We start from the raw sequence: 72,089 nt of genomic DNA, 5'->3' as shown, positions 1-72,089 counted from the left end.
TGGCTGATATACATTGACAGCTAGGTTGGGCTAATACTCTTTGAGAGCACATACCTCTGGATATGTCCAATGGTGTTCCTGCATAAGTTTCACAAAGGGGGGAAGGCCACTCTGCATGTATGTGGAACTCTGCCGTGTGGTGCCCGGGATCTCGGACTGGAGAAAAGGAAGGAAGCAAGCTGAGCCTCAGCAGTCACCTGCTTTTGTTTCCTGACTAAAGAGGCAGCCAGTGCCTGCTCTGTGACCACACCTTTCTCCTGCTGCACACAGCCTTTCTTGCAGTGGTGGATGGTAGCACTTCAACTATAAGCTAAAATAGACCTGGGTTCCTTTAAGTTGCTTCTCAGCGGGGTCTGTTCACAGAAAGGAGAAAAACCCTTACAACTACATCAAATAGAAGCACACTTTGTTATTTATTAATGCCACTATATACACTTACCTAACAAATATATCCAAAATATTACTATTTCAGAATTAAATAATTGTAGAAATCATTAACGATGTATATTGAGTGCCTGTTTTATACTGATCTAATGCGATCCAGTGTACAATTTACATTTACAGCATATCTCAATTTGTACTACACATATTTCAGTGGTTCAGGTAGGTATTTTGCTATAAAGACCCCATACTATAAGATCCTTAAGGACAAGAATTGTGCTTTGTCAAATGCTCTATTTCCATATAATAACATCATGCCAAACAATATTAATCATGTGATGATTAAAGTCCTACATTTTGAGTAGAGAAAGGGGCCTCTTCTCTCTTTTTCCTTGCTGTTATAGCCTTTAAATTGTTTTAACAGTAGGGAATTCCTTAAACTTCCTAATCCATCTAAGCTTAATCTTTTTCATCTTTCTTTTTTGGGAAACTCATAATAACATAGATTCCATTGTGATAATTAATGACAAAAATTTCACATAGTATTTAGCTCATGGGAAGAATTGATTTTTTTGTGGTGTGTTATAATTATTGACTATTCAATTAAAATAATTCAATCAAGTGGTTTGAAATATTGCATGATTTATTCAGGGGTACTATTTTCTTAAATATTTGAATTCTTTTATTAAGTTCATCAAAATCAAATGAGGTATAAAAACCTATGTAAATTGTGGACATAGCCATCTGTCCCTCATTGCATCAGGAACACATGGCAAAATTAAGTTTTTATAATTGTATTTACTATTTGTGTTTAAGTGGGGTGGGAAGTTCACCCTGTGTATGTGTGGGAATTCACAGCAGGGTCCAGAAGTAGAGGCCAAAGGACAACCGTGAGGAGCTGGTCCTCTCTTTCCCACGTTTATGTGGGCTCTGCCAGCCTTGACCAAATCCATTCTCAACAAGATAAGGGTATGTCTCAAGTTTTGTGTGGTTCATAGTTTAGCTCTTGGGTACATTGAAAATTCACTTTTAGTTACTGAAGAGAGACTCCAATAAAAGTCATCTATATCCACAAACCCCAAAATAGAAAAAAAAAAAAAAAAACAACAAGCTGTGCTCCCGATTTTCTAAACTGACATGCTACACATACAGATAAAGGCAAAGAACAATTATTTCTAATACTGGCTACCTAACAGAAGTTCAGAGTCAAGTGTGATATACTGCCTACTCTGGTTTTCAGCTGAATTTGTGTCCTTATGCATCTTTGTAGAGCTGATTTAGGGTCAGTACCAGCCAGTATTTCCTTGGTGACTGTTAGATTTTGAATAGATCCTACAGTTATGTGGGAAGCTTCCATCATGGGCTGAGACATTGTTAGAAATTTCAGCCCTATTGCATGGAAGGTATGGTTTTATTCCTTTCATAGGAAAGGGATTAGGGTAGTGAGATAATTTTTTTTTTCCCACTTCACACTGATGATGAGCAGAGCTGAAATTTGAATCCAAATTTTCTGATTGGAATCTTATAGCCTGTCCTTTCACAGTGGATGAATACTTCCTTTCTAAAACTGGATAAACCTGACAATGTACAGACTATTTCAAAGGATTAAAGTGAAGACCAGTAGACATTACCCACTTCCTGCCCTTTCATCTTACAGCTGAGGGGACTAGCCACAAAAAAGGTCTATATAAACTCACAGAGGCAAACAGGCATTTGTGGGCTTTACTTTTACTACACTGAGCATGGAAGAATAGGGGGACCTAATCTTGCAGGGTAATCTAGCAAGGTTTGGCAAACAAGTAGGCAGATGAGAGGGTGAGTAACTCTGAGCAACATTAGTTAATCATTCTTGGTGGGAGCTCTAGAGCAGAGTGCTCGAAATGTAGGTAGAAGTGTCCAGTAAAACAGCCATTTCTTTAAAAACCAACAGGGTATTTTACTACTCAGTAACCCCAGCTTTGGCATGAGTACAGTGCTGGTAGTGCTTGCATCTCAAAAATAAATAAATTTTTATAAAAGGGAACAGATTCTAAGGGGCACATCAATGTTTAAGCTGCGTCATACAGGATAGCAGAAACACACTCAATAACAACTTGGTTTGGTAGGAAAGAAGGGTTATTAAAGTAATGGAGTTTGACTATAAAAGCCTTTCAAGGGTCTATTTTTATTTATGGATGCATATGATTATTTTTTATATTCATGTGTATGAGAGGGTGGTTGTGTGAATGCATGCAAACATGGGGGCAAGTACCCAGGGAGGCCCAAAGAGGGTATTGGATCTCCTGCAGCTTCATTACAGCTGTTGTGAATTTTCCAACATGGGCTCTGGGATCTGACTTCTGGTCCTCTGGAAGAGCAACAAGAGCTCTTAACTACTGAGCAACTTTTTAAGCCCCATAGAAAAGCTTTCTAACCGTCAGTTATCTCTCTCTCTCTCTCTTTTTGCCTGTCATCTTTCTTCAGAACCCATCCTAACACACACTTACAAGGTCATGATGAACATAGCACAGTCACTGCTCAGATCTGTGGATTGATAGGTACCTGGTCTTCTTTGTAAGAACTAATTTCAATTATTGAGACTCTATGGTTATCAGTGTCTCTGGCGACTGATACTGAATGGTCATGACATAACATTATAAATGTGATTTGGCAGTGTAAAGAGATAACTAAACTAAATGTCACTCTTTAAAGAACCAAAAAGAGAAAAATCATACTGTCAGTTTCTTGTTCCGGCTGCATGGCCACCCAGTGAACTCCTTTGTCCTGCCTCTGATCCTTCTTCCTTTTATTCAAAATAGACATCCTTCCATTGCTTCTAATTTTGGTCAAAGAGTTCTAGTTCCCATAAATAATACTTCCATTATGAAACTAAAGGAAAACACAGAAGAAGAAAAAAGAAAGGGGAGAAGAAGCAGGCAGAGGAGTGGCAGGAGGCAATGATGTTTAGTTTTTACTTTAGGCTGCATCCCTATGCTTAATGTCTCCTATAAGCCAGGCACAGTTTGACGAGTGAAGACAGAGAGACTACGTCTTATTAAAAGGCTGAGGGAAGAGCCTGGCATTTAAGATAAGGGCTCACGGATGCAGCTCCATCTAGCATGTGCACACATATAAGCACACACTAATATATGTGATGTAAAGATATTTAATACTGTCTCTTTTAAAGGATGGCTCTTTTTCTGAGACAGGCACATCTCGTCTTCCTGCATCTTCCTTAATCTCCTGGTCTTTTGGATGGAAGGGCCCAGATCTTCAAAGATCACTCGCTATACCCAGAGCTACTAAATAAGTGAAACGAAGAGTGAAGACTAAATTTGGGATCTTTGAGCATATATATTGCCTTCTATTTTTTTTCTTTTGTGTCAGCGCTTCACAAACTGGATAGGTCCAGGCAAAGATACTAACAGGAGATTTTTTTTTTTTTTCTGAGTGTTAAAGTTGCATTTCCAAGACAGGCATCCTCTCTTTCCTGTCTACTTCTCTAGGAGACTCCTGCAACCCTGATACTCACTGTCCTGCTGCAAACTTTGAAGAATACTTGGCATTATAGACAGGAAGCACAACAATGATAAGCATTTAAACCTCCTGTTGTTAGGAATCTTTAGGTCAATAACATCATTTTAAAATCCATTTGTGGGTTTGCTGGAAGACACAGTCGAGGAACTACAATCAACCTAACGAGATTAGATAACCCTTGTCATGCTAATAGTTACTTAAAACTTGACATCAATCCCTTACATTGATTCTCACTTACAGATGGGGAGGGGGGAGAAAGAAAAACCAGGAAGGATAGAATAATGCACAATCGCACTGAAGCATCAAATTAGTATAAATAGTGATTAAGAATAATCGCTGCTATTATTGGAGAACATGTTGAAAATGAGGTTTCTAAGATATCTGCTGACAATGAAGAGAAGCTTCAGTAGCTTCAGAATTCAAAGAGGAAGAAAATGAAAAGGAATCACACCTGTGGGCATTAAAGAAACTTCATTTCCCTAAACTGTAGGTCCAAGCCTCCTCCGTCCCTGGGGTGGGGGTGCGGGTGGGGCGGGGCAACAGCGCCATCATCTTAGGGAGGAATGGCGCCACCTACTGTCCGTCGCTGTGATGCACGTGGTAAGTGATGTAAAGGACTCAGTGTGGGGTTGGGGAGGGAATGAGGGAGCGGGATACAGCTGGGACACAGAGTTAACAAAATGTAACTAAAAAGAAAAATAAAATAAAAAAAAAAAAAGAACACAAGAAAGTTGGATTTTACTGTTCACTTTCCCCCTGATTCTACGTGTAACACCACTGTGGGAGCTGAAGGTTGTTGTTGGCCCCTGATTCTAATAACGAGTCATGAATTTGCTAACCCCTCTTGCCTGCAGCCTGTGCTGTGTTCACACCACTATTTTCATGATGGCCCTGGCCTTTCAGACTTCCAGCTGAGGTAGATGTGCAAGAGAAGCTGTAGTGTGTCATCCGCATGTTCGTTTGCTGTCTGTGAATGAAATACCGACTGCTCTCAAAAATACAGACAGACGTGTGGTCAGCTTGTGCTTTCCGATTATAAACAACGATCCTGCATTTCCAAAGCTGTTTCTTTACCGGTTTGTTCTAAGGATATTAAATCTCTTCCTAGACTATGAAGGGGGCACAGTAAGAAAGTTTTATGCATGAGAATCTTGTCAGCTGATCAACTGGCACATAAAATTCTGTTCATTTGCTGATGATAGCTTAACTTCTCGGAGTGCTATAATTAGCAAGCAAGGGATCTAGATTCAAGCTCATGTTATCTGGTTAGTGAGCTCATCCTCCGACACATTAGGCATCTCACCGGCAAGAGTGGTTGTGTGTGGAACCAGGGCCTCCAAAGACACTGCACGCCTTACGTCCTGTTGCTATCCATCCCATTCACAGACATCCACAAACAAACAACTTAAATAGAGGGACCAGGAGTGAGCTGAGTTAGACTTACTGGATGAATAAAATTTTAGTTCAAAGCAATGAATTAATCTCATGGATAAATATAAGATATTTGTATGTTTTTTTCTTAATGGTGATGTTTATTTATTTATATTTATTTATATATTTATATATATTTATTTATATTTATTTACCCAAAACCCAGCTACTCCAGTGGCCTTCACAATGCATTTACCCAGGGAGACTAGAAGGTTGAAGGGAATGTATAGAGGTAGAAGGTTAACAGTACAGCATTTCCTGATAATGTGCTTCTCAAATTTATCAAGTATTCAACAAACAAGAAGAAAACGGGGGGCAGGGAGGGAGAAAGTGGACAACAAATGCAAAATGTTGCCTTTGGTAGGAAGAACAAATCAAGAACAAAGAGCAATGCACCCGTTATCAGTCGCTATAGAAAGAAATGGCTGCACCATGGTGTCAGAGGTCCTGCTGGATGCAGACAGCTTCAAATACAATCACAAAGTCATAGATTCTCATTCCCTTCACATACCTGATGCTCCCCACCAGACCTGTAGGGCTCCCACTAAAAGGGCATGCTTGGAGACACTCCAGCCAGATAAAAGAGCTTTTTCTTGAAGATAGGAGAGACCTAAAGGCCTTAATTCAAATAGAGTTCTCCGTAAGGTCAGAGCAGTCTCTAACACTGCACGCAGAATTGGGTTTGTGGCAGGGAAAAGGGAGATTGGCCGATCTCATCCAAACTACTTGGATGATTGTCTACACTGACCTGACATCTCTTGTCCAAGGCCAAATATTCTCTAGTGGAGGAAATCAATTCTAGATTCTGGAACATTGTCTTCTGGAGGCAGACGCCATGGCTGCACACTCAGCTTTGGGCTAATACTTTCAAGACCCATCAGGTACTGATGTGAGGTAGAGGACTTTTTGCCAAAAGCAAGCTAGAAAAATCTAATAAACAAAGCAGTGTGGTGAAGGGCCACTGTGTCCTGAGACCCTGGACCAGAGAAAGGCCCAGCACAGGTGATTGCATCAACTTTCATACAGCCAGAGACTGTCAGAACCTCAGGAGAGGTGTTCTAAATAAATATGTTTTGGCACCACTATATATGTGTGTGTGTGTATGTGTGTGTGTGTGTATACACACATATATGTATATATATTTGTATATATATATATGTGTATACATATACATATATATACACATATACATATATATGTGTGTGTGTAGTGTGTGATATGTGTATACATATATGAATGTGTATATATACATAATATATATATATATATATATTTACATATATATATGCACACACACACATCTCTTAAATGACAGGAAAAACAAGTCTAAAACTTTGTCATACTTTTTACTACCTATACTGCAAGTAATTCAGAGCATCAAGGAGCTAAAGCCATTGAGGGCACATAGCATGCTTTATTTTGCTTATTTCTTTATTCTCTGTCTTTATACTTAGCAGAATTCTTAGCCCAGGTACTATTCCTCAGTAACAATGTTAAATGAGCAAGTTAATAAATGAATGGATTTTTCTTTAAATGTTTGACAAAATCCTAGGTTGCCTTTAATATAGGAAGCTGCTTAACCTGCCTCAAAGGTGAAAACTCAGAGGACTATAAACTTGCTCACTTTGCTAAGATGTCACAACTTGGAAAAAATGAAACCTTATAACTTATACTTGGGAACAGAGAGATCTATATACATGTTGAGCAGCTTGCAAATCGGGCAAGAGGAGGACTTGTTAAAGAAGCCATCAAATCAGAGTGGAGTTGGGAAATGGCCCAGGTCATTCTCTGACTCCCAGGATGGCTTTGGTTGATTTAGATGAGAACATGGCCAGGGTTTCCTGAACTCTGCTCTCCATGACTACTTCCATTGATCTCCCAGAGAAGAGTGCTATATATTGTGTGATGACATGTTCAGCAGAAGCCAGAGTGCTCCAAAGAAGAGCCGGAGTAGTCTCCCTCTGGGTTAGTACTTCTGTTGATTCTGTTTAAGCTGTGGGTATTGGCTGATGCATAGACATTCAAAAAAAAAAAAGAAAGAAAGAAAAGAAAAGAAAGAAAGAAAGAAAGAAAGAAAGAAAGAAAGAAAGAAAGAAAGAAAGAAAAGACCAGTTCTAAACCTGATTCATTTATTCACATATTCTTCAAGTAGTAACTTAATTTCAACGTTTACCCATTCGCTTATTAACCAGCCTTTCCTCTCTCACTGCAGATGCTTGCTTGGTGACTTGTTCATGAGCAGTCCTGACCTAAATGTTCAGGGTGTATCTGAAGTGAGGTGTTTCACAGCATGTTCCAAAGAGCTTATTATAAAAATCATAAATGTTCTTTCGATACATTAAATACAACAGTGTCCCAAGTAGTGTCTTTATAGCAAAGACCACATTAAGGGTCCTGAAAATCGCACAAATACATTAAGGTCAGCAGTGTCCAAAACAGGCTCTTTGCATTTCAAAACTGCTTCAATGTTCTTTATTTCAGTTATTCATTACTTTAACTACCTTTCTATTTGAGGAAAAATGAAAATATTTCTCTTATTTAGCCGACAATTTGCTTGCTTATTATTTTCAGGAGTCGGGGTCTCACCTCCTAGCCTTGGCTGACCGAGTACTCATTACGTAGACCAGGGTAGTCTCCAACTTGCAGTGACCTTGGCCTTTGCATCCCACATGCTGGGTTACAGATATGCACCTCTGCACCTAGCTGCAGTTATTTCTAATTTTTTATTATCTTTTCTACTCCTTATGCAATTACTAAAAACAATTTATCAACTCGATCACCTAAAGAGTTTGTAAACTTATTCCAAGTAGCACTCCTGTAGCCCACTTCCTTTAGCTGAGGAAGTCTTCCTGAATTGAGAAGACCATCTATGATTGGTATAGATAACGGAGAGGATGTGGATATCAGATCTGCAGTGCTCCTGCCCTGGTGAATGTTAACGGTCAAGAGCACTAGCCAGGATCTGAAACATGAGTAGCAATGGATACTGCTAGCCTCAACCCCTTTCTTGCTCAAGAAAGAACTTTCTGGTTTGGCAAAGAGTCTCTGGTCAGACTAGGAAATCAGAGGTTTATGATGAGCAGACTGTTCAAAGAACTGAAAAGAATAATGTGAGCTACAGAAATATCATGATGTGAATAAGACTATCTGATCATCAATAGTTGACTAAATGGATTTCCAAATGGTTCTGTTAATTCCAAGGCCACAGAGATACTATTCATTGATCAAGGAAGTTTAGAGCTTTTTCTGGAGAATGCTCTAATCTCTAACAAACCATATTTTCTTTTTCTTTCCATATATATATATGTGTGTGTGTGTGTGTGTGTGTGTGTGTGTGTGTGTGTGTGTATAGATAGATATTTGTGTGTATTATATTTGTCATAAATTATGCTTCAATTATTTCTTCCTTTCATGGAGAGATGTGATTCCTTACAGAAGCTTCTATAGTAGTAAATATTCTGTTCATCCTCTTCACATACTTCATTACCATTGACCTTATGTCCTGCTGTTTCCTCCTTGTTTCTTCTTTGATAACTCCTGTCCATCCATCATAGTGTTCCTCTTACACTCTACTTTCCTCCTCAGTGACTTGGAGCTCTCCTTGCATATATCCTTCTCAGACATCTGTGGCTCTGTCTGCATGTCCTTTAAGTCTGTACTGAAGGCAGACTTTCCTCTTCTCAGTGAGAGCTGCCCTGAACCCTCCCCTTACTATGTCATGCGTGTTCCTTCTCCTGGGTTTACTTTTTCCCTGGCATGTCATAATCTGAACATACAGGTATAGGATTATAGATATGCACGTTTTTCACATGTGTGTAATTTATATACTTATGCATTATACTTTTTATGTTTGTATCTTTAGGCCATTATGAAAGGTCCAAGATGAGCAGAAACCCTGTAAAAGTATTTCTAGCTCTAGAGAACTAAATATCTATAATGGAACATGTGCTTGATGTATGTTCACTGAATTAATTTCTCTTCTGTCAAAATTCCCCCATGTCTCTTCCAGACTATTAATTGTCCCTTGATACTTTCACAGTGTCTATTCTGTGTGTGCTTTACTGAAAGTAAAGAGAGATTCATTATCTATGAAATGAATCATCTGGTTTTAGTTTTGTTTGTAATGTAAAGAAGGAAGAGATACTGTAGAATGGAGAGAGAGAGAGAGAGAGAGAGAGAGAGAGAGGGAGAATGGTATCCTTATGGCGAAATTCTTCTATTTAAAGTAATCCAATGTTTCTCCACTGCTCTTGGGATTAATTCTGAATTCCTTAGCCTAGTTTGCAATGACACATCTTATTCCCTCCTATTCCCTCTCTGTGGTTTCCTTTTATATACCATGAATACAGGGGCCTTATGGCTTCATTTCTGAGGTTCACCTCTCTTCAATAGCCATTCTCAGTCTCTAGGCACCACTGAATAATTCCAGTTCCAACGTAAAGCCTCCAGTTCAGTGGGCATTTATGATGATCTTATCAGTTCTAGTTGATAACTTCTTTCTCCTCTCCAGAACTCCATGGTCATGCCTTTGCTAGAAATTTAAGTCATGGTTAAAAAAAAAAAAAAAAAAAAATCCAACTCTCCATGAAACTCTGAATTAAGCAAAGGTAGACTCACACCTCCCTGTACTCCTCAGCACACAATCATTTATAAAAGGACAGACTTCTAGCCATAGCACAGAGTGTTGTGGATGCTCTGCCAAGTTTTTCTGAACAAATGAGAATGCTATGAGAAGCTCGTATATAGCAAAGCCAAAGTACTGCATGTGATAGCTAGAACTGGGTCTCCATAAAAGCTGGAAACTTTACAGTTTCTATTTTATTTAGTCTTCTCACACTCCCCAGGAAATAGTACCTGAGGGGAAAATACATTAAATGGACTAGCTTTCACAGATACTACTTTTACATTGCAAAAGCTGGACTCACATGCCTGCTGCTCCCCCAACTCTCCGTATTGCTTCATCTTTCCACTGTGTAGTTTCAAAGATCTGGGCAATCCTGATTTGGCTGCTCACCACCTGTGTGACTATGTGTGGCTTACCCAACTCAACTGAAATTTAGGTTCTGTATTGGCCATGTAAAAACAACAGTCTGCGATTTGCAGAGATGCTTCCTCCCATTCAAATCAATAAGAGACACGAAGTTTCCATTTTGTTCCCTGTGGGTTGCATGGCTCAGAAAGAGAAGCTGAATTGCCGGCCTCGTTTACACACACCTCGATAACGTACAGCCTGTTAAAGCAGTGCAGAAACACGTCAATAGACTTACAGGGTTTCTAAAACCCACCCCATTTTCTATCAGTTCAAGTCATCAGAAAAGACTTAATGTTTTTCTCCTTGAGAATTCTGCAAGAGAATACAAGATGACTCCTCGATCCTTTTAGCCCTCAAGCTGGGTCTCAGCATAAGAAGTTTGTGTGAGATCCATCCTATAGTCTTGTCCTTATACAGTAAGTGACTCCCTGCACTGGAAATGTGACCAAGATGTGGAGTAAATCAGCATTGCATCCTGAAATTGCCCAAAGAGTGTGAATGAGTGGGAGGTGATGCCGTCATTCATTTTTGACAACTAATAAAAACGCCTTCACTTTAACAGCATTTATGATTATTAAATCACTTTATGTGGGTGTCAATCCTTTGTCTCTACACTGGCCAGAGTTGGTGTGATTAAAGGCGAGGTGATTGAGGAGCTAAGAAATTGCATATTATCAGAAATTAGTCATCAAAATCCCAACAGCAGACTCCAGTCTCTAGACTTTGCTCTTAGGATCCTGTCACGGTGCTTCAGTCTGTCTGTGAATGAAGAACTAGAACAAAGACAAATGGCACAATCAGTACAGCTGGCATTAGCATTCTCTCTTTAAAATGAAATGATGTTAGTGAGCATTCTCTTGGTTAGAAAAAAAATAGCATGAAGGAGATGAAGGATTATAAGACGTTATGGGCCAAGAGTAAATTAAATGAAACCGGCAAGAAGTTTCCAGCCTCCTTTTTGTTTTTGCTTTTTGCTTATTTTAGCATCGGGGAATGTAAACAAACAAACAAACAAACAAAACCCCCGACATTTTATATAGTTACAGTAGCCTGAATGCGACTGATTTCAGTGATTCACAAATGCTACTTTTCTTCATTAGTGAAATCTGATTCTATTTTTAATGAAGAAAAACAACTTAAAATATCCAGAGGACTCTGCTACATCAGGATAAAGCCAGATGGCCCAGGTAAAACAGACAAACAGAAGAGATTGATGTACCTGCCCAGGTTTGGGTTTAGTGTCAACGAAATGAACTTGTCAATGTTCTGACACTCAGTGAGGGCTACAGGCTTTCTCCAACTTTACTCCCTGCTGTTTACGCCAGGATGGAGTTACTGTACAAGTTTCCATTTTCATTAAAATCTTAGTCATGATGAAAGTGCATGCGTGAGACTGAGACTTATCTTAGGATAATCGGAGTCTAAAGGCAGAGTGTGCGAGATTCAGTCCACTCCTGGCTACATAGTTCAAATGCATAAAATTCAGTTTAGGCCTGTAAGCCTTCATGCCACATTAGAAATATTTCAGGGATTCTAAATTTAAGGATTTAATGTGAGAATCTGAAGTTTGGGCATGCTAGAAGACGTGTGTGTGTGTGTGTGTGTGTGTGTGTGTGTGTGTGTGTGTGTGCATGTGTGTCTGTATGTCTGCATATATCTGAGTGTGTGTGTGTGTCTGTGTAGGTCTGGATGTATGTGGCATTGTGTGTGTGCTCTTGGATGTACATGCATGCATGTGGAGGTTAGAAATGAATATTAGGTGTCTCCCTCTGTTATTCTGAACTTTAAAAGGCCAGGTCTCTCCCTGAGCACTGGCTTATATATGCAGAACCTTGATGAGGGCTTTACTTAGGTTTGAGGGTGGAGCTCAGGTCTTAAGGCTGTGCATCAGGCACTTTACCGGCTGAGCCATCTCCCCAGTCCTAAAAATTCTTTTATTAGGCTAATTAGCATAACGGTTTGTTTCTTTTTAAAATTAATTTATTTTTTAAGTAATTACAGTCTATTCACTTTGTATCCCAGCTGTTCCTCCCTCCCTCATCCCCTCTGAATCCTACCCTCCCTCCCTCATGTTCTTCCATGCCTCTTCCCAAATCCACTGATAGGGGAGGTCCTCCTCCCCTTTCCTCTGAACCTAGTCTATCAGGTCTCATCAGGACTGGCTGTATTCTCTTCCTCTGTAGTCTGGTAAGGCTGCTGCTCCCCTCAGAGGGAGGTGAATCAAAGAGCCAGCCACTGAGCTCATGTCAGAGACAGTTCCTGTTCCCCTTACTAAGGAACCCACTTGGCCACTGAGCTGCCTTGGGCTACATCTGTGCAGGGGCTCTATGTCCTCTCCATGAATGGTCCTTGGTTGGAGTATCAGTCTCAGAAAAGATCCTTAGGCCCAGATTTTTTGGTTCTGTTGCTCTCCTTGTGGAGCTCCTGTCCTCTCCAGGTCTTTCTATTTCCCCCTTCTTTTATAAGATTCCCTGCACTCTGCCCAAAGGTTGGCTATGAGCCTCAGCATCTGCTTTGATACCCTGCAGGGTAGAGTCTTTCAGAGGTCCTCTGTGGTAGGCTCCTGTCCTGTTTCCTGTTTTCTTCCTCTTTGGATGTCATCTCATTTGCCTTTCTCAATGAGGAGTGATCATCTTACCCACAAGGTATGTTTCTTTTAATTTATTCTTTGCCTGCCCCTTCTGAAATATGGAAGAGATAAGAGAAAGAGTATTAAAATTCCGGGACACATATCAGTGACCTAATGTCAGCACTCCACCTGGGGGCTTATGAGAAATACAGAGTTTTCAGGTTCCATGCTGGAATTAAATGATGACTTCCAGAGGTAGTTCAGGATTTCCATACACGTGTAATCAGACCCTCATGCTATTCTGATACCCCCCTCAAGAAAGAGGTCCACATACTTAGAAGAAGGTTGCTTGTGCTGCCTTCTAAGTTTGGCTTGCTGGCCTATTCCCTTGGCCTCCTTCCTGTAACTTAGATGTGGAGACTATAAACAGAAGAAGTCTTTAGTGCAATATTTCCCAACCACTCATCTCTCTGCTGGAAAATTTTAAAAATGTTAAGCCCACAACCCGCATTATAAAGGTGTTCTTTAAACTCTCCATTTAAGCAGGTCAAGATATGATTATTGAAGCTGCTTTGGATTCTCCCTGTTAATGCTTACCCGAAAATTCTTAGGTGTTCCATTCTTGGGAACCTAAACTTTCTCCTCATCCTCAGTCTTATTGTGTGTTCTATGCATCCTGCCCTGTACCTATATATTTCTTATCACGTAATAGTCATGGATACCTCTCATGATGGTAGAACCTGCCTGTCTACTTTCATCCCCAAGGCCTAAAAGGCCTATTTAGACCCCGGTGAGCATTCATGTGTTCTGTAGAAACAATGCAGTTCCATCCAGAACCACTGCAAAGGAATAAATTTTACTTGAAAGGGTGGCTTGTGGGTGGCTATGTGCTTTCTAAAGATCAGGACACCCATATATGCAAAGAACTCCCTTTGAATGTTTGTCCAGATTGGTTATGCAGTTTAATTATCACAAACCATGCCAAACATAACCAGGTTATTTGTTTCTTATACCATATTTAGAAGCTCATTTACGGTCTAACTAGATGTAGTGTGTGTGTGTTTCTGTGTGTGTGTGTGTGTGTGTGTGTGTGTGTGTGTGTGAATGTTTGTAGTGTGTATTTGTGTGTATGTGTGTGTGTTTATAGGTGCATTTTGAGACCAGAAGTCAAACTGCTTTACGGATATTTTTTTTCCTTTTGAGACAGGGTATCTCATTTTAGATTGACCTGCTGATTTCAGTAGGCTAGCTATTCAATGCTCCTTCATATTTTGCATGACTCCATCGTCCCAGTTCTGGGACTACAGGTATGTGCCACTGTGGCCAGAGGTATTATTTTTCTTTTAAGCACATGCTCTTGAATTTAGACTCAGGTCCTCATAATTATGAGGCAAGAACATTTTTCAATTGAGCCATCACCTTCACCCACTCAATTCTTTTCTTGACAGAAGTTGCTGGTGAGCACAGAAAAGTCTAGATTCTACGCCATGAAAACAAAAGGCAAAGTACTAACTTGATACCTATATGATCTGAACAAGAAGCAATTCTTTGAATACAAAGCCTGGTAATTATACCGATGTCTCTGAGGCTGGGTTTGGCATTTCAAAAAGGAAATGTGTGAAAATAAAGAAAACTGAGACTTTAAATGAGCAATTTACACTACTCACTGTTTCTGCACCTGCCTGTCAAGCCATAGTATTGTTTTCAAGTGATATCTCCCCACTTAGATTCCCATCATCGAATGGCGACAATTCTGCCCACATTATCCTCTGTGTCCAATTTGGTCACTGTAAGAATGCTAGTGATGGTGGACATCATTTCTTTCACACTCAGGATGGTGGAGTAGATGCTGTGATAAACACCTCACTTTACACAACAGGCTAGCAGGACAAAAAAAAGAAAGTTATCTTCCCCACCCCTACAAAATCACTATGCCGAGCATAGTGATAATGCCGAGCATTATCTCTCCATAGCAAATGGAATTAGAAAGGAGTTTTCTTTTTTCTGTGACGGACTCGGAAGTCCGAGGCAATCTTAGTGAACCTGTCTCTTAAGCATTCTCCAAGTTTCCACCTTACTGTCCATACCAGATGATGAAGCTTTCTGTTGATTATCCTCCAAATGCCCAAGTCCGGCCCCTACAACCAGATTCCTACATTTAAGTTTGACTTTCTTCACTGAGACCCAGGGTTCCCAAACTTTCACTGCAAATTACAAGTGGCACAGCAGGACAGCAAGAGCTGTCACTTAGCACAATGACTTCAATCTGTCTCATAACCCAGATAGAACAAACGTAAGCCAGCAGGCTCCTCAGGGTTCAGACTGACATCCTCCAAATAGAAATAATCAGCTCAGCTAACAGAGAATCCACATCCCCCAGACTCTGGGAAGCATCTCACAGGCTTCCCTCTGAAGCCATCCTCTGCTGAGATTCAGTTCTAGTCTCACAACGAACTGTTTAGTTGCTGAAAGAAAGAAGTTGTTTTCTTTTTTCACTGCTTTTTTTTTCCTCCTTTGAAAATATAAGAATACAATGCATTCTGAAACTGTCTTAGGGATTTAAAAAGAGCTCATTAAAGTGCCTTTCAACAAAAGATACATGAATAAACTAAAGGCGAGAAAAGTTACCAAAAGTTCAGAATCAAAGTCATCACTTGCAATAGTATCCTTACCTTTCAACGAAAGAAAAGATTAAGTTTCAGACCATCACCTCACTCTACCACAGAAACAGCGTCTGCCAAGAAAATGATTAATAGATGTTACTTATTTGGCTCTAAGGACAGAGTTCTGCAGGTTTTATAAGCCACTATCAGTGTATTTCCTGAGGTTTTCAGTTAATATCTGAATCCAGTGTTTAATGAAATGCTCTGCAGAATGGCACAGGTAACATCTTGGCTGCACTGAGATCTGGGTCTCTATTCTTGCTATGCTTCAAATGTAGGTGAACTTGAATAGTTACACAGGCATGAACAGGGAAGCACCGAGTAACACGCAGGACTGAGTGCTAGGTATTTGCAATAGGAAAAGAGGGAGAGAGAGGAAAATGAAAGTAGGGAGAACAGGAAAGGAAGATGAAGGTAGGGAGTTGTCACACTAGAGTAAGTGAAGATGCTTAAGTTCTGCTGGGTAACAGAACAGCATAAGCTACACAGAATTAGTAATGAACACGTTTACAATGCCAATCAACTAAGCCACATATTAGGACCAGTTGAGTATCTGAAGAATAATTCCAATGACATGTCTATGCCCCCAAACCAAATAAATAAGAACCTCTGCAGTGAATGCCAAGCCTCAGGATTTATTTTAACCTCCCCAGTGGTTCAACTGTACAGGCAGGCCTAAGAGTGCTCTGCACATAGTGCCCGTACATTAATCTCTACCTGATCATCAGTTGCCATGGAAATGTATCTACCAGCTGGGTGAGGGCTGTCCTACCTCCAGGTTACTTTCAGAACTAAAAATAACTGATACTTTTCAATCAGTTGGAGAATCTTTGTATGCTCTGCAGTAAAACTAAAAGCCTCCAGTACGACCCACTCTTCTCTATATATCTACTCAGTGCACTCCAGCTGGGATACACTTCTAGCCACAAGCCAAACAGTAGCAAAAAAAAGCCCCTGGCAACTAGCTTCTCATTTGTTAGGTAGGCTCTTCTCTAAGGGATGCATCCTATTATGGTTAGATAGCTAGTCAGATACTAGAAGGCTTGGAGGTTGCTAGGAATGGACCCTTTTCTCATAATCAATAGCCTATATAACCAAGAGCTGGTACAGAAGGTGCCATTATTCGTCAAAAGAATGGGACCTAAGCCATAGCTCTGGACCTGGGAGGAGACATAACATAGTGAACTCTCAGAATGTTATTAATAGATACTTATCCAAACCTAGTTCTGGGAACCTTCAACCATCTAAGATTACAAATCAGAGACTTCCAGGGAGTGAATAAGGACACACTGTTTCTTCAGGAAGATTTTATCCAAAGGGGTTTACGTATCACTTGGATAGGAAAACAAAACAAAACAAAACAAAACGGCTTCAGGAATCAGTGTCTGCTTTAGAGACTGGAGAAACACCAAAGTTAGCTAAAATGGTAGATCAAGGCATTGGTCAATTTGGCCATTGTGCACTTCCATCCCAGAGAATGTGCTTTGCTCTACCCTGCAATAAATCTTCCTGCCTTTCTTCGATGCTACTTTCTGTCTCTTCTGAGTTCATTCTGCTGAGGTCACAAGGAACGAGGGAGTCCAGAATAAGTTCATGGTTGTTGTGGTTTATGGCTCAGCATGATACAACTCTGAGGATACAGACAATAGACTTTCAACAATTCAACCATTGTATTGTCCATGTCACTTTCTAACTGTGTGACAATCACTTAATCTTAAATCAATTCAGTCTTTTTATCTGCATAATGAGTGTAGCAACACCTCAGAAAAATATGTATTTAAAGATATGGAGCCTGCCTGCAAGCCTGAACTATCTTATCATTTATTGTTTATAATAATAATAAAACGTTTCCGCTCTCTGCATAAAACAGACAGAAAATTTAGGACTAAAGGCAATTTATACATATATCTTTTATCTATTTTAACAGGTTTCTACTGATGTCTAATGTAGTACTCTTTTAATTTTTGCATGCCATTCTTAAACAGTGAATATCTCCCAGATGTACAAAGTACCACACTCTGCTGGAGATTGCATGCAGCTGTGAGGCTGTGCCTTGCTGGAGGGCCAGCATCCTGTTAGGAAGTTTGGGTCTCCTACTCAATATATTGATAGTGCTGTCTGTCCACTGATCTTTGGTAAGTGACATGGCCCCATCTCCTGGGGATCAGAATCATGTAACTCAAATCCTGTCAGTTACTAAACACCTCCCACAGCTGAGGCTGAAGTTGAGACACATACCTCAATGTTGTTACAAATGCTGTTACCTTTGAAAAGCAAAGGAAAAAGAGACTTAAAAAAAAAAAGAGCAAAGCAATTCATTTTCCATCTAATTAAAGTCATTATAAACAGCCTCCTAGTGCTTAACCTTTTTCCCTCCAAAATCCCAATGTTTCAGCTAGATGTTCAGATTGGAGCTTCATTGAGGTTTTTCTTAATTGCCTTTCCATCACTAATGGGATTCACTTCATCATTACCTCTGCCAAAAGCTGCCTCCCACTTCAGGCCCCATGCTGGGCCATTTACATGCCTATTTATAATGCACAATGCGCTAAATGCTGAAGTCATACCACCTTCAAAGTCTAGGAAGCTAAATTGAAAACTGGTCCCTCTAATTAGGAAACACCAATTTAAGTGACACTTTTTTTATATGTCTATAAATTCTCTACCATACCCCCATCCTCTTTGTTCACTTGTACCAAGTTTTTTCATCCTTTCTCTCTTTCTCAGAACCTCTTCCTTTCCTTAATCCTGATTCACTTCTCCCATCAGCATCCCTATTCCATACCCCTTTGCTTCCTGTGTCTGTCCTCACAATCTCAAAGAACATCTTAAGCGATTGCCAAGTAGCTACAACCACCTCAGCTTTCTATTGAGCATCGATCTTTATCATGCTTATTTTGTGCAACACCAATCAAGATGTGTGATGTAGGTTTAATGGTTTCCAATGGAAAGGTGAACATAGCAAAGACTAGCAGAATAAAAGGATGATGTAGAACGCTCGATTATGGACAATGTCATTAGGGCAGGAGATCAGCCCATAACCTCTGGATACAACTGAAGGCACCCACAGATCTGTTTTGTCAAAGAAAGGACATAGCCCAGAGAAGAGCTTTGGTGGAAAAGTGGGGTTCCCTCTATGAAACAGTGAATCATCCAGACCTGCATCTACCTAATACCTTATTTTTTTTTCTTCTTCTAAGCACAAGATTTTAAGCATCAAAGTCCTGTCCAAGAGAACAAGATAGTAAGGGCTGGGTGAAAGGAACACACTGAGTCTCAGCAGCTCCATGATGAGGTAGCCCAGGCTCCTTAGGGTTTCTCTAATCTTGTTGGCTTGTAGGTGGTGAGGCTCAGTCACTTGTGGTCCAGTGAATTCTATTCCCGGTGAGAATGAAACAGAAGGGTCCTTTGTTCTGTGAACAAGATGGTGGTATAGTAAGACCACTGTTGAGATCCTAAAGAGCTTTGTGTAGAACTGGAGACATCCCAACACTTCAGGTGATTTAGTAGACAAAGATATCTACTAAAGTACATAACTGACTGCATGTCTGTAATTTGAAACAGAAACATTGAGAAGTAGCTGCTGACCACCTTCTACCTTCCAAGAAATTTCCAGCCCTGCTGTAGAAAAATACCAACCCCCAAATAATAATCAAGTTCTGGCTAGAAGAAAAAAATTCAATTGAAGGAAAAAGGTTGCGTATAGTATGGTGCTAGTGCTAAGACTAAGAGAGATTCTAGAAATGTATATGTATATTCCATATATCTAATATATTCCATATTTATACACATATATGTATATATGGAATATATACATAAAAGAGAGAAAGAGAGATGCAGAGATTTATGCATACTGTATGACACTGTAGACTTTACGCTTGATACTGCATGAATGCTTGGCCTAAGACTCTGACTGTAATAGAGTTATCAATTTTTAATTCATTTATTTATCTGTTGTGTGTGAAATAGAGAGGGATGGAGGAAGGGAGGGAAAGAGAACATAGATGTTATGGTATGCATGTGCATGGCAGAGGGCAACATTCTGGGAATGTTTCTTCTTTTTTTGGTCTTCTTCTTTGTCTTTTCCTCCTGCTTCTCTTCCTCCTCCTGTTATTCCTCCTCCTATTATTCCTCCTCCTCTTCCTCCTCCTTCTCTTTATTCTTCTATATCATCATCATCTTCAACATCATCATTCTTTCCCCTTGTTTTTTTGAGGCAGAATTTCTCTTGTTTCTGCTATGCTAACTGGATCTATGCTACCTGGATGGTGAAATTTTAATCTAGGCTAGTCTCTGCCTTTCAGAGCTGGAATTACTGATGCATCTTTCAATATTTAGCTTTTTTTTTTGCAAGAGTTCTTGAATGAAACTTAAATCATCACACCCATGAGATAAACATTTTTACCAGCTGAGACATCTCTAGTGTAAGTAGTTTTAATCAGCTATAAAAATGCTCCTTTGCCATGAGTAAAGGGTATGATAAAAGCATTAAAGGGACACAATATCCCCTATACCCTTGCTTCTTCCACCAAATGGAAATTTTAAAAACAAGCCAGAGCAATATAGAAACGAGGGGCTCTTGTTCTTTTCCTGGTCAATAATTTGGCCTTCTGTGACTGCTCATTCCAAGCAGATGGTTCCTGCAGAACAGCATGTAAAGTATCCTGGTGTTCTGGGGCTTGGACAGTGACAATTATGCCAAGAAATAAAAGAAATGGTGGAAAGATATGTGAAGCATCTTTTCTTTGTCTTTTTCTGCTGTGATACCATGTCAATGTCACTTGCGATTATAGCCATGACAAGTGCTTCTTTCTCTGCCATTTTGGGGACTGGTTCATAGCTTGCTTTGGAATTGTAGAATTTTATAAAGGGTGGAAGGAAGTGACAACTTCCTGATTGCCAGCAGCTGAAGTACTGATAAACCAGTTTTTTTTTTTTTCCTTACTATCCTTTTCTTGTCATTCGAACCTATCCACACTTCTATGAGAGGTTGAAGAAATAGGGTTGAATTCTTTTTCCTCTGGTGAAGGTGAAGTTGGCCCATAAACAAGGTAAAGAAAGTGAGAGATGTTAGGAAGATAGATGTGTATGGCCAGCAGCACTTATGTCTATATACATGGAAGAGAATGTGATACTGGGCAGAAAAAGAACCCACAAATAGGGAAGTCAGGATATAAGAGGCTTTGAATGCTATCCTAGGGAGCTTCTGTGCAATCATGAAGAAAAGTGATTACAATATATTAAGTAAATGATAGGAAAGGATTTTTAAAGTATGTACATTATAATTATAGCATATCTAGGGAAAAGAATGTAATTGAATGTATCCAAAAGATAACCTTTGTCCTACCGGTTTGCAATACAGATTTTCTTGTTTTCTGTTTCCCAAACAGCTTGAGATGCATAATGCTGGCTTTGGATGTAAGATGTACCTTTAAAGAGGACAAGTGCCAAGTCATCTCTCATGTGAAATAACTACTCTTGGGAAATATATGCCTCTGATTAGCTTGCATCTTTTCTCAAGGCAACTAACTGCACTTCTATGCAAATGAGTGACCAAAACCCTTCAAGTTCTCCCTAAGGACTGTGGACAGTGGAAACCCTAGCTGCAGAAAGAGAGCAAGTTTACTTATAGAAGCACTGCTCTGAGAAACAGAAGTCTCTTCCCCAACAATCTCATAACAAATAAGTATTAGGGCCTATGTAACCTCTTGGGAGCAGGCATTTCTCTGGCATGCACTTAGTGGCAGGCTCTCTGATCACCTCCCCTTGAGGGGGTGGTGCAGCCTTGCTGGGCCACAGAGGAAGACAGTGAAACTAGGCCTGATGAGACCTGATAGGGAAGGTTCAAATAGAAGGGGAGGAGGAGCTCCCCTATCAGTGGACTCGGGGAGGGCCATGGGGGAGAACAACAGCAAACTGCCTCCATGTGTGGAAGCAGCTTCTGGATAGGCTCTGGGCAGAGGTTGCAGTCTCTGTCATGTGAATAGTATGTGACTAATGCAACTCTGTTTAGTAGATTTGATTTAGGCAGTAGTGACACTCATCCCTTATAGTCCAGAAAGATGAGGAGTCAACTGGAGGATATCGCCTATTTCCACTGAGGCACAAAAATGCGAGTTCTGATCATCTTAAGCACAAGACGTATCATATACTGAATGTTTATTATTATTTCTTCCATTCAAAAATTATACTTTTCTTTATGTTCAGAAATACAACCTCCCCCCCAAAAAAGGAATTCCCTTGTGACCCAAGAGCATACATGCTCAGTTCATCTTGGTTGCTTTATGTCACAAATTTGCTATTAACTTTGACAATGTGCCTTACAACTTTAGACACCTAAGAGTCAAGAGACTGTTTATTCCCAAAATTGTATTAAGCCTTTTACATAGAACATTTTTTTTATATATCCTCACAACTCTAAAGATAATGACATTATTCTTTATTTTCCTCTCAGGAACATTGATGTTTAGTGAAAACAGTATATTTGGTGAAGGTGACATGGTTATCAGTGGCAGAGCTCAGATGCAATTATCCTTACTTTAGTAATCATGCTTTAAATACATTTAGCTACTGACCATATGTGATAGAGGCCATACAACACAATCAAAGAGCACACTTTTAAAGTTCCTTATTATTTTCTACTTTTACAAATTATTATTTCATTAATCTTTTCTGCAGTTGCACCTAAAGAAGGAGTTTATGCTGACTTAGGTTTCTAAAATTATATGTGTTACTGTGAGTTAATGGCATTATGATCCTTCAAAGAGGTCAGTCTCTCTCCATGATTCTATGTAATGTGAATCTGTCTGTTCATAAACAATGGACCCAACTGGGTTTCTATCAGAATTACCCTCTTCCCTACCTTTAACTTTGGGCATCACTTTTTGATCTCTGTGTTTAAACTCAAGCCATGTCTTGTCCTGGATCTGATAACAGTGATAGGCTGTCTCCTAAGTAAGGGTTAATACACAAATCAAGCTATTTAAGACATTTATGAAAAAATTTCAGCAGGAGAGGGAATCCTCTAATCTTAGCAAAGCGACATAGAGTCTTGGAGTCTGTGGACATCTAAAGGGTGATCAAAGGGTCAGTGTCCATATTGTAGAACCTTAAACTCTAGTCCTATGAGATTTGGTGATCTACATTTATGTTGTAGCAAATAAGGTGGAATATTTGATGACAAGGCAGCTTCTTAGATCTAACACTGCCACCTTACTTGAAATAGATTCTTCTGTCTCTGGGTCCAGCCTTTGTCTTTGCAGCCATGTCTAGCTAGTGGACAGAAGGGATCTGTAATAGCCAATGAACTATAGGTACACAAATCAGTGCACATTAAAGTGGGGGGTCATGAGGGTTATCCCTCAATAGCACCCCTGTGACAATCACACATTGTGTGAAGGAGTTTTGTATATACGTGTATGGGAAGCACAAGAGTCCCAAGAAGGAACACAGCACAGTCAAGCTCTGAGTCAGGTCACTGGAGCTTATTAGTTTTCAGTTCTACCTCTGACAGTGGGGCACTAGTGGACAAACACTCCACTCATCTGTCTTTATTTTACCCTCTTCAAACTATGTAAAAGCTAAATCTACCCATTTACATTAGTTTAATTGTTAGATTGAGACCACATGTGCACCTAAACACCTAAGCTGTACAGTATGTTACTCCTTCCTAGTTAACCCATATCCTCTAGTCAACCAGTTCTCATTTCTTATTTAATAAAAAACTAATTCTCAGAGAAGAAAAATGGGTTTTCCAAAGCAAATTGGGTTTGGTCCCAGCAGAGAACCCACTGAACTTGGAATGAGATGAACTAGATTGGAATACTAACTTCACTGTTGGACAACGACTTTGAGTGTGCTACCTATGTCCTCTCAGCTTCAATTTATCTGTGACAGAAGGAAAGTGGTTATTCTACTCTTCCTAGCTCTCTTCAGATCCCTGAAGTATAATAGAAATATCAAACCAGGAATGTAATGGAAGATTCCTGCTGACAGCTGATATTCTGGATGGCTGTTCTCTCAGTGTGAGAGATGACAAAACCAGGTATACAGGTCTAAGTCCTGGTGTGGAAGGCTCTGAGGGCTTGAACCACGGGTGTTCAGGCCAGCTTGGCTTCTTGTTCTTCTGGATTAAACTGTCAATATGTTCTCTTCCTCTTCAACCAAACCCAAAGGGTGCACTGGCTGACAGTGACTTCTCAGGTCTAGTAGATATATAAACCTTATTGCAAAAGCTCCAAAGGCACCCCAACAATATTTTAGACAATGTGAAATCCACTCAAAATTCAGATAGCAAAAACAAGAAAAGATATCCATCTTAGAAAGGAAAAATGAGTTAGCATTAATATCATAAGATTATTTAAAGGCATAATTATTATCCAACCACACTGTAAATAACATTGTGCCAAATGATTCTCTCTCTCTCTCTCATGTGCACATACCTGTACCTTTTCCATATGGTTTTCAAGAACCACTTAAGCACATTGCATCTGTGGAACAAATTTTGCTATAATTATTATATCACAATGCTGTGTATATTAAAAATATTTAGAGAACTGCTTTTATGGCATCCTTAATTGCAATGGAAATAGCCTGTAGTGGTTTAATATCCACTATCCCCTTTTTACTTTTGAGAGTGAGAAAAAAATGAAAAATTGCCCCAAATTTCTTATTTTTGGCTGCAATATCTGTTCTAATCATGCGATAAAGTTCATCATCTCCTTTATTATTGAAATATATTCCCATGTCAACATTCTCCCACCCTGAAATTTAGTCCTGGATAAAGAAGGCAAAGGAATCCCAAAAGGAACCATTTTTCCATGCCCAAATTCTAGTAATGAGGATGATAATCAGCTTGCAACCTTTTGTTTTCATGCCTCGGTGAAAGGGATTAATGAGGGATTGATTCATTAAAGACCACAAAAGGGGCATTTCTACTTTTCTTATCCTCTACTAATTAGAAAAGGACAAAAGGATGCTTGGAGAGGAGAGCAGATGCTGGAGAGGAGGGAGGAATCAGCTACTGTGCTTAAGAGTGCAGCATCTACCCAGTAGTGCTTACATTTGATGCTACCTGCTTCCAGTTCCCTGGAATATGTAGGTTAGGGGGACGAAGACTCTTGTGAAAGTGGTATTAGAGCTCACAAGGTCAGGTGGTAAATTTAGATGGGGCCAATTTCAAACTATTTCAGCTAATCACATGTCACAAAATGCAGGGGAGATCTTCAGAAAGCAAGGCACTTGGGCTGGGATACTAATTTAAAAAAAAGCTACAGGAAACAAACAAGGAATCTACCGCAGAGGGCTTCTGAAAGCCTCTGCCCTGCAGACTATCAAAGCAGATGCTGAGTCTGATGGCCAACTGGCGGGCAGAGTGAATGGAATTTTATGTAAGAAGAAGTGGGAAATAGTAAGAGCTGGAGAGGACAGGGTCTCCACAAGGAGAGCAACAGAACAAGAAAATTTGAACACAGGGAACTTCCAGAGACTCATACTCCAACCAAGGACTATTCATGGAGATAACCTAGAACCTGTGCACAGATGTAGCCCATGGCAGTTCAGTGTCCAAGTGGGTTACATAGTAATGGGAAGAGGGACTGCCTCTAACATAATCTGATTGGCCTGTTCTTTGATCACCTCCCCCTGAGGGGGGAACAGCCCTACCAGGCCACAGAAGAGGACAATGCAGCCACTTTTGATGAGAACTGATAGACTGGGATCAGAAGGGAGAGGAGAACCTCCCCTATCAGTGGACTTGGGGAATGGCATGCGTGCAGAAAGGGGAGGGAGGGCAGGATCGGGAGGGGAGGGGGGAAGGGCTTATGGGGGGATACAAAATGAATAAAGTGTAATTAAAAAAAAAAGAACTTAAAGACGAGGCCTTCCACATTGCCTCGTGCTACTTTTTTTTTTTTTTAAAGATTTATTTTATTTATTATTTAGACAGTATTCTGCTTGCATGTGCACCTGCACACTAGAAGAGGGCTTATTATAGATGGTTGTGAGCCACCATGTGGTTTCTGGGAACTGGACTCAGGAGCTCTGGATACTCTATTCAACATCTGAACCAATGTCTTGGTTAGGACATTGTTACTTTCTTTGTTTTCATTTTTATTTTTTATATTGATTATAGTTTATTCCTTTTATATCTCAGCTATAGCCCCCTCTTTCATTCACTCCCAATCCCACCCTTCCTCCCTCATCTCCTCCCATTCCCCTCTCCAAGTCCACTGATAGGGGAGGTCCTCCTCTTCCATCTGACCCTAGCCTATCAGGTCTCATCAGGACTGGCTGCATTGTCCTCCTCTGGTCAGATTGTTCCCTCCTTAGGGGGGACAGGGACTGTCTCTGACATGAACTCATTGGCTGACATTGTTACTTTTTACAAAGGCTAATGTAGTTCAAAATAGGTAAATGTGTTTTAGATTCATTTTGTTACTTTCTAATAACAATTTAAGATGTACTCTTAAATGTTTAGTTCTATTTTATCCTCACATCTTATTTACAGAGAACTGATATGTGAAGTCTAATGAAAGCAAACTATTTAGTGCAGAAAACACACAAATTCTGGAAGACTTAGCAGAAAAAAAGATCATGCCATCAACATACCTGACAATGGTATTAAAAAACTGCTTCTTCAGATATGATCATCTCTTTAATATTAAAATGCATTCTTGCTTTCTCTCTCTATGAAAGCCTATAAAAGGGTTCAATATGGGTAACCATTTGTTACAAAAGAAATCTACAATTTAGAACTTCTTGTTTTATTAAATTAGAGCTACAGAATATCTCCTAGACATACTGGTTAAGGAAAGAGTTGGGGTAGGCAATTACATGATTTTCAATCCTCATAACACATGGATGCAGAGAGTTTAATAGACTAAAGAAGAAAAATCATATTATAAAATATTTTTATATACAGCATAATTTACTGTATTTTTTGATCCTAAACTATACTTTAAAACAGACAAGTTGCCTCTGAGTAACAGTTATGCTGCAAACCAAAAAGCATATCTGCTTATTATGAGACATTGTCTTTAAGTGTATGCAACATGTAACCAATGCATTGAAATGCATGGTTAAAGATCTCCAATAAAATATTACAATGGAAATTATAAGCAGATGGTAATCTCATCTTCTAAATTATAAGCTGTTTCTGTGTTACTTCTGGAGGGCGGCATGCGTGTTCATAAATTGGAGGAATGCTATCCTTTGAGAAGATGGATCAAAAGATGACCAACTTTGGAACATTTGGGAGCTCCGAGGTCTGGGTGAGAGGTTTTAACTATAGTTGAGGGGACCTGGTTCTGTCCTGGGTCTGCAGAATGTCTTAAAACTGTTTTTCAGTGTTCTGGGTTTGGCAAACCCAAAGTGTGTTTTGTTAAGCACTTTTTTTTTCTTCATTGTAAGCCCATGTGTATTATAAAGGAAATTTAATCCGTAAAAAAAAAAAAAAGCTACTTGATTCAGTGAGAATTTATTGAGAGCAATCCATACATTGTGCTGGGCTTAAGGAGGGAGGTGGAGTGATGACACTTATTTTTTGAGTCTCTTTGGTCTGAGACAACACCCAAAGGAGACACAGAAAGAATGTTCTTATTCAAATTAATAAGTTTTCACATGCTCTGCACTTGCCTGTCCTTTTCATCATCACTGATATAAATATATGACTGAATATTAGGTATAAGGCATATTGGAGGATAGTTCTTGTTTAGGACACACACACACACTCATCCTCACACATTCATGCACACTCATGCACTCATTGTAGAATCTGTTACAAGGCCTTCTTCATGGTATGTCTTGAGCAAATCTCTTGTCAATAATGCTATTAATAGAAGTAATTTGGGCATTAGATGTTTTTTGCCAGTATGTTGCATGTTAAAAATTATTTGAGATGCATGCCAATTGGTTATTAATTATCTATTTAAAAATAATAGCACTAATTTCAGAAGTTTGGTTTAATAAAATGTCAAGTGATTCATTAGTGAATAGTTTTTTGTTTTTTTTTCCTGGCAAGTAAGTAATAAGTTGATTACTAAATAGTCTGAAGAAAAAGGGAAAAAAAAAGCATTTTGAATACTTCCTAATAAAAGATTGATAAGAAGATTAGATATTTAGATACCGCTTAATAAAAATTTGATTCTTTAAAATGCACCTTTGCTTTAGATTCTGCCTTCATTGTGAAGTACCATGGAGACTGAGCTTATGGAAGGAACACAGGAGTTTATATTTGAAATCATGGCTTTAAGACTTAGTTCTCCTTTCCAAGTTGTATCCCCTTGATCTCCTTCAATTGTCTTATTGTTCTAGAGTCAGGACCAGCCCACATCATTGGAAAAGCCAAGGAGACACAAGTCATGAAATGTGTTGACAAATGTGTGTTGTTGTCATTGGAATTTGTATTATTGGGTTTCTATTATAGTAAACAATAAAAAGAAGGGTTGGTCTATGTCTCCCAGGCTGTTATGAGTTAATGCCAGCTTCAAATTTCTCAGCCAACTCAAATGTGGCCATGCTCTGAAATCACATGATCATAGATCCTAAAGGTGTTTTTCATCTTTGAGATAGTTTCACTTGTATTTTAACTAGTTTTTATGTAACACACCATGTAATGGAGACAGAAGTGGATTAACTGGCCATTTCCTCCACCCTAGCTCTCCCACTCATCATCTGTGGAGGCAGAGGCTACAAAACTTGGAATGGTGCCTGAAAGATACTCAAATATTTTGTGACACCAAGGAACGAGCAGTCTAGAATTTGTCTTCCAATATTCTCAGGAAGAATTAGCCTTTCTAGAGCTGCAAGCCCTCAAGAACAATGCAGAGACTATAGCTGTCACCTGGGTCTGTTGCTTAGATTATAGACACCTAAACAGAGATCATTGAGATACCAGCAGGATGACTGAAACCGGGACATCCAACTATAAACATTCCTGGTAGCTTCCTCAATATCTATTTTCATCTCCTTCCTTGCTAAGAAACCCATAATTAGGTTTAGGGTGGCCATAAGCACACATTAAACAAACAAACAAAAACCCCCAGTCTTCTTTTAAGTTTGTGACACAATTCTTAATGATATTTTAATAGAAAGTCACTCCTCAGAGTAATGGAGAAAAGTTATCAGTTCCAGTGTGACAAAAACTGAACTGACAGAGGCGTTTACCCTCTGCTCTGTGACCATTTTACCTGAACGAGGTGGGCAAAGAAGCCATTCATTTCCCAATGAATCTGGGGAAAATATGCCGGCACTGAGAAACTCCTTGCTGCAGGAGCAAATAAAAACTGCTGTTTGGTTCTACCACTGTAGTTGAATGTCTGTCATGACAAAGTAAATAAACAATGGAAGCAATGAAAGAATTTCTTGAAGTAATAGATTGTCTGCGGTACCTGACTTACTATGACAGACCCCCAGACATGATGCTCCCTTTGCTTTATTTCTTGTCACTATACGAAACATGAGCATTAACCCATGGTAGAAACAGAATAGTGCTATACAATGTGTTGATTTTGTTAAACATTTAGTGTGTACGCATATGTGTGTGTGTGTATGTATGTGTGTGTGTGAAGGCATGCACATATGTAGAAGTCAGAAGACAACCTATCAGAATCCTTTCTCTCTTTCCTCTGTAGGTTTCAGGGATCAAACCTAGGGATCATCATGTTTGAGTGGAAAGTGCCTTTATCCTCTAAACTGGCCCAGTTTTCTTGAATATTAATGGAATGAGCATGTAAAAACATGGGTCCAAACCAGAATATGAAAACTGGAAAAAGGTGGTGGTAATTATTAAATTCATGCCTTTAGTCTAGAAATGAGAGAATGGAGACTCACAGGGATTAAGAACTGACTGATATATCTGGGCACAGGGTCTTTTCTGAGACTGATACTCAACCAAGGACCATGTATGGATATAACCTAGAACCTCTGCTCAGATGTAGCCCGTGGTAGCTCAGTCACCAATTGGTTTCCCATAGTAGGGGGAACAAGGACTATTTCTAACAGGAACTCAATGGCTGGCTCTTTGACCTCCCCACCCCCTAAGGGAGGAGCAGTCCTGTTAGGCCACAGAGGAGGACTTTACAGCCAGTCCTGAAGATACCTGATAAAACAGGGTCAGATGAAAGGGGAGGAGGTCCTTCCCTATCAGGACTTGGAAAGGGGCAGGGAGGAGATGAGGGAGGGAGGGTGGGATTGGGAGGGAATGAGGGAGAGGGATACAGCTGGGATACAGAGTTAACAAAATATAACTAATAAGAAAAATTAAAAAAATTAAAAAATAAAAGAACTGACCGATAGTCTAGAATAACATTCATCTATGACTGAGCCCAGAGTGGCTCAATCATGATGACTGCATGCCATTTTCATAGTGCCTGGCAGCATGGGGACAAGGCCTGCTCAAGAAGACAAGTATTAGTATTTTGTCTGTCACAGTATGACTTAGGTTTCTTTAAAACTTCAAAGGAGAAAATATGGAATAAAAAACAAAAAACAAAGAACAAAAAACAAAAATGTTGTGACTTTCTAGAAAAGCAGAAAAATAAGTAAATAAAAGGCCCCAAACTGAAGAATTGTGAGGAAGCAATAGTTGTCAGGACAGAGTAGCTAAGGGCACAGAGGAGAATGCCGCAGGTAAATTCCCAGGAAGTGTCTTGAAGCCTGGTTTCTTGAGATAGTTGTTTAGATTCTTGACCTTCAAGCTACTGCAGCTTCCATTTCTTACCAATTTCTCAATTAAGCATTGGGTGCTAATTACCTTATGAGACCCTTATTTCACACAAACATAGAACAAAAATGACACCAACTTTATACAGATGTTGCCAAAAGAAAACAGAGAAATGTAATTTAAATACTCAGTCTATTCCACATAGTAGGTTCTTAATGAACCTACTGAAGGAACACGGGGATTCATTTTAGCCTTTCCTATTCTGGTCTATCACAACAAGCAGAAACCCATTTCTAATCAGTGAAATACAACCATGTTATAAATATGCAGGAGAAAATCAAAACCATGTGTCCACATGTTTATGGAACAAGAGAGCTGTTGAAAACTAGGCATCTCAGCTGTTTCTGAGTTTTCTCATTAACATTTGTTTGCTCTTTTTGATTCCTTTTGTTTTCTCCTATCAGACAAATGGTAGCAGGTGCCAAAGTTGAGGGGAAAATATGGGCGAATAAAAAAAAAAACAAAACAAGATTTAAATATTTCTTTGTTAACTCTTCTTTCTCCTGAAAACTATGGAGGAGTAAGCAGGAGAAGAATGCAGCTATATACCTCCAGCAAACATTTTTTTCAACAAAAGAGTTAGAGTAATTGTTCTCAACTGTGGGTCATGACCCCTTCTTGGGGGTTGCATATCAGATATAAACATTAGGATTCATAACAGTAGCAAAAATTACAGTTACGTATCCACGAAATAGTTTTACAGTTGGGGCTCACTATAACATGAGGAACTTTATTAAAAGGTCTCAGAAGTAGGAAGGCTGAGAACTCCTGAATTAGACATTCCAGTCTTAGATATTACAAAATGGTGTTATCATCTGCATGCTTAAAAACTCTGTAAGAGGATTACAAAAATAATCATTAATGACTCCGTGTTTTCAGCAAGTTTATGATTCTGTGCGGGGATACTTCCATAGCTGTCCTTGGTGGAATGAAGACAGGAGGTGGACAAACCTGGTGAACTTCCCAGCTGCAGTGGTCACAGCGGCACAAGGATGACTAAAGCATCAGACAATAGGTATAAAACTGGGTGAGGATGAAAGGACTGGGTAGTCTAGAATGCCTGATCCTTCTTTTTTAAAGATTTATTTTATCTTTGTGTGTATGTGTGTGTGTGTGTGTGTACACATATTGCTGGTATCCTCAGTGGTCAGAAGAAATCATCATTTACAGGGGGAGTTGCATGCAGTAAAGCACCTGATCTGGATCCTGGGAACTACTTCAGTTCCTCTGCAAGATCGGCAAGTGCTTTTAACCACGAATCCATCTTTATGGCCTCTGGACTTCATATTTTAATTACTTAATAAATAGTAATTAATTAATAATTTATATTCCTGACCTACCAAAGTTTCTTCTCCTTCTTTCCTCACATTCCTTCCTGTTCTACCTTCCCTTCCCCATGTACTTCTCACTTTCTCAGAAAGGGAGGCCCTCCATGAATATTCCAGCAGCACATCCACTTGCAGTAAAGCTAGACTAGTAAGACTACCCTAATAAGAGGCAGCCCAGTGGGGGAAGAATCCCAATGGGAGACATCTCATGTTCATTCCTGCCATCAGACATCCCACATGAAGACCAAACTATCAACTGTAACATATGTGCAGAGAGTCTAGGTCAGTGCCATGCAGACTTACTGGTTGGAGCCTCCTCAGGGAGGGATGAGTGAATTTTACTGAGAAGGGGAAATAGAATAGCCATCACCATTGGGTAGATGAGGGGAGGGGAATGAATGGAGGTGGGGATAGGAACAGGAGGAATCAGGTGTGCAGAGGATGGAGGTAAAGAGTACTGAGAGAGATACTGGAATGGGGGGAGGTCATCTCTGGGATGAGCTAGAAACAACGACAATGGAAAGTTTCAAGGATCTATGAGCAGGACTCTAGCTAAAAATCCTAGTAATGGGAGAAAGGGGGCCTGAATCAGCCATGTCCTGTAACCAAGCAAGACTTCCAGTGGAAGGGTTAGGACACACAACCCAGCCACACAACCTTCAACCTACAATTTTTCCTGCCTACAACATTCAGGAATAAAGATGAAGCAGAAATTGAGGGAATGGGCAAACAATGACAGATTCAGTTTGAGATCCATGTCATGAAAGGGAGCCCGTCCCTGACACTGTTAAAGAGATTCTGTTATACTTGAAGGTAGGAGCCTAGCATAACTGCCATAAAAGAGGCTTTCTCCAGCAACTGATGAAAATAGTTCTAGAGATCCACAGCCAAACATTAGGTGGCATTTTGGGAATCTTGTGGAAGAGGAGGAGGAAGTATTGAAGGAGCCAGAGGGGTCAAGGACACCAGAAGAAAATCCAAAGAGTCAACTAACTTTGCCCCACAGGGGCTCAGAGAACCTGTACTTAGTACTTTTAGCAATTAAAATGCCAAGAAAACCCTCAGTAAATGTTAAATATGATGTCTGGTCACCATAGTTGGAAAAAGATTTGGTAGAGGGTGGAACATCAGACTAAGCAGTTATGTGGATTTGAAGCAGATCTCTATAACAATCTCTCTCTCCTACACACACACACACACACACACACACACACACACACACACATACATACACACAAAGCCATTTTTCCTTATGCCTTTATTTACTGCTCAAAGAGCCATCTCCAGTCACACCATAGTAAGACTGGCCTGGCCAGACATAAAAATGAAGTTAGAGTTATGGCTGTTTCTATCCTGCAGACTCTGGCTTCCTCTACATGGAGTGTATTCATGAAACATTTCCTTCTTTGAAGGCTAAAGGGCTGATCAAGCACAGTCTAAAGCAGCATAAACTCTGGATTACACCTTCCCTGATATGTGTCTTGCAGGTGAGGGCAGGATTCACCATTCTTGTAGGGTTGTACTTCTGTGCCAAATACAAATCAGGCACAGTTCTTTCAATGGTAATGCTTATGTGGATCCAGAGAAATTCCCCACCCATCTGTACATTTATACAGAGACACAAACATACTATATAATGTAGGCTTAGATACTTCAAACACCTACTTTACTTAAAGTTCTTAAACACCTTTACCTTCCTTCCAACCCTCTAACCTTAGGTAGGAGAGTAGTAGGTGGAGGGGCTGTAGACCCTTTTAGCTACTTCCTGTTGATTGTGTTTTGGGGAAGCACCAATGTCAGTTATCAGGATACCAGCAGTCCAGTCAAACAGCCTAGCAACAAACTAGCAAACCTCACAGCAGCAGCAACCACCAAGCAACAGCAACAGAGGTGGAACCACTGAGGGAAAACGGTCAGACTCCGCTTAATGGGACCAGTCCAACAAGGTGGCAAATCTCCACCAAAGCAGCAAGAAAAGTTCTCCGGAGTGTTCCACTCTGTGAAAAGCAGCCATGTGCTCTAAACCCTTGCAAAGCGTAGAGATGCAGAAAGTGTTGCCTCACTGTCTGTGGGATTCTATTTACCCATTCAGAGTCCACATGGGAATGTTTTCTAGCACACACACACACACACACACACACACACAAAAAAAAAAAAAAAAAAAAAAAAAACCACAGCCCTCACACGAGGTAGTTTTCAGCTAACAAACATCACTCGCCTTTTCACAGGGGTTGTTTTCTGTGAGGATTGTTCTTTGCAGGGGTGAAAAAAATATTCTCACATCACACACTTGGGACCAAACAAACAGCATATTCACATGACATAAGTTAGTTTCCAAAGAAATCAGAAACTTCCAGTTCAACATAACAACTTTTTTGAGACTTAAGCATACATGTGTTCAGACGTAATTCCATTAAATCCTTCAACGGCTCTGTAAAGGTACAAGAGCTCAGAGACAGCATGGAAGGGGAACGTGAAACTAAAATTTGACTTGTTTAGTATCTCAGTAGATCACTCTTGCCTATTTCTTTATACCGCATATCTTTATATTCCGTTCATCTGTAAAATGAGTCCTCTTTATACCATAAGCTATTCCCTTGTTTAAATAAACAAATAAGCATTAAATTGTTTTGTAAAATGTTGTCCAGATGTCACTATGTCTCCCACTAAAATACATGCCCAACATACATACTAATTCATTCAGTAAATATGAGCAATTTATTTAATGTCTCTGACAACTCTGCAAGAAATATTTGGAGATGGAGACTATAGCTATGGCCTTTGCTATACTTTCATTGCCGCTCAATCTATGCCAAGGAATTATACAATGTATAATAAAAATGCACCCCCAATGTGAACTCCCACACTGTTTCTCCACTCTAAGCCCAAAGTTCACATTCATACATCCAGATCTTGAATTATTTGTCTACTGGAAATATAGATACAAATAAAAGACTCATATAAAAATTTTGGTCAAATTCCAAAATTGTGAACATCAAGTGAGATTTTCAGTTAAGTAAACGGACATAAAGTTGTAATGTGTGTCTTGAAGCTATATAGGAATCCCAGGGTTAAATGAGTTTTCCTACTATCAAATATGTTTGTATCCCCATGGTTATAGACCAGGAAAGAGAATGCACAATACTGTAATTTGTTTATGTTGGCATGAAGAAATAAAGTATCGTCCTGACTGAAATAGAAATGTTGATCTTCAACAGGGGCATTATGTGCCCACAGCTCTGGAACCGTCAAATAACCAGCGAGTGTATCTGGAAAATTAGGTTCAGAGAGACAGGAGTGAGTGTAGGTGGGGGATCACTAGAAACCAACGGTGGAGAGCACAGAAGAGCAACTCTCAGCGAGGGCCTTGTACATGCGTCTAAGGGGCCGAGAAGTTAAGATGCTGGAAACTTTAGTTCTGATTCTAATTTTTAAAAAACAAAGGACACCTACATCCAGATATCAAACTACCCACTCAAAGGTGGAGCTATTGATGTTCAAACTAACACTGAGTGGCAATATGGTGAGACTCAGGTTCACTACCTTGATAGCTTAGATCTACTTCTTAGAGAAGTAATTACGAAGTCCAATAATTTTATGTTAACAAAAAGACACAGATTGTTGTCTAAATATAGTTAATAATCAGTAACAGTAGTTTAATTGTTATGAATCACATCAAAAGAGAAAAATCTCAATAGATTTAGAAAAACAACTCATAAAATTCAACAGTTTTGACTCAATAAAAGATACCACTAGAAAAAAACAAAAAACTGACCAACTTTTGTTTGCTAATTTCTACTTAAAGAAAGCTACCCTTAACTATGACAACATAAGACATCTCCTGTAAAATTAGATGCAGGGCGTTTTGGCTATCTCTAAAGCTGAGTGTTGTGTGTTGAATAATCTGCAACCTAGTAAGAAAAGTGAGACAAACAGAGAAGACTGGAAAGGAGAAGTCAAAAGTATAATTAGATACAGATGACAGTGCAATACACATAGGGTATCAAAGAGAATCAGCAGAAATAAACTACTGAAACTAATTAGAAAATGTAAATAAAATTTTCAGCTACATATTCAGTACAACCATCAAGAATGTCCCTCTGTACCAATAACCAACCATAAAATGCAAAAGAAAATGAGATCGTTTACAAGACTGCTGAAAATACTCTCAAGTATTTTGGGGAATTAAACTAATAAAGAATAAGCAATTGCTTTAAGGAAAGAAAGATGTAAAGCTTCTATTGAAGACCTTAGAAAAGGATATACAAATCTCACTCTTTTAAGCTTATAAAAATATCATTTTCTTCTTCAACAATTTAATCTATAAATTCAGTGAATTTTACTGAGAAATATGATGAAAATTTTGGGGAGAACTTGGAACAATATGCTAAAAGAGTAGCATATTGGGATGGTATTGAAAAATAAATACAAATTCAGGGGTTTGACCGCATGAACTTGACCATCAGACATTATAGTCTTGGTCTTTGAGAATTTTAAAAAAGTGTAAACTCTAGGAACAGATTCCTGTTTTTCTTTGTTCAAATTTCTAGATCACAGCACTGAACAGGGAAATTCAGTTGGGACCAACTAAACTCCATAAGCTGAGGAGCTGCAGTTGTGATTTTGCTTGCCCAACTACAAACAGTTGTACTACAGAGTTCTGGAGATGAAAGGACAAACAACTAGGCAAACTTATAGTAGTCTGTCAGATCTTCGGTTCAGTCCTGAAAAACATGATTGTGGGTAAAACATGTAAGTGAGCCACATTATAGAAGTCAATCATGTAAGTAAAATGATGATGAATATCGTGGATCAACCAGTGTCGTAGGGGCAGCTAGGACTAGGGACAAGGAACTGTCATTAGTATACAACAGTTAAATGTTTAGAATAGAATGACAGGATTAATCACATTGCAAACCTTCTAAAAACCTACATATGGTCCACAAATCTCACATGAATCCTAAAATAATAAAAAATGTCAGATAAAAACATCATATATATATTTGCTGATGACATCTCAATGGAGTTATTTTTTTCTTAAGAGATCAATTATTCTTAATTTTTAAACATCTATCTATCTATCTATCTATCTATCTATCTATTTATTTATTTATTTATTTATCTATCTATTATTTATACAGTGTTCTGCCCACACACCAGAAGAGGGCACAGGATCTCACTATAGATGGTTATAAGCCACCATATGGTTGCTGAGAATTGAACTCAGAACCTTTGGAAGAACAACCAGTGTTCTTAACCTCTGAGCCATCCCTCCAGCCCTCAATGGAGTTCTTAAACACGATGTAGAAATAAAACAAATTTTAGGACCACCTTTGTTTTGTTAACAGTGAAAGGAAGAGCCTGGAGACAATTCTTCAATGACCTAACCGTAACAGAAACAGTATTCAGAACATAACACACTTCCTACAAATCAGTGTAGCAATAATGGACAATAAGCAGACACTGAGGTGTCAGCAATAGTAAAACCTTTGTATGTATTTTAAAATGGCAAACACAATAATACACACTTCATTTCTAAAATGTAAGAGGATTTAACTATTGAAATATTAAAAATTTACTTAAAGATAATTGTAGTAGAAGTTTGTTTTTGCTTTTTATTTTTTCCCCTTTGCTGGCCCCACTTGCTATGCTTTTGCCTCCTAAGATAGCAGCTGTTAATTTCTTACAGAGCCTTCCAGGAACATTTTATGTGTTTTATAAGCCAATGCAAATATTGTTTCCTCTAATTTTAATTTAACAGTAACAGTAACTCTTAGTGATCATTCTATTTTAGTGCTTGCAAGGCTCTCTCATCCTGTGTATAAAAACTGGTTGTTACTTGTAGCTACTGAGCAAGCAAATCTTCCCCAGACATTATTCCCTTTTTCCTCTCAACAAAGAAGTGTCTAATTAAATTATGATGTACTCATGTACTAAAATGTTACAACTCTTTATAAAGGAGGAGAACTCCTTTCTCCCATTACCTTGCTCTTGTTTGACTAACAATTTCAAATATTTAGGTACTTTCTGTAACTAACCCATGTTAGCTTTGCAGGTTCTTCTTTCTTCCACCCATCACTACCTGCTTTCTTCTTCCCTTTCAACCCCCTAACACTAGATAAGAGAGAAAAAAAAGGATAGAGAGGAAAGAGGTCACTGAATAAAGTCAGGCTTCAGAAAGGGGGTGACATTATCATTAGACTACTTCCTGCTGATTAGGGGCATGGAGCTCCTAGGGTAAGTTTGATATCTGCTGTCAGGGTATCTAAGTTCTCCTCCTCCTCCTCCTCCTCCTCCTTTTTGTTTCTTCTTTGTGCACGACTACTTAACAACCCACAACCAACAGTAACCAACAGCATACCAACCCCCTATCCGGACTCTAAAATTTATATTATCTCTAAAAAGCCCTCAGAATTCCAAATGTTACATAATTGCAGAAACTACCTGCAGCTGCAAAACCATGTCACTGCTAGAGAGGGAGACAAATCATATTCAGCTGTTGTGAGCAGCCCCATATTCCCACACCTGGGATTAAAACAAGAACAAATTCTTATAATATTTCTGTGTTTCTAAAAGAAACAAAAAGTCCAAATTTCTCACTACAGGTGAGTGCTGATCTCTTTCTTTGATATCATGCTATACTTTATGACTATATGCAAAGTCTAAGTTCTGTGAGAGCAGACTCTTATTGTACCACACAGGGCCTAATCCTGGGTAGATGCTCAATATATATATTTGTAAATGAGTATCTTAGTGCTGACAGCAATCTAACCGTATGATCACAATGGGAGCATGAATGTCTATGGTTAGAATGGCAGACACAAAGGATGTGTGCCAGGGGAATGGTGACGATATGGCTCATTGCTTCCTATGAGGATTGCACTAAATTACTTCTCCAAATATCTGAGCTGTTCATTTAGACATAGTTTGGCCAAAACTGTTCTTAGAAAGTTCAATAACGTTATTAGACCAAATGTATATTTAACACATCTAATAATTTGCTAGTAACCAATAGATATATAAAAAATATTTAAGTTACTAAATATGAGTAAGAGAAAAATCTCTTATTCATATTTTCCAGGTAAAGTACAATTTTCTAAAAAATGTTACAGTTGGGGGGCAGCCTTGATAGGCCACAGAGGAGGACAATGCAGCCAATCCTGATGAGACCTGATAGGCTAGGGTCAGATGGCAGGGGAGGAGGTCCTCATCTATCAGTGGACTATGGGAGGTGCATAGGAGGAGAAGAGGAAAGGAGGGTGGGATTGGGAGGAGATGAGGGAGGGGGCTAAAGCCAGGATACAAATAAATGATAATAATTGTCATAATGATAATAATTAAGCTAAAAACATTTTAAAAAGTTACACACATTTTAGATAACAAGATTATATAACTTAAAAATATCATGAACTCTGTGGCTGCATCTTTGACCACCTCCCCCCCCTGAGGAGTGGGGGCAGCCTTGCCAGGCCACAGAGGAAGACATGCAGCCAGTCCTGATGAGACCTGATCAACTAAGCTCAGATGGAAGGGGAGGAGGACCTCCCCTCTCAGTGGACTGGGAGAGGGGCATGGGAGAAGAGGGAGGAAGGATGGGATTGGGAGGGAATAAAGGAGGGGGCTACAGCCAGGATATAAAGCAAATAAACTGTAATTAACATAAAAAATAATAAATATAAAAAAGGAAAAAAAATCAAGTTTGACTCTAACCTAAGGCAAGATTTTGCCATGTCAATAATTGGAAAGGTGATAGTGTGTGATTTAATGTCAAAGATACTTGAGAGAAAATTTGCTATATCCTATCTAGAAAACATTCCCTTTCTTCAAGAATGTACTTGCAGAATAGCCATTTGTGGTTAGGCCAATGTACAAATATGTCTGCTATGATACTTGAACCAAAGCAGATTGTGAGATCAGTGGATAGTATTTTAGGAAGATTCTCAAAAATCTCATATATCTAGACAATCGCAAAGGAAAGAATTATGTCTAGATAGATAACTTTTTTCTTTTGATTCACAGGGATAAAAACTTCAAAAAAGACAAAGAACTTTATATCTGCCTTTTAGATATTTAAACTGACACCTCAAAAAGTTAGGGGCAGTTTCCAAACATAGACACCAACAGCCAGGTCTATAGACAAACCCGTTCTCTGAATAACCTGGAGAAATTTCTGGATCACTAAATAAGAAATAGAGATACCATTAGTAGGGGCAAGCTGAATCTAGTTCCTCTGCTTACAATGCCTTTACACTTATACTGCAGTGTTCTGGGTAAGTGGGGAGTAGAGAGAAAAGACAATGGTGAGATACATTCAAGAAACAGATCTTACAGCTCAATTCTCTTCCCTGTGGTTGTGTGATTCAGCTTTATATTGATTGTCAAAGTGACTGGAGCTAGAGCCACTGAAGAGGCAAATCACTGGTCGTAACTTTGAAGAGTTATCTAGATTGGGTTACTGAAACGGGAAGAGCCACCCTAATGAGGTTAACATTCCACAGGGCTATGGTACCAGAGTAAGAAGAAAGTGAGCCAAATGCACGCATTTGTCAGTCTCTGCTGCTTTACTATGGGTGTTGATTGACCAGCTGTCTAAGCTTCTGCTTCTTTAAATTGCCGCCTTTGACAGATTAGCCATTCATGAGCCTGAATAAGCTATCTCTCTCTTAAGTTGCTTTTATCTAGGTATTTTATCACACAGGTAGGAAAAGCAACTAATATGACCTACAAACTGTGGCATTTTACTTAGAGGCAAGCCTGCTGCTAATGCATTGGGACATTAGGTCTATTGTTTGAAGTCTGTAACTCAAGCGTGTTCACAAGGCCTTAGACAAAAACAGCCATCCTTGAGATCTGAGAGGTCATATGGGCTTTCACACAAGTGTATATATGCACGTGTCTTCCTTAATTTTCCACACAGAACATATGTTTACTTTGAAAACATAAAGAAGCTACATACATTACTAAAAATAGTTAACAGCTTTTCCTACTGTGGGCGATTTTTGCTCCCTTTTCAGTGAGTGTCCATGTGCTCAAACTTGATAAGGAAATTGTTTTCTCCAAGGGGCAAAACATTCATGTTTTGCACGGGTCTGTGTGGAAGGCAAGAGGTCGCTGAGAAGCATGAAACATTTTATCCATACCAGTTTGTCAGCTTAGAGGTCCAGAGTAATGGAAAATAAGAGAAACACAAAAATAATTTCTGTATTCAGATATATTATCCAACTACTACCCTTTGAAACACAGTGGTCTGGGGAAACAATACTCCACAGTCTCTCACAACCATGGGCATTTTAATATCAGGGCAGACTCTATTATTACTTGGATATTGTGATTTTATTTTCCTTTATGTACTCAAGTCCAGAAAAAGTTAAAATTTCCAGAAGTCACAAACTGTATGAAGGCAAAGCTGGGCCTCAAACGTTGATTCTCCCCACCCAAGTAAAGGGAATTATTCACTAAGATAGGAATGCAAACAATAGCTAACAATTATTGATTGTATACCACGTGCTACATTGGCTATGCCATCTAATTTAAATTGCCAATCAGGTAGGAGCTGGAAGGTTCTCTCTGAATTTAAACCTGAGGGAGCAAGGCGATCCTCTCAATATCAGACAATGACTATATAAGCTGGCTTTGAACATAGGTCTGTCTAAGCTTTCTTTACCCAGGCAAGTGGCAATCTGCTGTCAGTATAAAACGAGCCATGTATTTGCCCTTTTCCTCTTCATCTCAGCACAGCCCTCTGCTTTTCTGAATCCTACTGTAATAGCAGTTGCATTATGATATTTTCAATTTTGTTTCCAGACAGATGTCGAGTCCCCCCAGACAATTGTGCAATAAGACAAAGAACATCGGACGCACTGGTTTGGCTCAGGTTAAAGTTCTTCTTCTGTTGCTTTGCTTCTGAGTGCAAAAATCATTTCAGAAAGTCAATTTAGCCTAAGCCCCATTTCCTGGAAGAACAAAAGTAGAGACTACATTCCTGCCCACACAGATTTACTGTGTGGACAAAAGAAGGGGCAGATACTTGTCTTGATAAACTGTAATTTAAAATAAATTTTAATGCATTTAATCTATTAGCATTCTGTTAACACATGTATTAATTCATAACACTGATTATTGCATTCAGGGAGCAAACTTGGTTGATGTATATATGTTGTCCTCTAACAATACTGGAGAGTAAATAAAATATTCCACACTTTTCAGAGGAGAAAACTGAGTCTTATTTAACTTGTCAAAGGTCACAATTTTATCAACAAAACCCTTTCCTTTGATTTGGCAAGTGGTTTCTCTTGGTTATCATTATGATATAGAGATTTACTCACAACAAAGAGAATATCTATGGTACCAAATGTTGTTTCATCCCCAATCATTTCAGAGAAATGTGTGGTTTAATTACTGTGCTGTGACATCATGCCAGCATGCTGCTTCTCTCCAGTATGGGAAGGAGATAAAACATCCTCTGGTGTCAGAAGCCAAGACTGGACATTTCGACCAAGTGAAGGAATCAGTTATTTGCTAGAGGCATCAACAGAGGATTTTCATCCCGGCTGTTCAACATCTTGTATCCTGTATTCACTCATTATCTCAGATGCCAGCCACAAATGTTTTTCCACTGTTTATTCATTAATTCATCTGCATACAAAATCTGTCCTTCAAAAGGGTCTTTTAAAAGACACGCTATTAATTTTAATCAGGACATTAATATTATTATTTTGATTTTGTTGCTCTTTACATGTCACTCACTAATTCACTTATTGAGTAAATATTTATTGAGCATCAATTACCTATGAAATCTTGATTCAAAGTCTGTGAATAAAGATATTGAACACTTGATGTGATTGTATGCAAGAGTTAATTCTATCTATCTAGTGTTAAGGTAAAACTTAACATATTTGAGTCATGCAAATGGAAAAATAATACTAAAAACTCCAGATTCTGAACATAGATCCTCCACATTTTACAGTTTTAACTGGAACATTGTTTGTGATCACTGGGTTCCATGTGGTGGGCCTGGTATCTTGGAAGCCACAAAAAGGCATCACATCTCTTAGAAGCAGACTTATAATTGGTTGTGAGCATTCATGTGGATATTGGGTACTAAACCTTGGTCCTCTGCTAGAGCAGCTAAGAGTGTTCTTACACACAGAACTATCTCTTAAACTCTTGGGTTTTTTTTGTTTGTTTATTCTTACAAATGTAAATACCAATTTATTTTCATTTTGTATACAATGCCTAGGAAAAATAATTTCTATTATTTGCTTCCTCTAAGAAAATTTCTCAACGAAAAATATGCTGTTGCATTTAATTAAAGTTATCATGTTGAAAGAAATTATATAGAAGTGTGTGGATGTGTGTGTGTGTGTGTGTGCGTGTATTCAGTAGGATTTAGATGATGATTAAAGGAGGGCAGATTAAGGCTTGGTGGGTGCTGAGAGCACTGTTTCTGTCTTTCTGTCTTAAACTGGAAGCTTTATATTTAATCATGAAAACAGAAGATAGCTGTTGGAGAATGTTCGACAGAATGGAAGGAGGGTGTATGGAAGGAGGGTGTAGGGAGGGATGCCAATGACTTCGTATTGACTCTCTACGTTTTAACTCAAGGCAGAGCTATATAGATTGTCCTTTGTACAATGATTAGGACCTGAAATGAGAATTAAAGATCTTAGCTAATGAACTATGCATCCTTTACTATGTTCTGACACCTTAAGCTATATCTTGGTTTGAGAAAATACAAATACCCTCCAACAGAAGATATCTGCATATAGAGAAGTGTGCAAAAACTTCTACTTATGACTGACAAATTCATATAAAGGTCATCCCTAGAGTCAGATTTTCAGTAATTTTGAGGTGGTAGTTATTACTGATAGATATTTCAAAGATATTTTCCTTAGATATTTATTTTGGTAGATACTGCAAACTCTTGTCTATGGTAGTCTGTAGTCTAGAAGAAGCATATGGAAAGGTTATGATATGAGGAGCTGTGATGGATAGTTTTATGTCAACTTGACACAGGTAAAGTCATCTGAGAGGAGGGAATCTCAATAAAGACAATGCCTCCTTAAGATCAGGCTATCCTCAAGTCTGTAAGACATTTTGTTAATTATTGATGGATGGGGAGGGTTCAGATCATTGTAAGTGGTGTTATCTTTGGGCTGGTGTTCTATTGAGGGTGTGGTGGTGCATACCCTTAATCCCAGCATGCTTGGAGGCAGAAGCAGCTGGATATCACTGAGAGTTCGAGGCTTGCTTGGTCTATAAAACCAAAGACAATCAGAGAAACCCTCACTCAAAAAACAAACAAACAAAAATTAAAGAAAGAAAACAGGTCGGGCAAGTCATGGGAAGCAAGCCAGTAAGTAAGCAGCACCCCTCTATGGCCTCTGCTTCAACCCCTGCCCTCTTTGAGTTTCTGTCCTGACTTCCTTCAATGATAGACACAATGTGGAAATTTAAGCCAAATAAAAAGCATTCCTCCCCAAGTTGCTTTGGTCATGGTGTTTTTATCACAGCTATAGTAATCTTAACTAAGACAGGAGCCAAGACTCTTGAGGGAGAAAAGACATTCAACTTAAGTCAAATAATATGCATCATCCCTATCTCTGATAGAAATTCATAATTTATTCCAGCTTTTTTGAAGAAGCACAGTGTTTCAGTGATGTAGTATGAATGAAGCATCAATCATCATCTGGAAATACCAAGTCTTACAGGGGTGTATCCTCGTAGTAGATGAAGCGTCATATTCCACAAAACTCGTTTTCCAGTGAAGTACTTCAGGGACTTCCTAATCATGGAGCTATCTATCAACAATGTTCAAAAAGCAGCCCCTCTGCAACTAGCACACAGCGCTGGGGACATCAGGCTAGAACAGAAAGACTGTGCTAGCATAGTGGTAGCATAAGGTAGTATGTGTGCAAATCTTGGAGAAGACTGATGAATCTGTGGGCCTTGCTATTCTAATATGCATAATGGAAACAATAGTACCCACTTCATAAGGTGGATGTCTTCATTAAATGAACTAGCACTATGAACTACAGGTGCACATTGTCAGTATCTTCCTAAGGAACTGGTGGAGATGTGAGAAAGATGGGTGAAAGAACACGTACGGGATGACTGGACTTGGTGAACTCTCTAAGGACAGATTGGGTTATGGATGAGCAAGAGCTAATGCTTTGAATATGATGTATGAAGAGCCACACATTCAGATAAGTGAGACTGTATTTCTTTCCACACAGTATCATGACCAAGTATTCCCAACACTTTAGTCACTCATTAAACAAGTCTTTAACTAAAGATTTTCCTATGGCCTCTGGTCCAGGCTTGCTAAGACTAAAACATTAACCAAGGACCACGCATGAACTGGTCCTAGGCCCCCTGCAAAGATGTAGTCGATGGGCAGCTTAGGCTTCCTGTGGGCCCTCTAGTAAGGGAAGTGGGGACTGCATCCGACATAGACACACTTGTCAGCTTTTTGATCTCTTTCTCTGGCAGGACTGCCTTGCCAGGCCACAGAGGGAGGGGACAGACTCATTCCTGATGCAACTTGATGAACTGGAAAGGATGGGAAAGAAAGCTTTCCTTTTCTGAGGAATAGGAGAGTGGGGATGAGGAAAAGGAGGAAGAGCAGGTGGGACTGGAAGAGGAGGAGGAATGGGGCCACAACCAGGATTTAAAGTGAATGAAAAATGAATCAATTAAAAAATAAGAAAAAGACTGTCATATATATTTCAGTATATATATGACAGTTCCAGTAAATACATATATATATATACAAATATGTATATATAGATATATGACTTTTCTCTGAAAGAGGATGAATTCAAATTTGAATCAGTGTCTTAAACTTTCTATTCCTATGTTAAAATACTGTGACCCAAAGAAACATGGGTAGGAAGGAGTTTCCTAGGCTTGCAGCCCCAAATCACATTCCATCATGAAAGGAAGTGTGGGAAGCAACTCAAGGCAGGAACCTGGAAGCAGGAACTGAAGCAGAGGACATGGTGGAACACTGATTATTTGTGTATCTCTTACTCAGCTTGCTTTCTTATACCATTAAGGACCACCCATGAAGGCACCACTCCCTGTGGGATGGATCTAATCTTATCAACCTACAATCAAGAAAATGGCCCACAGACTTGCCCCCATAGTTTGGGGAGGGGCATTTTCCCTAATGAAGTTCCCTGTTCCCAAATAACTCTAGCTAATGCAATGTTGACAAAGATTAACCAGGACAACCAGTTTCGGAATTTCGTTTAAAAATAATTTAAGTATTTACTAAAAGGAGGCCTAGTTAGTCTTTCTATACATATGCTCTTTAGCAAAATGTCATCAGGGATCATATCAATAAGAATTCTGAAAACAACACAAAACAAGTTGAAATTCAACTTATACTGAAGATATAGGCTAGAAGCACCAGGCAGACCTGAATGCAAACTAATTGCCATGGTGGGGTTGCTATAATTATCTTGCCATTTCATTTCCTTCAACATGTTCTGTGACAGCAGCAAAGTTAAATATATATATATATATATATATATATATATATATATATATATATATAGTAGAGGACTAAAATTACCAGGGTTTTCTTTTCTAGAGCAATGCTAGAGAACACATGTTTATGAGGTGAGAATTTCAGGTGATGCTTGTTAGGAAAAATAGGGCTTCCCATTTCCATAATTATCCACCATTAGGGTCTCTCAGTGGAAACACAAATATCTTTATTGTTGACAGCAATCCCTGCTTCTTCACTGTAAAACTGATTCCATAGTAGTTTCAATGCTTTTGTATCTATCTTTGAACCATCTTCTGTAGCGTACACACCATAGGTGAGAAAACGCTGGTTTTTATTGTGTCTGCAGCCCTTTATCTGTCAACACTAGCTACTATTATGGGTGTATGGTGACATCCTGTTTCAGATTTTGTTTTGTTCACTTTGCTCTGTTGGGTGGACCCACATGGCCCACCATGGACTACCATTTCACTGAGATGTGCTTTTTTCCCATTTCCCTATTGAGGTATATGTATTTTTCCATTGATTTTTCAGGTAGAATATCTTAATATATTCTTGATATAACATATACAATACACATAATAACTATCTCTCTATATAAATGTGCATATTAATGTAATTTCTCTGAATAAATATTTCTGTAGTCTTATATTCTAACTTATTAGTTGAAAAATTATTTATAAATCTGTAATGTGTATGCTCAAGGACATCTGTTCTATTCCTTACTAACCTTTATTTTATAAATTGCTAGTATACCGTTAAAGAAAAAACTCATTAAGTTTTATGATATCAATGATACTATGAGAGGTATAAGATAGGTTAGTCCTTCTTGATAACCTGTGATTCCTCTTCTAAAGAAATGTGGAAGCTAAGCTTATTTTTCTAGTGTCTGTCCCGGTTAAAAAATTGTTCAGAACTGTAGTTTCTAGTAAAAGAAGATTTTCCCATTTTCTTGAAAGCTAAATACTTTAAAAATCCCAATTATAAATAGATTGCCCAAATGTACGCTGGGGATACATATGTCCTGGGTAACTAATAACTTCTATTTTGATAGAAAAGTTATGATGACCAACATTTTCCTGTCCTGCTCTGTAAATACTCAAATGATCTTTTTGCAAATAATTTTTAAGGTTTTAATAACATATATTTCACTTAATAACTTTTTGTTGAGTCTGATTAATTGTGGATTTATTTTACAAAGATAAAGTAATATTTCAAATAATTAAAAATTTACATTTTTAAGTTTAAAACTTTCATTTATTCAAGCTTGCTTGTGTGTGTCTTTGTGTGTGTGTTTGTACAAATGACGGTGCTTCCCACAGAAGCCAGAACAGGGTGTAAGATTTCCCAGTGCTAGAGTTACAGACAGGTGGTTGTGAGCTGCTGCCTACTGTGATTGTTAGGACCTGAACTCAGTACGTCTGCCAGAGAGGCAGGAGTTCTCAACCTCTGAAATCTCTGTCTAGACTTCAGATCTAGACTTTTGATTAGATAGACACACCACACAAAGATCGTTTGGCCATCACATAATGGAGATAAGTGAATGATTCAGTGGTAAATCTGTATCGTTACAGATAAAAATGGAACTGTTTAGATCTAGCTTTAGAAATAAAGCTTCCTTCATTAGCTAATACAATGACTTTCCCTTTCGTCCAGTAGTCAGGCAATAGGTGGCTGAATCAGTCCATTGATAATATTTGTTTTTTTCCAGCTGGAAGGAATTAGGTTCCACACTGAGTACAGAAGACAGGGTCTCTTCTTTCTGGGTCTATGTCATCTAGCATTGAATGGAGCTAAGACAAGAATAAGAGATTAAGTTGAGAAGAGTTTGTTATGAGTGGCTTAGAAACAAGGGTTAGAGTTTAATTCCATTTTCAAGTAACAAATGGCCACAGATGCACATAAGAAGGACATGAACTCATCGTGCACGGTGTTTCTGAGAGAAGGCATAGAAGATGTGTACTTGAAGATGAACAATGTAAACAGTCTACAGAGTTGATCAAGGTGGTGGTCTTTGCCACATATAAATATTGAAACTGCATTAGGATAAGCAAAAATTAAAACTTTATTTCTTTCCTTGAAATGCATCATATGGCACAGACAGAGTACATTTCCTTTGTCATATTATGTTTACTTAAATAGGACTGGCCTGGACAAGAACGCATGAACATCACTTGGGTGTAGAAAATTGGATAGAATATGGAAACAAGAGTAAATATTTTCAGCTTATCTGAACTTCAATCATGTGAAATGACTGGTGTGAACTTTGAAAATAATGTGTGATTGGATCAAAAATACATCTGAGACCAGATTTTATGCTGCTAAAAAAAGTTAAATAAAAGTAGCATGTGATAAGAAATACATATTAGCAATGATGCCATGACAGAGACCAAGGTTGTTTAAAGATAAAAATTCGCTTGGTACTAGCTTAAGGGTATGTTGTTCTACTTTTGAGTAAATTCATTGCAGTGGAGGGATACTTCAGGGACATCGAGGCCTTCAATATCTGTCATGCATTCAGCACATATTTATTGTCCTTTTGCTCCAGCACAGTAATTTTCTAGAAAATGCATATAGCAAAAAACAACATAGATAACAATTCCTCCTTTGTGCAGGTTACATTTCAGTGAGATAAGCAGGCTAGTTGTTAAAGCCATTCATAATATTCATATATTTTAAAGGTGGCAGGCAGATACATCAGCTCTCATTTAAAGGTAAGATTATTTATCTTGTCCTCTAAACCTATAAAACAGCTAAAATAATAAAATGCTATAACATAATGATTTATATATTTATATTATTCTTATATGTGTATCTTTGATAATGTATTAGATATTTTAAATCTAATTTTGTATTTGACATGCATTTAATATGCTTAATACTCAGGGAAAGTAGATTAGTATTATTAATTTTCTTTTAACATTCTGGAAAAAGAGATGTTTTTCATTTTTGCATAATTTGTCTAAGGTATCCTGGTTGTTATAAGAGGCAGTGCTTGAACCAAAGTCCAGAGCTCACCTTCTAATGAAGCATGAATTACATATAGATTTGTATGATTCCATAGAGCATTCTTAAATTAAAAACTGACAGAATGATATTCAGTACAAAATATATGTAAAATAGATGAATAAAACTCAAAGAAAGAGTCATTTAGGACCATACAATAACTACCCGTGACCTCACATTGTCTCCTGTGTAAACACTTTCTCCACTGTTCTGACCACATCAATACAGTCCAGATGATCTTGTGTCTTTTATGTGAATTAAGTACAAAATTAGACTGCAGAAGAGGAGCATGAACAGAAGGGTCTACCGAAGACAGTACAAATGAATGAAAAATGAGAAAGAATGTAGTGTTGCCTGCACTGATGGAGACAGGATTTTTAAATCGCATATGTGATAAAGCGTGTTTAGGTCCCTACAGCTTTTCACCGTGACTACAATCAGCTCTCTTTAGCTCCCATTCAATGGAACGTCTTAGGGCTAGGAACACAGCTCAGTGCCAGAGTATTTGCCAGTATGCACAGGACCCGAGGTCCCATCTCTGGAAAAGTAATAAACTCATAGACGATTTTAAATGAGGAAGCTGACAATCATTTTTTTTTTCTCCTGGATGAATGGCATTTCTAATCAGGTATAAATGGCTCAGGATTCAAGACTCTTCCTTCTGATTCCTAGGAGTCTCCTAAGTAGGAGCTGAAGTCTAGTCCATGAAAAGGTCCTAGGACTTGCTGATTGTGGGCTAGCTCTTTATCACGTGTCACTGATATATTTTCCGAATGTGAGGTCTCAAAACTAACATCTGCCCTTTGTTTCTTCTCTTCTAAGCCACCCTCCATCAATCCTAAGGACCTGCCTCTCACAACTTAACTGACTTCTTGACAGTCATAGTGGCCCACTCAGTCTGTTCTCACAATTTTTTCTTGCTTAGATTACTCTATAGCCTTCCACTAACATCTCTAATTCTGTTTTCTCTGCCATGTTGCAGGCCATCCTCCTCATTGCTCCTAATTAGTCACTAAAAAAATTATATAAAATGAAGATTTTATATAAATCCCTTCATGCAAAATTTTTATTAATGCCCGTTGATACTTGAGCTGCCCAAGCATCTTACACGGATCACAAGAATTTCATCATGTGACCTGTATTCACCTGTTGGCTCCCTCTTCTTCAGTCTGTCTCCTGTCTTATAACCCATCCATTTCTTTCCCTTTATGCTCCATACTATTTCATGTTTCAAATTATTGAAAATAGTAATAAGAACCACAATTTCTACATTGTGTAGTTTTATTCTCACATTTTAATTCAGCACAATAAGCCAGGGAACTGCGAGCTTTATGGCCTCCAATGAAGCCTTAACAACCTAAAGGCTAACACATCTAGTTAACATAAAAGGTTTGATATGGTAGTCGTCAGAGGGACAGGCCAGGGTGACGTTGTTACAACATCTCAATTATGAACCTAATACATAAGATGGAGTATCTGCAGTCAGGGTCTTGTTGTCGAAGAGTTTAGAGGTGTTTCTCATCTACTCAGTTCTGGTGAACATCCTTGCTTCTCATCATCAGCCACTTGTTATTGTGAGCCCTTTGCATCATAGTCAACAAGTTCTGTTGGCCACACTCCTTTATTTCCTCAGTTTCTTCTGAGTAGACATCTTGTTTCCAATAAAAACTCTCGTAGCACCATAAAAAACTGATGGGAAACTACAGAGAAAAGCTAAAAATGAGGACAGAGAAATAAATGCCTCTTCATCTTTATGGATTTATTGGCATTTCTTTCCATGGGGCGGGGGGAAGATTAGGATATAGTATTTCAACCGGAATCTAGCGGGAGGTTGTTAAACTGAGCCTATATGTAGGATGCAGTGTGCTCCAACCTCTGTATGTAAAAAGATTTGTGGGTGTTTTTAATGCGGTGGTTCTGCAAAAACCCAAAATATCATTTTTTAGCATTTTGATTTGGTTATCTTAGTAAACACAATCCTTGCATAATATTCAATATGATAGCTTTTTGAGTTGTACTTATAAGGGTGATTTTTTTCTGGAGCCTGCTCTATCTTCTTTTTGCCCAAAGAGACTATCCTCACACAGGATATTTAGGGAATAAAAATTGTGCCTACATTCCATTCTTCATTTCTAAGACTAAGCAGAGAGAAATCGTTGCAAGACTTTCTGCTCCTCACCAGATAAAAAAAATAACTTCCTCAGACACACAAGTGTACATAGGACCAGTGATGTCTGCCCCCTCTGAATATTAATGATCCAGTGCTTACCTTACAATCCCACAGTTTAAGAAGACATGGTTACACTGACTGGGTAATTTTATTTTCCTACAGTTGAGCCCCTTTGGGCTCCTTTGATTTGGGAATTATTTGTTTGGGGAGTAATAAAAAAGAAGACCAGGATATCTCTGCATGATAGAGAGACAAAATACATTAGAGAATTGTTTGAGGGAGAAAGAAATTATAGACATGAAGAGGGAAGGAACAGAGCAGTAGTGGCAATCATGAAAAGCAACCCTTAAGCAAACACACATTTTTCTTTTTAGAAACTGTGCTATTTTACTTTCTATTGCTATGAGAAATATCACCACCAAGAAGGGAAGGGCTTATTTGGCTTACACATCTCCATCACAGCTACTCCCTGATGGAAGTTAGTGCAGAAGCATAACCAGTAGCAGAAGCAGGAAAGGTGGAACAAAGTTGCTCACCAGCTTTTCCATGTGGCTTGCTTACCTTGGTTTTCTCTTCCACTGCTGGAGGTAGACCCTGGGATCACCTATAGTGGACTGGGTCCTCCTATCTCAAAACTAATCAAGAAAACACCCCACAGACATGCCCCCACAACGGTCTGCTGCAGGCTGTTTCTCAGTTGAAATTACCTCTCCTAATGACTCCGGTTTGTGTTAGGCTGGCAAAAACTAATCATCCCAGGGACTTCCCAAATCTTCAGCACTGCTAATCTCATAAGATGCCTTTGGTTGTCTGATTTTTTTTTCGTGGAAATCAGTGAATGCCCTATGTTTTTCAAGGGTTGATGGCAAACAAAGTACATACACATCCCTTGGACAAAATGTTCAAGGCGATGACAAATGCAAAAGCATACATGGATTCCTGGGACTGGCCTTTGCAGATTTAACTGAACCTTGAGGTGGGCGGTCACGTGAAGGAAGTTACGCGGAAGTACTTCCTGTGTGAGTATCGCGGAGTTGCCATCTGGGCAGCACCCACTACTCTTCTATATTCGGGCTTGCTCCTCTTCCAAGCCCTCTATAAAGGACAGGAAGTGATTTCAGAGCAACGCTTTAGCCTCACCTGGAGAAGACCTGAGGATGCGCAGGAGTCAGTTTGCAGGTGTTGACCGCTACAGCATCTCTAAGAGGAATGCTGTAAGCATTGTCGCTTATTTATCATGCTGTAATAAATACCACAAATGAGTTTGCTTAAACAATAAACCCTAGCTCACAATTGTGAGGGCTTTGATGTCCACGAGCAAGTTACAGGAAGACATGATGTTTGTTTTGAGCTATCGTAAAGGTGCTATCTTTCAGTAATGACAAAAGGCAGAGAGGGTAGATTAGACCTGTTTCATAAAATCAGTCGTGAGTTTCATGAGGTCGATCAGAATGTTGTTAAAACCGTCACAGTACTAACAGAGATGAAGACGGACCTCAGTGCGCAAACCTTTTACCATTTCAGTTCTCAGCCTCACAATTCTGTAAACTGTATGAGGCTAGGTGGGGTGCTGGAAAGAGCCTGAGAGTTGGTTCTCTCTGCACAGACACGCATAGTAGTGGGCGAGATAAGTTAAGTTCCTGCTCATATCCACTTGTCTTGCCCAGCTCTCTTTTCCTCCCACCCTATCTCGAGGCTCTTCTTCGCTATTATGGCTCTGTGTTTCACTCTCTTCACTCTTGTCATCCACATTACCAGTTCCAGCTGTTGGGAGTACCCCACCTTTTTCCTGCTGGAAACTCAAAAATCCAGCCTAGGTTTCCGACTGAGTGTACTCCAGGTATCTTCTTGTCTCCGCCTGTCAGTCAGAGCTAGGATTGCAAGTCCATATCACCACACTCATCTAGTTCTGTGTGCATGCTAGAGATCCAACTCTGCCTCACACGATGCCTCAGCATGCACTTTACCCAACAGACCACCTCCTTAGGTCTGGATTTGGATTTCCTGTCAGTGGCCTTTGTTCTGTGCAGGTGTCCAGAAGAGAAAGATATGCTGTATTTATAAATGAATGGCTGATGTGACATTAAACCTGTGATACACCATGCCAGCCATAAGTGCTGAATTTTGGCCAGAGAGAACACTTTCATCTAGAAATTAAACCAGTAAAAACATTCTCCATGAATGACTTTTTGACTGACCTAACCCTCAAATTATTCCTACAAAATGTGGTTTCATTTTCAGCTTGGTTGAACAATTACTACATCTTTTCACTCACATGAACTGTTTTTTTGGGTGTTATCAAACGTCCACATTCACATTAGAAAGTTCACAGACCTTCTTTGCAAAGGGAGAAATGTCAAAGAATTTCTCTCCCCTTATCATGAGGTAGCTCATCAAATTTATCTTCCTTTGATCTTAGACATTGGGACTTAAGCGGCAAGCTGTGCTCTGTGACCTTTGTGGCATGAGGAGATTTTTTGTCACTCTACAAGAGAACTTTCTGAGATAAAAGAACAAAGGGAAGGGCCATTTATTAATCATTCAATCTATGCCCAGCATAGCATCTGGCTCCCAGGTGTGTACTGAAGGAAAGCTAGTTAAAGGGATTGGCGAATGAACAGAGGGACACAGGTTGGTTCAATTCTGCACATCTTTCTCAACTTAGAAGTAGACAAATGCATGTATCCCAGAGCTGTCTTTCAGGAGCCCAACTGCAGCACTCATGTGCTGGGGCTGTCTCTGACATGAACTCAGGGGCTGGCTCTTTCTTCAACGTTCCCTGGCGGGTACAGCCTTGCCAGGCCACAGAGAAAGATGATGCATCCAACTCTTATGAGACTTGATAGGCTAGGGTCAGATAGAAGGGGAGGAGGTCCTCCCCTAGCAGTGGATTAGGGAAGTGGCATGGGAAAAGATGAGGGAGGGTAGGATTGGGAAGGGATGAGGGAGGGGGCTATAGCCAGGATACAAAGTGAATAAAAATAAACAAACAAATAAATAAATAAATAAATAAATAAATAAATAAAAATAAGCTATAAAAAAAAGCAGAAGAAAAGAGCAAAGCCCCTGCTTTCACATTCAGGCAGAATGCAGGAAGATCCAATAGGATCCTTAGATTTGTTAGGAAGAGGGATAAGGACTTTAAGACACTTCCTCATGACACAGATATGACTATTTAGATGAATTTGCCTTTACCTTTCGGGGACATTGCATGCTCACAGACAACAGGTGAACTGTAGTATTTGAGATCTGAGACAGGTTGGAATTCTAATTTTGCTACGTAGTCACTGTAGAGCTGTTGGCACATTCACTAACATCAAGGCTCACCTTTCTTGTCAATGTTACTCTATAAAGGTTATGTTTTCCAGAAGGATGCTTTCTTGGGATCAGAGAGAATATGTAAACTCTCTCCATATTTCTCACCAGTGTTCAGCAAGGAGCTGCTGTTGTTATGAGTGTGGATATTATCTAATGGATGGTGGCCTTGACCGGGCCCACTTTTGAACAGCTCAGGATGACTTACTTCAGGAAAAGTTTAATAGCAGAGAGAAGACTTTAAATTTTATGAGAATGTGGACACTGAAACTTTTGTCACTAAACAGTAATCACTGGTAGAACTGCCTGGAGTATCACTGGCTTGACTTTTGATTTTATTTGGGACAAAGGTCTTAACAATAATCAAGTAATTGAAGCCCATTAATAGAAACAGATCTTGTGGAATAGTATCTATGCAACCTTTCCTTTTTTTTTTTTTTTTTTTTTTCAAAGGTTTAGCTTCTCGTTTGTGCTCCAAAGAACTACACTGGTTCTCAATCTTCCAGGACAGTTTTGCTTTGTGCTTGGCTGTCAGAACATGGAGTACACAGCTTATGTAACTTCATGGTTTTGTTATGAGCAGCTCTTTGGATCAACGCTCTGATGCGCTCTTCCTATCTAGATGACTGGGGAGTTTTGCTTATGGGATTTTCTTTGGTTAGGTTGCTAGAACGGAAACCCATTTGGGTTTTGTATTTTATTTAATGTAGCTAGTTAGCCCTCAGCCTTTTTTCATAAGATAGAAACACTGAAATAAAACTGCTCTTCAGTATTGCCAATGCAAATGTAATTTGTATAAAATCGTAGACCCTGTGTATATTTAAAAGTAGATAAAAATCAAATCTAAATTCCTTTGCCTAATACTTCAGAATAGTATATGGTACTGGAGACACAACATTTGTGTGTGTGTGTGTGTGCGCGCACGCGTTTGTGTTTGTGTGTGGGTGTAGAATATAATCTCTAAAATAAGAAGTCTATAAACTTTAGATAACCAAACCACTTCCATCTTCCCTTTTACCACAACAAAGAGAAAAATAAAAAGACAACAAAGCAGTAAGTGTCTCCTTTCTGAAGGTAAAAGAAGCTTTGCACCCTTCGTTTGTATTTCACAGCTCAGCCTTTACCCTCCCGACAACCTTATACAGAACATGCATTTGTCTACTTTCAAGACAAATGACTGTGTTTTGAGTAATTCATGATGTGTGTTTCTCCAAGCAGTAAGTCACAAAAAATAATTCAACATGACCATAAATCTATGTTCTTTACTGTGTGATTTATCATTCCTACTTGGATTCATACTTAGGGAACATAAAATCTCTAAACCTCTGTTTCCTCATCTGTAGAGTGGGCATCTGCTAGTGTATAGGTAATGATTCTATACTCCTATAACAGAGAATCTGGTCCAATTATTTTAACATCAATAACCCTTACCACCTCTCCTCTGCCAACACCCAAACAAAATTTCAACAGTCAGACTGGGTCTATTATAATGACGGGGTTCTGGATTTTATAACAAGTTCTATAACAGTTTTACTTCCTCTACCTGTTAGAGATTACAGTGACCATCTTGGTTCAACCCATTGATAGACACTTCAGCAGGAGATACCCTCCACAGTTTGTGAATGACATCGATTAAAACACCCTAGGAAACAAATCTTCAGTGCATCTGTTCTCACTGACCCTGTTGTGATTCCTAAGAGCAATAGGCTCACCATCTTGAAGAGGTCAGCTGCCACCCCTTGTGAATGATAACCTCATCTGATCTTGCCGGTTAACATCTTCTTCTCTCTGAAAGGGGGCAGAAACACCTAGTCCTGACCTGAACACTCAGCTGCTCCCTACCACCTCTGCATTAACTACAAGTGGCCACAGGGAGGGCCAAGAGTACATAGATGGTGGGGGACTGGGAGAGTTAGTTCCATTTATGCAGCCACAGGGAAGCCCTCATCCCTGCTGGCCAAAGGCTTGCTATGTGTGGTCTACTAGGGGGAGAAACACACACACACACACACACACACACACACACACACACACACACATACACACACACACACCCCCTTGTAGGCAACCTTTCACTTATGCTCTGCAAGGAAGCCCAGGAAACTCATGGGTTCTCTGGGGTTACCTTTGGTGAAATTGTGCTTCCATTTGCGGTTGAGACCTGGGGAGAAAGGTAGATAATGCTTTCATTTCCCCCTAAGGTCTATGAGCAACAGAACCCAAACTCCTCAGCCAAGCACTGCTGTAATTAGCTCTTGTGCAGTGCTTATCAGTAAAAGAGTTTATAAAAGAGTAAATTAAACTCACCACAGGGATACCTGAACCAAAAGGAATAATCCTATTGCACGGATCCTTTTCCAGTTTTCACATTCCCGTGTCTCAGCTCCAGATGGATCATTCTGACCTATACTTGATGCTACTGAGACTGGCTCTCTATGAACCACTTGTTTGTTGCTTTCAAAGCACTTATCTTTCCTGCCAGCAGCTTCTAACTCAAATATGGCAACAGGGGATGCTGGAAGAAGATACAAGGTTAGAAGAGGAACAAGGACCAAAAGGGGACTTGCTCTTTTGTTCCTGGAGGTTTCCTGATTTCTGTCTGCTCTGCTGTGAACTATAGGTACGCTGTACACCACAAGCTCCAGTGTCTTCTCAGAGAAGTAGCCAAGTCTAGTCTCTATTTTCTACACGTGTGGAGAGCAGCCGTCTTACTAGGGAAGCTCCATATTCACCAGCATATGGTGTGGAATTAGAAGATGGTACCAGAGTGGACTAGAGAAACAGTATGATGTCACAGAGCTTCCTAGATAGCATGCTGTATCATAGGTAAGATGCAGCCTCATTACAAAGGGCTTGCTGGGTAATACTTGGACTGACCAGAGGTATGGTAGACACCCATCTCCAGAAGTAGCTTTCTGTTTGTTCCATGTGCTACAGCAAATCTTGACATACAGCACAATGAGAACAATTTGGAAAATACTAGTATACTTAAGTGGGTGGATAATCTATGACCAGTGAAAAAGAATGCATAGATCTCTTACTGCAGCTATATCACGGTGCCTTATAAATTTAAAAATGGCTATATTCTATATACAGATCACACATATTTAAATATAAGTTTGTATGAATGAGTCTTTCAGAGGCTCTCTGTGGTAGGCTCCTGTCCTCTTCCCTGTCTTCTCCCACTTCATATATCTATTCTGTTTGCCCTTCTGAATAAGGATTAAGCATCTTCCCTAGGGTCCTCCTTGATGTTTAGCTTCTTTAGGAATTTAGATTTTAGTATGTTTATCCTATATTATATGTCTAATATCCACTTATAAGATAAGTGAGTATGTACCATGTGTGTCTTTCTGCTTCTGGGATACCTCACTCAGGATGACCTTTTCTAGATCCCACCATTTGCCTGGAAATTTCATGATTTCCTTGTTTTAAATTGCTGAGTGATATACCATTGTGTAAAGTACCATAATTTCTGTATCCATTCCTCAGTTGAAGGGCATCTAGGTTGTTTTCAGATTCTGGCTATTAAAAATAAAGCTGTTATGAACATAGTTGAGCAAATGTCCATATATTATAGTTGAGCATATTTCAGATATATGCCTAGGAATGATATACCTCATGAGTCATGAGGTAGCACCATTCCTAATTTGCTGAGAAAGCACCAGATTGATTTACAAAATGATTGTACAAGTTTACATTCCCACCAGCAATGGAGGAAGAGTCCCCTTTCTCCACATCCTCTCTAGTACGTGTTGTCACTTGAATTTTTGACCTTAGCCATTTTGGTGGGTGTAAGGTAAAATCTCAGGGTCATTTTAATTTGCATTTCCTTGATGACTAAAGGCATTTAGCATTTCTGTAAGTGTTTCTCTGCTATTTGATATTCCCCTATTAATTCTCTGTTTAGCTCTGTACCCCATTTTTAATTGGATTACTTGTTTTGTTGGTGTTTAACATTTTGAGTTCTTTATATATTCTGGATATTAGCCCTCTGTAAGTTATAGGATTGGTGAAGATCCCTTCCCAGTCTTTAGGCAGCAGTGTATCAAAGCAGATGCTGGGACTCATATCCAAACTTTGGGCAGAGTGCAGGGAATCTTATGGAAGAAGGGAGAGATAGACCTGGAGCGGGCGGGAGCTCCACAAGGAGACCAACAGAAACAAAGTATTTGGGCCTAGGGGACCTGCAGTGACTGATACTCCAAGCAAGGACCATGCATGGAGAGGACCTAGAACCCATACTCAGATGTAGTTCATAGGCAGCCCAGTCTCCAAGTGGGTTCCAAAGAAAGGAGATCAGCGGCTGTCTCTGACATGACCTCAGTGGCTGTCTCTTTGATCAACTCCTCCTTGGGGGTACAGCCTTTCCAGGCCACAGAGGAAGGTGATGCAGCCAGGGTCAGATAGAGACCTGATAAGCTAGGTCAGAAAGAAGGAGAGGAGGTCCTCCCCTATTAGTGGACTAGGGGAGGGGCATAGGGGGAGAAGAAGGGGAGAGGGAGGAGACAAGGGAGGAGGCTGCAGCAGGATACAAAGTGAATAAATTGTAATAAATAATAAATTAAAAAAATTAAAAGTTTGTATGGATGAAAGCAAGAACTATGTTCTAGGAACTGGTAAGTCTAGACAATAAGAAGGTGAAGAAGAGTTATAAAATAAGTCCCTCTAGGGAAAGCCGGAAGAGACTCAGTCCACATAAAATCTCAGCAATTTGCTCTCTCATCTGAGATCATTAGATAGTATGGAACATATTGATTAAAAACAAAAACACAAGGAACAGCAAGATGGCTCAATGTGTAAGGTGCCTTCCACAAAGCATGATGACCTTAGTTCTATGCCTATGACCTACACAGTGGAAGAATAGCGCAGAACTGCACAAGTTTTCTCATGACTTCAATAAGCACTGAGTGCCACCAGCAAGCCCACCTGCAAACACAAGATAAACCGTAAAGGCACCTCGTACAAAATTAGCTCCAAGTGGATCAAATACCTCAATTTGAAACCTCAAGTGCTAAAACTGCTTGAAAAAATATATATTCAGTACCTTTTTAAGATTCAGGGGTAGGATAAGTACTTAAACATGTGGACAAGGTTTACATTGCCTACAATGATATTGCACCATGAATTTTATAAGGGAAAGATATGCAGTTTTTAGAAAAATACTATAAATGCACCCTAAAACATCAAACAAACCTAAATCAAAAACACTTCACAAAATAATATCAAGAGTTTTCGGAAGTGGCGTGCTATAATAGACATGGGAAGAACTGGGAACAGTTGAAGATCAATATGGGAAGAAAAAGGAAAACTAAAAACAAAACAGTGTGATAAAGCAGGGAATATAAAGCAACAGGAATACAGGACACTAGCGGAACAAGAAATTTTGGGAGGCCAATTTCTCATTCTTACATGCACAGTGCCTGTATGAGATGCTAATGGGGAAGCTGAGGGACAGAAACACAGACTTGTTTTTTTTGTTGTTGTTGTTTTTTTTTTCTTTTGCAGCTTTTATATCAAATGTCAGCTCAAATTATTATTTTAAAAAGGTTTTTTTGTATTTATTTATTTTGTATGGATGAGTGTCTATATTCATGCACAGGCTCACAGGTGAGACTGTTTGTGAAGGTCAGAGGACAGCTTGTGGAAGTCTGTTTCCTTCTTCTATGTTGCAGATCCTGGGAATAAAACTCAGGTCTTCAGGCTTGGTGGCAAGCACCTTACCCTCTGAGCCATCCTGCCGGGCTTCATTTTCAAATATCAGCATGCTTAGCACTATCTAGTGATCTCATAGCAGAGAAGGTGTTGAGATTTCCTATGAGACAACTTTCCTCCTACTAAATTAGTGGTGAGTTTATAGGAAAAGGGGAAGCCTCATTCACTGATGGTGGGAATGAAACTGGTACAGCCACTCTGGAGGTAAGTATGGAGAATCCCCCAAAACCTGAAAACAAATCTACTACACCACATGAACTAGCTATACTCTTCCTTGGTATATATCCAAGGGACATAATATCCTATTCTACAGATGGTTACTTGGATCTATTAGTATTCAGGAAATTGAAACTAATGAAATGTTCATTGAAGGATGACTGGATGAGGTCCTCCCCTATCAGTGGACTTGGAAAGGGGCAGGGAGGAGACCAGGGAGGGAGTGTGGGGTTGGGGAGGGAATGAGGGATCGGGATACAGCTGGGACACAGAGTTAACAAAATGTAACTAAAAAGAAAAATAAAATAAAAAAAACAAAGTAAATAACCTATGATTAATATAAAAAATAAAAAAATATATATATAAAAAAAAAGAAAATCTGGGCCCTATCCTCAATGGAATACTATACAGCTGTATGCAAATCAAATCTATAGGTAAATGAAAGAAGACAATCTAATTTTATTAAAGGAAGTAACCTGGACCTAGAAAGACAAACACCACATATTCACTCTCATTTGTCATTTCTTGCTCCAAATCTTCAGTTGTAAGTAAACAGCATGATGTAACCACAGAAATCAGGAAAGTATAAAGGTACCATAGGTCTAGGTACTTAAAAGAGACAGTAGGAGAATATAGGCAATATGAAGCAGGGAACAATAGGAGAAGGGAGGGAAGCCAGCATGGAGGAGGAGGAACCAATAACTCCAAAGCTGTTTAAGGAATTTTATTAATTGCTTTAAATATACACAATACATATAACTGCAAACATGAAACAAGGACCGACAATGTTCTCTACAGGAACCATATATTAATAAAAACCATAAACCAAATACACAAGAAATTTCCTTTAGAATGGTTAGTTTGGGTAATTTATGTGAGTCCATAAACAGTGTAGACTACTGACCCTTGATTGCCTGTTGCCTGTCAGAGGGTGAAAGTAAACCCTGGTTGATGAAGATACCAAACACTTATGACCTGGAACCTTGATTACTCGAACTGGATCTAATATGGAAACGTTATTCTTGTAGTCTACCTTCCATGCCATCAGAAAATACTAAGCAAAAGGCCAAGGGCAAGAAATAATTAAGGGTTCTATCATATATATCACCTGTGGACCATAAGGACCAGCATGACAAGATATCCATAAAGGTGTAATAAGTGGCAGACACATGTTGGTGGCAAAGAGCAGCTGTCCATTTAGACTCACGTTCAACCCAGAGAGGAAAATAAACAAAGAACCCTCCCCCCAAAAAAAAACTTCTTTTCACAGAAAAAGGAGACCATCACATAAAAGAACAGGACACAATAGAGAGATCAATCGATCATGAGGAACCCAAACACAGTGGATACGTATCTTCATCATACCTCCTTCACCTATGAATCACAGAACATCGTGGAGGAGGGAGCTGAAAGATTTTTAAGACCCAGAATGCCAGGAAGTCTTCTGTGACAGTCTTTCTACAAACGGCTCCCTAACCAAATAATGGACAATGACAATATCAATAAACACGCAGATGCAGAAGAGGCTGCACTCACGGTGTTCACCCAGGGCCTGTGGCTACGTGTAATGATGATTGCTGAGAGAGCTGGAGACAGCCTTAAATGAAAGCCCTAACTGGTTCTCCCATAGAAAGTGGTTAGCCATGAAGCCCTATACACACGACCACAGCAGGCTAGAAAGTTGCACTTATTTGTTTGTGTGTACATATGCACGTGCACGCTCACATATACAATTATGTACATATATTTGCATACATAAACATGACAATGACAGTCATGGAAAAAGAGGCTATCAGTTTGGAAGAGGAGGACATGGAAATAGGGGGAGAGACAAGAGACTTGAAAGGATCTGGAGGGAGGAAATGGAAGGATGAAAATGATATAAATCTATTTTAATTAAAAATATAAACATTAATTATAATATAATAAACCTTTTATTACGTTGCAAAAAAAATGACAAAACAAAACAAACAAAAGCCTCCAGGTAAAATGACAGGACACATGTGCTTAGAGATCTTCAGTTCACTGTTTTTTTATACTGTTTTCAGGGTCCTACTGTCTGGGGCTCTTTCCTATATACAACTGAGTATCCAGCTACTCGTGTGGAAGAGGCTGTGATCATGGCTGTGAGTAAGATACTGGAACAGGATGGGCTTGTGTTTCCCAGTTCCGGGGACTAGGAGCTGCTGTTTCTAAGCCTCCACCCTCCCACACCATTTACACTGGCTCTAATTGTGGCCAATTTGGACCTTCCAGTAGCATCTGTTGAGATAAAATATGTACAGCTGTGGAAATAATAAAAAGGAAAACTCATTCCGAGTGTAGAGGAGAAAAAAAAAAAGTATGTTAGTAGCCACTGAGCACTTAAAATGAAAACATTGCCTTTTCTATCAAACATGATCCCATCGCCCAGGGTGCACTTTTCTATGCTAACAAACCTATACAAATAGACATATCCACACATGCTTTTCCCCTGGATTTGCTTGGGTTACAAATATGGAACTCTGCCTGCAACAACAGCCTTCGAATGTGACTAAAACTGGCTAATTGTTCATCCCAAGCCACCACAGCATGAACTCATTGATGGACCAAGAAGACAAAAAGCACTAAAGAATTCTTAGATTTTTGGCTCACTCTAAGCAGTGCTCTTAGTTCTCCTAGTCCTGTAGTGCAGGACCCTGGCTGTGGATGCAGTGTACATTTAAACTTTGATGATTCAGTGGAAGAGTCACCCAAACTATGAAAATGAGCAACATTAGAAAGGAAAAAAAAGATAGATATATATTCAACTCCCAACACTGTCTATACATCATACACAAACTGTTTTCATGTCCTAGCTATTCAGCTCCTCAAAGACCTAAATCAACTACTTACACCTACTTTACTGATAACCAATAATGATGACTCTGGAATCAATCTGTAAAATTTTGTGTCTCCCCAGATCCTGGTAACTCAGTTGTCAGGAAACATTCTTCTAAGTGATGTTCCACAGCTTCCGGTGCAGTAAACCCTGAACCCGAAGCTCAAGTTGTTATTAAGACTATGGATCTGAGCCACTTGGGTCTGAACTGCAATACCATCATCTACAATTGCATAGTTTCATGTAGACTAACTAACTACTTTGAGACGAAGTTTCCCTATCTGGAAATGAGAGTAAATATAAAATCCACTTGGCAAGTCCCTTGTTAAAGAAAAGAAAAGGGTGAAAATGAAGGCCTTAGAGTAATGCCTGGACATAGCTCTTCCTTATTGCTAGCAGCTGTGGTTAGTTCATGCAAGCACTGTAACTGCACACTGTACATTCTCAAGTCTGTACAGCAAACACGGCGATGTGATACTATGCAGGGTCTCTGTGAAATCATAGGACAGTCCCTATGCTTTCAGAAGTTTGACTTACTCATGCGAGCATAGTTAAACTATTTACAACCATCTCTGCTGCTTCTACTTTTCTTTTCTTCCAGACTAATGCTTACCATTGCCTGTACATACGTTCAGGAATATTTTCAACTCATTGCAGTGTTCTCCTCTCACGGTAGTTTTGCAGTCAGCCCATTTCTGTCTTGTCTTCCTACCATCACATGACCACAGGCCATTTTTTTTTTCTACCCACCACTCTTAATTTCGGCAACATATTCTCTCAGATAAACTTGTTTGATGATTTATAAAAAAATATTCTTTTCACTTCCTATAGCCTATAAACCCATATTTGTCACCCTGCACAAAACTCAAGTTGAGGTGGATCAAAGACCTCAACATAATACCAGATACACTAAATCTATTAGAAGAGAAAGTGGGGGAAGAGCCTTGAATTCATTGGCACAAGAGACAACTTCCTGAACAGAACACCAACAGCTCAGACTCTAAGATCAACAATTAATAAATGGGACTTCTTGAAACTGAAAAGCTTTTGTAAGGCCAAGAACACTATCAAAGGAAAGAAACAACAGTCTATAGATATTCACCAATTATTTATCTGACAAAGGGCTGTTATCCAAAATATATAAAGGACTCAAGAAATTAAACACCAACAAATAAAATAACCCAATAAAATAGGGGCACAGAGCTAAACAGAGAAATACCAACTCTCAGCAGAGGAATATCAAATGGCTGAGAATCACTTAAAGAAATACTCAATGTCCTTATCTATCAGGAAAATGCAAATAAAAACATCTCTGAGATTCCATCTTACATCCTTCAGAATGACTAAGATCAAACACTCAAATGACAGCACATCATGGTGAGAAAGGGAAACCCTCCTCTATTCCAGGTGGAAGTGCAAACCTGTACAACCACTTTGGAAATCAATCTGGCACATTTTAAGAAAAGTGGGACTAGCTCTACCTCAGGACGCAGATTTACCACTTCTGGGTATTCATCCAGATAATGCTCCACCACAAAAAGGACTATGCTCACATCCTTAACTATATTCATTGCAGCTTTATTTGTAATAGCCCGAGACTGGAAACAACCTAGATGTGTCTCCACCAAAAAATAGGTACAGAAATTGTAGCACATCTACACAATGGAATACTACTCAGCTTTTAAAAACAAGGAAATCATGAAATTTGCAGGCAAATGGACAGAACTAGAAAAGATCATCCTGAGTGAGGTAACCCAGACCCAGAAAGACACACGTGGTAGATACTCACTTATAAGCAGATATTCGCTATATAATACAGGATAACCGTACTACAATCCACATAACCCAAGAAGATAATTAACAAGGTGGACCCAAGGGGGGGGCAGTAAATCTCACTTAGAAGGGCAAACAGAACAGAGAGTGGTAATGTTTAAGAGAGGGATGAGAGGTAACAAGGTAGGAGAGGAATCGTAGAGAGATATGAAGGTGGAGATCAGACCTGGGGAGAGCAGGGGCAGGAGGAAAAAAGGCCTGTAGAGAAAGTGTGGGCAAAGGCATCTTTCTGACAAACTTGAGACCTAAATCAGAGTAAGCTCCTAGGGAGATATGAGAGGGACTCTAGCAGACACTCCCAGGAACAGGGGACATAGATATATAATAGGACACCCTCTAACTAGACAAGTCTCCTAGTAGAAGGAGGAGAACACCAATCCAGCCACAAAAATTTCTCCTCAAAATTCATCCTGCCTTTAAGACATGCAGGAATAAAGATAGAGCATTTATAACAGAGACAAAGGGAAGGTCCAATCCAAGACGTAGTACATGGGAGAGAACTAACCCCTGACACTATTAACAGATACTCTTTTATGCTTGCAGACAGGAGTCAAACATACTTGTCCTCTGATAGGCTCCACCCAGCAGTGCCTCAAAACAGATGTTGAGACTCACAGCAAAACACTGGGCAAGGCATAAGGGAGCCTTGTGGAAAAGTGGGAGGAAGAAGAAAAGAATCTGGAAGAGAGAGGAGCTTCAAAAGACCAACAGAGCCAATCACCCAGAGCCAAGAGAGGTCTGCTGAGACTGAAACACCAAACAAGGACCTTGCATGGGCAGGATCTAGGAGCCCTATAAAGATATAGCTTATAGGCAGCTCAGGTCTCATGTGGGTCCCCTTAAAAGGGGAGCGGGGGCTCTTTCTGACATGGACTCTCTTGCCAGCTTTTCAATTACTTCACCGTGGAAGGACTGCCTTGCCAGGCCATAGCAGAAGAGGACATGCTCATCTCTGATATGACTTGATGAGCTGGGACAGATGGGAATGGGGGCAGCGCTTTGTGGATGAATAGGAGAGGAGACAGGGAAGAATTAGAGAGGGTGGGACTGGAAGATGAGGAGAGATGGGGCTAAGACCAGGATGTAAAGTGAATATATAAACAAATAAATTAATAAAAGGAGATAATTCATTCTCCTTTGACCATGTTGACTTTGAATATTCATTTTTATAGGTTTGTTAAGAATATCTACTGTAGCTTTCTATAAATCGTAACATAGCCTTTTTTAAAAAATGGATTTCCTAACTCTCTCTAAGAAACACCTGAATTTGTCTTCATTTCTAGCCTATGTTCTGAAATTCAACTACAGGTATAAGAACCTATCTTTGCTTGATTTCATAAATACCAACAAAGACAAACTTTCAAAAATACCAAGTAAAGGGTACAGGCAGACAAACATCTACGAAGGAGTCCTGTTTGCCTCTCTTGTGACCTTTAGGTTGGATTTCTTTAGCAGGTTTCTGATGTGTGTGTCTATGTGAGGACAGGATGGCATATATTTCATTTGCTCTAGTGCATCCACTAGCATGAGGCCAGCCCACTGTTAAGATCTAACTAATAATAAAGTTTTGCTGAATAAATAATTATTGTCATGTTTTTACATATTAAGAAATAGAATATATTGAAGTCATTTTTCTTCCTCTAGCTGCATATCCTTCTAATTCATCCTGTATGAAGTTTTTAGCATGACAGTTTATTTAAATATACTTGCATAACTTTTCCTTTCAAAAGTTATAGTTTGACATGATAAAAAGATTGCATATTCATAGCTAAGTACTAAAATATGTAAAAGAAAATAATCTGAATAAAGAGAATAAAGATTACAATTTCCAGGAGTCAGAAAGTAGTTGCAAAAGGGGAAGTTGGATAATAGATGCTTCAACATAATCATGTAAGAGAAATCATGCCAGGTGTTCTACAGCACAGTGGGTTAGAATAATTCATTATGACTTGTTATATGTTCTATGAAAGACTAGAAGAAAGTTGCTCAAAGTGTTTGAAAAGAAAGAAAAGACAAGCATATAAGGAGACAGAAATGTTAATCACCTGTATTTGATCATTATACTTTGTAAATGTATTGTGTAAATTACAATATCACTTTTTATAACATAAATTTATGGAATTATAATCTGTCAGTTTACAATTAAGTTTTGTAAACTGTGTTCACATGGAGGTCTGTTAAAATTCTTCCTCCTCTCTGTCATGGTTTTCACCTTTGTCACCACAGCATTTACTATCCCCTGAGGGCTTTTTGTCTCTTTTTACCTTGTGATGAGTTAATGAACACTATAACCAATCAACTGAAGGGAGAAAAGGGTTTGTTTGCCTGTTGCTTTCAAATGACAATTCATTATTAAGGGAAGCTGAGAAAGAAACTACTGCAGAGACTACGAAGAAATGCTGCTTATGGCTTGAGCCCTGGCTTGATCGGCTATTTTCTTTATATATTCCAGGATCTCTTGCCCAAGAGAGATACTGCCACCCACAGTAGCCCAAGTTCTTCTACGTAAGTTAATAATCAAGAAAATGTCTCAAAAGAGGTTTCATCTCCCCAAGTATGTCTAGTTCGACAAAAACTAGCTAGCATATTCTGTGTACACTACCCAACTGACTCAGTGTCTTATAAATGTAACCCAATTTAATCTCTAATCAAAGCCATGGGGAAAACATCTTCATGAATCATACAGTAAGGAGACATATCAGAAATGCACCTAATATGAGGATGTGAGTTACTTCCCTGATTCAAGAGACATTTCTTTTTAGCACACATTGTTCTTCCATTCAAAGCACCGATGTCTCAAAAGTGAAAATGAAGTGAATAAGCTGTAAGTTAAAATAGGTCTCTGTTTAGTTTTTCATAGCACAGAAAAGAGCCTCAGCCAACTCTACACCGAATGCATACTTTACTTCAGCCCCTCATGTTGTGTGGCAGGTACCGGGCCCAGAAAAGCGAGCTCAGGGATGCGAATAGCATACACTATCAGTGATCCCAGGAGACATTGTTAAGAACATCTCTAACTTACAATTTTATAAACATAATAGCTGTTAAGTAGTATACTTGATCTATCAGAACAACCACAGCATTCAATGATGACTCTTGATCACCAAAGTATCCTTTTTAATTTTCTGAAAAGTTTTATAATCTCTAATTTAAGAAAATAAATTGATATATTTCCTGATGCCTATATCATCAATGTTCCACATTGTAACTTTGAGAAATAATTTTTTCAGAGAGAAGATGGAAATAAAATTAATCCCATTGAAATCAGGGACAAGGCAAGACCACCCATTCTCTCCTTATCTCTTCAAACATGGTTCTTGAAGTCCTAGCTAGAGCAGTAAGATCAAAGGGATACATATCAGAAAGAAAGAGGCCAAAGTATCACTATTTGCACATGATATGATGGTATACATGAGTTACCCAAAAAATTTTATCAGAGAACTCCTTCAGCTGATAAAAACCTTCAGCAAAGTGATTGGATAAAAAATTGACTCAAAAACATAAGTAGCCCTCTTTGTATACCAAAGACAAAAGGGCCAAGAAAGAAATTAGGGAAACAGCACCCTTAACAATAGCCACAAATCACATAAAGTACCTTGGTCATGACCTTAAACAAGCAAGTGAAAGAACTGTTTGAAAAAATCTTCAAGTCTCTGAAGAAAGAAATTGAACAAGATATCAGAAGATGGAAAGATCTCCCATGCTCATGGATTGGTTGGATCAACATAGTGAAAATGGCCATCCTACCAAAAGCAATCTACAGATTCAATGCAATCCCTATCAAATTACCAACACAATTCTTTACAGAACTTGAAAGAACAATTCTCAATTTTATATGGAAAAACAAAAAACTCAGAATTGATAAAACAATCCTGTACAATAGCAGATTGTCTGGAAGTATCTCCATCCCTGATGTCAAGCTGTATTATAGAGCAATAGTAATAAAAATGAAATGGCATGATACTGGCAGAGAAAGAGTCTGGAGGATCAAAGAAATTGAATAGAAGACCCAAAAATAAACCCACATACCTAAGGATATTTGATTTTTGACAAAGAACCCAAAACCATAAAATGGAAAAAAGACAGCATCTTCAACAAATGGTGCTGGTCTAACTGGATGTCTACATGTAGAAAAATGCAAATAGATATATATTTATCACCCTGCACAAAACTAAAGCCCAAGTGGATCAAAGACCTCATAAAACCAGACACACTAAATATGTTAAAAGAAAAAGTGTGAAGAACCTTGAACCTTGAACAGGACACAACTTCCTGAACAGAAAACCAATAGCACAGCCTCTAAGATCAACAATCAATAAATGTGACCTCACGAAACTGTAAAGCTTCTGTAAAGCAAAGGACACTGTCATCAGGACAAAACGACAGCCTATAGACTGGGAAACGATCTTCACCAACCCTCTATGTGACAGAGGGCTAACATTCAGAATATATAAATAACTCAAAAAGTTAAATAGCAACCAATCAAATAATCTAATTAAAAATGGGGTATAGAGTTAAACAGAAAATTCTCAATGAGGAATATCAAATGGCAGAGAAACACTTAAAGAAATTCGCAATTTCCTTAGTCATCAGGGGAATGTAAATCAAAACGACCCTGAGATTTCTCCTTACACCCATCAGAATGGCTAAGATCAAAAGCTCAAGTGACAATACATGCTGGAGAGGATGTGGAGAAAGGGGAACCCTCTTCCATTGCTGTTAGGAATGTAAACTGTATAATCTTTTCAAAATGTATTATATTACTTTTTTGAGAATTTCACTCATACATAGAATGAGTTTTGATTAAACCCTTATTTCCTTCCTTCCACCTCTCTATCTGGCTACCATCTTTCCTCCCAATTGCAAGTGCCTTCTTTTTAAACCCACTGAGTTAAGTTAGTCCTTCCAGTACATGGATGTATGTATGGAGACACCTACAGAAGCATGGGTTAGCTATCAATAGGCCTTATCTCTGAGAAGAACTGATGCCCTCTCTCAAGAAGCCATTAGTTGATAATGGCTTCTCATCTAGGGACGGGTCTTCATGAGCCCCTTCCTTATCCATGACAGGAATTATATTGCCTTGATTTAGTGTATGTCATCTGCATGTTGTCAAAGAACTGAACTGTTAATGTCATCAGTAATAAATGACAAAAATCTAAAAGAAAAAACGTTCAGTGTGATGTTCATCCCTCTTCAGCCAAAACAATACCAAGTTAAATTATACTTCAAATTATTATTATTATTATTATAAAACTTGCAACACAACAAAGTGCATCTTGGGGAAAGTTGACTTGGTGTAGGATGTGGATGTAAGGAGTGAGTGGATAGGATATTTTTTACCTCAATGTTAGAGAATAAGAACTGTTACAAGTCTGTCTGCATGTGACACTATCTGGAGCATCTCATTGGCTAGAGCCTGGTAGAATCTGATTTACAGCGGATGCAACAAGATGGTGTTGATTTGAATCTTCTCATGAGTGCTAAGTTTATCAGAGAAAAGATATGTGAGGAAGGCTTCCTATGTTCAGATACTGGACCCAGGGGGGGACGTTAAACTGAGGGTAGTTCTAAGCCCCATTACAGAGTAAGCACACAAATGACAGAAGAAACTCCAGCTGCTGGACGGGACACCAAAGCCTTAAGGCTAACCTTAAGAAGTGGGAAATAGTAAGAGCTGGAGGGGACGGGAACTCCACAAGCAGAGCAACAGAACAAGATAATTTGAACACAGGGAACTTCCCAGAGACTCATACTCCAACCAAGGACTATTCGTGGAGATAACCTAGAACCCCTGCACAGATGTAGCCCATGGCAGTTCAGTGTCCAAGTGGGTTACATAGTAATGGGAAGAGGGACTGCCTCTGACATAATCTGATTGGCCTGCTCTTTGATCACCTCCCCCTGAGGGGGGAGCAGCCTTACCAGGCCACAGTAGAGGACAATGCAGCCACTTTTGATGAGAACTGATAGACTAAGATCAGAAAGGAGAGGAGAACCTCCCCTATCAGTGGACTTGGGGAGTGGCATGCATGCAGAAAGGGAAGGGAGGGTGGGATCGGGAGGGGAGGAGGGAGGGGCTTATGGGGGGATACAAAATGAATAAAGTGTAATTAATAAAATAAAAAAAATGCAAAAAAATAACTCAGATGACTTGATTAGAAAGCTTGGTTTTTCCTGGGTCAAGTGAACTGCAGAATAAAAAACAAAAACAAAAACAAAAACAAAACAACAAAAAAACATTCCCAGTGACAGCAATTTCTAAAGTATTATAAAAATACCAATAAGAGGAAGTACCATTTGCAAACACCTACAGATCTGAAGAGTAGGAAGCCAGTTAATGAAACTCAATAGTAAGCTGTGGTACACAGTGCCAATTTAACTAAAGGCTTCTTTCACTAAGTTAAAGATTAGGCTGAATACAAAATTAAGGGTGGATTTCTTTGAACTTTGAACTCTGTGGGGAGCCCAGGAAGCCTTGAGAGGACTTGTAAAGAGCTGACGAAGTCATGAGTAAATGTGTATTATTGATAGGGGCATGACCATGTCATGGACCCAATTTCTCTGACGGATAGGACTGGCAAAGTCTTCTGTCTGGAATGAAGCTGAGAGGGATGGCAACGCCTTCCTCTGGTCTGTGGTGAGAACGCTGACAGTGTGTGCAAGTGCGAATGTTTAGAAATGATTGACCATTGTGTGCTGAACGTAGCTGCAGCTTCCTCCTCTCAGGTGTTTGCAGCCCGAGACTGTAGCTTACATAGACCTCTTACCAAGACCAGCTAGCCCTCCCCCCATGCTGCACAGAACAAACATGCTGAGG

The sequence above is a fragment of the Psammomys obesus genome, unplaced genomic scaffold, assembly GCF_907164565.1.
Source record: "Psammomys obesus unplaced genomic scaffold, mPsaObe1.curated_primary_1811, whole genome shotgun sequence".
NCBI lineage: Eukaryota > Metazoa > Chordata > Mammalia > Rodentia > Muridae > Psammomys > Psammomys obesus.
The sequence above is the reverse complement of the archived record's forward strand: the minus strand, read 5'-3'. Positions refer to the sequence as shown.